This window comes from Macrotis lagotis, chromosome 1, assembly GCF_037893015.1.
Source record: "Macrotis lagotis isolate mMagLag1 chromosome 1, bilby.v1.9.chrom.fasta, whole genome shotgun sequence".
Lineage (NCBI taxonomy): Eukaryota > Metazoa > Chordata > Mammalia > Peramelemorphia > Peramelidae > Macrotis > Macrotis lagotis.
The window spans coordinates 692247991-692320079 of NC_133658.1; the positions used below are offsets into that span (position 1 = coordinate 692247991).

The 72089-nt window shown below is 37.1% G+C and overlaps 1 protein-coding gene across 1 annotated transcript; it reads right to left on the reverse strand.

The window, feature by feature from the left end:
* Positions 1–2910: 2910 nt before the first annotated feature.
* On the reverse strand, positions 2911–47720 carry GORASP2 (golgi reassembly stacking protein 2). The gene is made up of 10 exons (XM_074215732.1): positions 47520–47720; positions 18300–18380; positions 17537–17740; positions 17175–17261; positions 16203–16333; positions 14123–14258; positions 11614–11737; positions 7838–7924; positions 6430–6540; positions 2911–3959 (listed from the first exon to the last, which is right to left on the reverse strand). Exons 1-10 carry the CDS (start codon positions 47580–47582, stop codon positions 3637–3639), a joined length of 1347 nt encoding a protein of 448 aa, XP_074071833.1. The 5' UTR covers positions 47583–47720; the 3' UTR covers positions 2911–3636.
* Positions 47721–72089: the final 24369 nt, after the last annotated feature.

Consider the following 72089-nt stretch of genomic DNA (forward strand, 5'->3'; position numbering starts at 1 on the left):
TTTGAATAGATACTTCTGTTCTAATAATTATTAAAATAACAGAACCCTTGATTTTGGGTCAGAAAACTTTGGTTCAAATCTGCTCCATGGGTCATTACTAGATGACCTTGGACTGGTAACATCACTGCCCTGGGCCTCTGTTATCATTTAAAAAATGAGAGTTGTTCTCGATCACTTCTGAGGGTCCTTCATGCTCTAAGCCCATGATTTCCTAAAGAGCTGTCCTAGAACTGAACTTAAAGCTTGCTCTAATTTTCAAATTGGTCCTTGGCAGTCCCTGATTTAAAACGCCTCCTAAAGTAGCTTAATCAATGTGAGCAGTGTCTGGCCAAACACTTGGGAAATGAAGTCTTCAACTCATGAAGCCCTTCTTTATTCTGCCCAGGACGGGCGCTTTCCCAAGTGGCATGCCAGCTGTGAAAAGCTGAATAATGGGGCATCTGTGGTATGGGGACAATGTCGGAGCAGAGGCAGTTGCCTATGAAGAAAACGACAGGTTGTACAGAATTCTAATTTACATTTTTACTTACCTGTTGTTCGCAGTGTGCACAATTGACTATAAAAGGAGGAATTGAAACTGTTAAATCGAACATGCTAACTATGAGAAATAAAGCAGAGGGGATGAGGTATACTGTTTAATCCTAGGTTAAAGGCAAAATAAGGGGACTACCCTATGCACTTTATATAATCTCACACCATTATTTCTGTGACACTTTGACAAGATAGTTTCTAGAGTCCAGAACCTGGGACAATCTTAATGACTCCAAAGAAGCATGATAGTCCCATTAATTGATACTCTCAGTTAGAATCTACAACTTCTGGGTCTTTTGCTGAGGTCTAACTCTGGGCTATTGAAGTTGAAAAAGTAAATATACATATGTTCACCAAGATCATTAGCTATTAAATACCAAGTTGATAATCAGGGTAATTCACTTACCCCTTTAGTAGAAAGGTAGATTTAATCAGAAGGCAAGTTAAGTATTTGGTCAAATAAGAAAGCTAGGGCATGGAGAACTTCCCCTTTTGGTGAAGATAACTTGTAGCTTGTGCTAAGGAAGCCAGATATACAAGCCAACACAGGACTTTTAAGAAAGTTTCTTTCCCAAAGACACTGACTAGCAGAGGAATAAAGTAAATGCCTGTTTTCCATTATTTCTCTCATCTGTCCACTCTGCAGACTTAGGCAATGAAAGTTTCATGAAGGACTTGAGCCAATTTAGGTACAACGAATCTAGGACTTAACGTCTGTATTGTTTATTTGAACTTGGTACATATTGCTTTTCTGGGGCAGATGTGTAACAGTAGAGAACCAGGACTAGAGACAGGTCATTTTCTTGAATTTAAATCCAGTCTCAGACACTTCTTAGCTGTGTGACCATGGACAAATCATTTAACTTTGCTTGCCTCAGTTTCCTCATTTGTGAAATGAACTGGACAAATAAATGGCAAACCATATTTCAGTATCTTTACCAAGAAAATCTCAAATGGAATCTCAAAGAAGTCAGACACAACTGAAATCAATTGAACATATTGCCTTGTATTGGTAATGTTTCAGAGTAGAAAGCATGGGAGTTGGCCTGTATTTGAGTCCTGTCTGTTGATGCTGGGCTAATCACTTTACCTTTTCTAGGTTTTTTTTTTTGCAAGGCAATGGGGTTAAGTGGCTTGCCCAAGGCTACACAGCTATGTGATTATTAAGTGTATGAGGCCAGATTTGAACTCCACTGAGCCACCTAGCTGACCCTCACTTTACCTTTTTAACCATAGTTTTCTCACCTGAGAGTTGGACAAGAATATCTTAAAGCTCCTTCTATTTCTAAATTCTGTAAACTTCTCTTCAACTGAACTGTGAGCTCTCTGAGGGCAGGAATCTTCCCACCCTGGGATATGATCTTATCCATAGTGGACACTTAAATATCTATTGCTTCCTTTGTACCACACTGATGAATCTGTGAGAGGAAGGGCTATTTCTGAATTCTGATAGTGTGTCACATGCAGAAGATGGCTCCTATGACAATTTGACTTCTTGGTCTTCAGAGATCTGGAAGGATACACTGGCAACGTTGCTAAGTAGAATTTAAACTTCTTGAGGTCATGTTGATTAATAACCATTTGTTGAGTTAGTAAGGGATGAATGTATGGTTAAAGGCTAAATATACATTATGAAAAAAATTCAAAGAAAATGAGGATTCTTGTAACAAGATCAAGGTCCCAGTGAACTTCTTCCTTTCCATGGAGGACTATTCAAAGGAATTCTTTCACATGGAATCACAGATACTTAGTGATGGGAAGGTCTGCCATATTATCCAGTTAATGGCCTTTACACGAAGACCTGAAGGAGAGAAGCCCACCCTCCCCCGTTTTGATGGACTAGTAAAAAAAAAGTATAAGTTCCAAATGTACAGGAGAATCTTACTTCCTCTTATGCCTTCTGTTAATGTATCATTCAAATCAGACCTCCTGGTCCGAAGGAAATAATTTTACATGAAAGTGGAAGAAACTACTGTATTTCAAAGTTGAAGTCTTATATAAACCCAATGCCAGAAACTTTAATGTCCCAACAGGTTACAAATGCTAGAAGTATCCCTCAATCCTATAAACTGCCATGAGTAGAAGATATAATTCTTCTAAGCTTTTTGGCTGAAAAGGCCCTGTTTTGAGATATATCTAAGTAACTAAGCATACCAGGAAGCAAGAGAGAGATGGGGATTTATTTGCTTCTTCAGCACATTACCAGGGCAACCATCACATGCCTTGTGTTTTCAACAACTCAAACCTTAGCTACTCACCATCCTAATAACTCCAAAGTCTAGGCAAAAATCTTAATGTGAGACCTTTTAGCTTGACACAGAACCACCTCAAAGGCACATATAGTAATCAATGACTAGTTGGAATGTAACACACAGGAAGAAAAGTAAAATTACGTAATTTATTGCTGCTGTATCTATGTTTTCCCAGTATAGTTATTATTTTACAAGTAGCCACAAAGTGCCACCTTCTGGTTTAAAACTATGCAACATTTCCTTTCAAATGCCATTTTACAGTGAACTCATCAAGCAACACAGCTGCAGTTACAAAATATGGAGTAATTTTACGAGCTCAAAACAAAGATCTGTGTATAGGTTGAATAAAAATATGCTCAACTAACAGTGCACATTCTGTAACTTTTAACAAACATCTTTAGTTGGAAGATCTTTTTCAAATGTAAAATATATGTGACTCACAAAGATCAAAAGTAGAACTCTTTTTTTCCCCCCATGTGTGAGATGGTTTGCATTCCTGCAAACTGTTTACAAAGTACAAGAAACATTGCAGGTAAAGGTTATGCATAAAAGATTCCATATTCTTACAGAAGGACTGACAGAAGGCCCAGCAGGCTACAGGCCTCTCCAAGGATGGCAGTGGGAGCCTGTGTTACCCATAAAATACAAGCACTTTCTGATGTCCCTTGCCCCTCAACCCCAACTTTGCAGTATAGAAAAGCCTCTATCTTCTTATTTTTACCCTTAGAATTATTTACAGGAGTCCTACAGATACAGTACAAACTAGTATGAAATTAATGATAATTTGCATCTCCAAACATGTTCTTGTGGCTAAATAAATTATACCAAGCCAATCCCAAGGAATGGTTTCAAGTTAAGGTGACTCTGAAGCACTTGTATCTGTTACAGTGGAAACTGGTTTTTCATTGGTTGTGATGGATTCATTTGCTGTGACTTCAACAGTAGTTGTAGCCTTTGAAGTGGGGGGAGGAGCATCTGAGGGAAGTGAAGAGGTCTGTTCTGTTCTTGAAGTAGAAGCTGGATCAGAAGGTAAGCTCCCTACTGGGGGAAGGGAGGACAGTAGCTCAGAAGAAACCTCAGGAACCAAAGGGAATGATGGGAGAAATTCTGATGGCATGGATAACGGTGTTATTCCAGACAGGTTTAAGGGAGGCAAGGAAGGAAGAGGTGGCAGACCTGTAATGAAAAAAACAAAACCAAATCCACAGCTTATGGGTAAAATCTCAAATTTAACAAAGATAGACTGAAGTACAAGGCTCCAAGCAAGATCAGTTTATTTAACCATGACATGCTTAACTGTTAACAGAGGAGGTCAGACTGACAACCTCAATTTGACCTCAATGAAAAGGAGATACTCTTTATTGACACATAATAAGGAAGGGATAGGTTGCAGGATCATTAATGTTGGCTTATACTAAGAAAGGTGGTCAGGCATTCACATGTAGCTAATCACCACCCCAATATGATTATTCAAGATTATTAATTGTTTTATGAGACTCATCTGTATCTTACAATCTTTGCTAGGGAATCAAAACTACCAGACTTGTTGTCTCCTTGACAGAGCTAGGATCTTCTTAGGGGTGGTACCAAATAAATTTAAAGTTAACACACAAATGTCCTGGAAGTATATACTAAGAGCTAATGGTAGGAGAGATAACAACTTTGCTTTAAGTTATAACTTTAAACTAAGAGGGAAAGCTAAATTCCTGAGCATAATTCAAGGACACAGAATGGGGATTTAAATAGATGTAGAATAAATTCCAAAGTAAAATTATTTTTGATTTCTTGACATCACAAAATAAGCAGAATTTTAAAATTTACACGCCATTCAGGAAACAGGGAGCCAACACAAACCACAGCCCCTGTTGTCAGGTAAACACTATGGATGATGATGCTAGTGTGGAAGAAGGAAATAAAAAAACCTCAAACTTAAGTAATCAAACAAAGGTAATTAAGTTGACATCCAATTGTGTTTGAGAGATAGGTTTGTTCACTTAAGGGAGAGGTCATCCTGGAGCCCTGAGACTACAGAGGCTGCCAGCATTATGCCTCAGAATTAAAAGACATATGTCAACATTTCAAAGACTCAGGACATCATGGTACATGAGTCCTGCTTTCATCAACAAAGATATAAACCTTCTAGACCTTGGCAGATGGTCTTTGTGAGTTGCTGTGGCCAAAAAAACAACCACCCCTGCTAAGTATGTAGCTGGTCTTGGACTGGATGGTCTTTCCTACCTGATGCTCAGAAAAGTCCTTAGGCTGCTTTTAAACCTCAGTAACTTCAGTGGAAGATCTAAGAGGCAGAGTCTGTCTTTTTATCATCCTGGCAATGAAAAGCTCCATTTTCTCTTGTAGCTGGAATTTCAGTTCTCTCAAGTCAAGAATTTACCTCCCAGTTCTGTGGTATCATTTTCCATTTGTCAGGGGGATTTTGTGGAGAATACTACCTGGCACTGATAAGTTATGTAACAACACTATTTAGAATATAGCTAAAAATTCAAAATGTCAGAAATACATTTAAGCAACATAATTAGATTTTAAAGTGTCATTACAATTAAAGTACAAAAATAGTACAGTCATAATTTTTAAAGTTTTAGCAACATATAGTCAAAATTACAGTTTGTAACTCGGGTAATGTGGTTACTCCCTGAGATAGACTTTAAGTAGAATGAAGATATAAGATATACAGAAATGTCTGAATGTGTTATATAGTAATTCATAGTTCTCAAAGATGCAATAATGCTGCTGCTGCTGCTGTTTACATCCATAACTGAAGTACTGTAATTCTACCAGAATTTTCATCCAAATAAACACAACCATCATTGAAGCATTGGTTTTTTTTACCTTAATTGATTTACTTTTTTCTCCATTTTAAAGATAAAATAAACTGAGACTCAGATCAGTAACTAAATTCTTGCAAACTTCTAAATTATAACAGCTTAGACTGTAGGTAATAATAGAAGTAAATTTATGATAAGAAATCATTTGATTACACACAACAGTTTCTTTTTACTTCAGAATCCCTGACAAATGAAAAGTATTTTTCACCCAGAGATAAACTATTGGCTAATAGGACTGAAATTCATACCAAGACATATTCTCAAATCTACCATTTAAGTTATTGACCTTTTCAAAAGCACAAAAGGACATTACTTAATAACATGTAAATTCTCCTGAATCATCCTATAAGCAGCAAGTAAAATTTAAGGATATTTACATTAAATTAAAAGTTTTAAAGGTATATTTTGTGATTAAAAAGCACAAGAAAGTAGCTCATACCCTCTTGATTATCCACATCTGAAGTAAGTTTAAATGCTAGAATCTAGACTACACTTTAAAAACAAACCATTATTCATTTCCCAGCAGAAAGAGTTCCTATAGGTGGTTAATTAACCTCCACTAGGCTAGCCAGGAGGCTCTTATTGTGGAAGGTATTTTGCCTTTGCTCGCTTCATTCTCTTCTGTTTGGGTGGGGAAGGAAGAAAGCACTGATGTCAGAGGAAAGAGGCTCAATAGTTAAATTTGAGAGCCAGTTCTAACACAGCTGAAATAGGTTGAAATGATTTGCTTGGATGGAGGAGCTAGACTCTTTCTCAGCTCAACAGATTGGGGCTGGGGGGGCGGGCACAGATTCAGTACATACCAGGGTGCATAACTTCTGGTAATCCAGCTCCTGGAATTAACTGTGGTGCAGGTAGGTTGAGATTGGAGAGATTTCTTAGGTTGGGCAATCCTGCTGGCAAAGGCACCAGACCTAAAGGAAGAAGCCCCGCCCCACCAACAAATAAGGAAGTCATTTTACCAGAAACAAGCTACAAATCATAAAACATATCAGAAATTTATTTCTGCAAGTACTCCACAGAACTACATAAAAGTGATGCCCCACTGTGGTATGGGTGACTCTAGTTTTTAAAGTTTTATGGATGCCTTTAAAAAAACATCATTGCCAATTCTCAATGATTCTGTCCCCGCCCCCCCAAAATAAGAACTCTCCTTTGTAATTAAACATTAAAGTTAAGGGGAAAAAATCAACAAAAATGTCACAAATAAAATCTAACCCACACTGGCCATGTTTGACCATGTAAGACTCCCCTCATTTATATTCATCTAACTATCTGACTAGAAGGGGGAAAGCATCATTTCCCTGTCAGTCCTCTGAAGTCACAGTTAGTGACATTGAGTTCTTGAAAGTTGCTGTTAGAACAATGTAAAAAGCTCTGATAGAATCTACTACAATGGACACTAAGTAAGATCCTCCTGATAGCTATTTCTCTTTCCCTAGGCTAACTAGCCTGCTATATACAGAGGCTCCCCACCAGTAGAGCATGAGACTGGGCTCTGTAATAATGAGAAATTTGGAAGAACTCAAAGTCCAACAATAGGAGTGGGAAAGAGCTTAATTATAGCAGATTAGCATGTTAAAAATAGCAAGAATATGGACCCCTTGGTAGGTAGTGACATTATATGACATTTTAAAGGATCAGAACACTGAGAACTGAAGTCTGTAACAAGAATTACCATGAATCTGTAATAGAACTAATCTGTGTACATGGATTACTACTATGTGAAAAATTGTAAATGCACAATGATTTTGGAGTGGATATCCACTCCAAAGTATCCAAATTAACAGATAATTTGGAGTGCCATAATTAAGTCTGATGCTCATTAGGGTTTTGCTTTTTATTTTGCTTTTTTGGTAAAAATGTGCTTAAATTCATAAAAAAAAGAAAAAATTGCTATTCTTATTGTAGCAAATATTCTTTATCTCTTTTTATTGGCTCACATTGAGAGATTTAATGGAAAACCATGAGGTTAGTGGTCAACTGATCTAGATTCCAATCCTTAATTTGCTAACTAGTCATGTGCTCTAGCCTTTTTGCACCTATAACTTCAAATAAAATAACTATTCTTTTCCTACCCTAAGACTTGAGGGTGAAGTCAGATTCAAATACATGAAAAGAAAAAATATTCTGCATTGTTTTAAAAATTAGTTACTATTATTCTGTATTAAAAATGCTGCTACCCAAAGTATACTGTGCTTTTAAAATTACCTGGTAATGTAGCTGCTGGATTAACTGGTGGCACTGAACTGATGGACTGATTAACTTTTGGTGGTAATAATGGTACTGTTGGTACACCTAAAACATAACAAGGGCACATTTTTTATTTCAAATAAATTTATTTAATTAATAAAATCAATATGCTAAGATACTATGTGTCTCCCAGGCTCTTTCAAGATACTGTTTTGTGAATAAAAATCTGTCTCAAAAACAAGCAGGCAATTGATAATAGATTATGTATCTATACATATTTAGGAATGAGATAAAGTAAACAAATGTACTGACCTGCAACTTTTTTAAAAAAACTGTCTCAATGTTTATCAAAAAAGCAAAATTTGTTGCCCTAGTATTAAAGATTTGCAGAGTCCTTTATATAACATCATCTAATTTGATCCTAAAAAGGCAGTCAGCTGGAGCAATAATATATATAGAAATCAGGAAGACTAATTTTCCTAAGTTTAAAATCTGTCCTCAGATAACAATTAGCTGTGTGATCCTGGCCAGGTCACTTACTCTTATTTGCCTCAGTTTCCTCATTTTCAAATGAGCCAGAGAAGGAATTGGGAAACCACTTCAGTATCTTTGCCATGAAAACCCCAAATGGAATCACAAAGAGTTGGATACAACTAAAAAATGACTCAACAATAACTATTTGATCCTAACAGCTACTCTTTGATATAAATACTCAAGATATTACCCCCATTTTATAGATGAAAGAAACTGAAGTTCAGAGAGGTTAGATGCATCAGGTCTTCTTCCTGCCACTCTTTTCACTATACCATGATGCCTTCATGCCAAAGTACCTTAGAAGCCTCAAAAAAGAATCAGCAGAAGATACTGCCATAAACATGTAGGGGAGATTCTTGAAAAACAAAATACAATCTTTTTTTTTTTTTTAAGGTTTTTGCAAGGCGAATGGGGTTAAGTGGCTTGCCCAAGGCCACACAGCTAGGTAATTATTAAGTGTCTGAGACCGGATTTGAACCCAGGTACTCCTGACTCCAGGGCTGGTGCTTTATCCACTGTGCCACCTAGCTGCCCCACAAAATACAATCTTTATGGAATTACTAAATTAAATAACATTATGTAGGTGGCAAAGAGATGAGAGCTGGTCATTTGTTTGATTTCTCAATGACAAATGTTAGTTCATATACATGTATTGAGATGAAATGAAATACAGTTAGCAAGATGAGTTATGGATAAAAGCTAATGTTTAACTGAGTTTTGATCAAGGAATGACTCAGAAAGAGGCTAAATGCTGAAATTTTTGAGTTTCAGCATACCTTTATATTCTTAAAAATTGTTGACTCCAAAGAACTTTTGTTTATATGTGCTTCATTTATTTTGTCAGCATATCAGAAATTAAAATAGATCATTTTGATTAATTTGTTTGAAAACCCAATACATGTCAACCTAAACAGCAGGGCTTTATGAAAAGAAACTATTTTCTATAACAAAAAAATTACATTTATTTAAGCAAATATCTTTAATGTCAGGCTTGATAGAAGATAGTTATATTCTTATATTTGCTTCTGTGTTCATTGCTGTTTTGATTGAAACAACCAGACTCACATAGATTGCAGTAGGAAATGGGAACAGTATTTTAATAGACAAATAACATCTTAGTATTATTATAAACATGGTTTTAAACTCCTGAAAAGGTTTCTGGAGAATCCCCAAAGGCCTGTAAGACCACACTTCAGGAAGGACTGTCTTATTAAAACATGGTTTGATGGGACTGTATTTGTTCAATTCATTCATGCATATATTCCTGTACAAAAAAAAGTCCCATAAATGAATTTGTTTTAAAGAATGACAAAAATATAAGACAACAAGATTTCTATGTTTCTTGATGAGGAAAAAAAAAATTTGATTCAACAGAATAAAATCATAATTTAACAGATTTTCTTCTCATGTCTGTATTTTTTATTTCAGAGATGCCTTTCTTAAGAAATGCTTCACTTTTGAAAAAATTGGTGATTAGGTTAAGATCTGAAGAGTGTGTCATTTTAGGATGCAGATGGGAGGTCCTTGGGCTTTTCAGGAATATACCATTACCTTCCTTTCAGCAAAATGCCAGAGCTAAAGAACAATTCTGTATTATCTTAATTTCCTATACTTTTGTGTCTGAAAGTCTTTCTACTGGCCTCCTGCAAAATTTGTTGTATGCAATAGAAATTATTCAATTTAACCACACTATAACTTGGAGTTTGAAGTATGAATTTGGGTGTTTTCTTTTTTGGAGGCAATCTTGAGATTCTCCCAAATGATGCTTTGTTGTCTGTATTCTATATTTAGACATTCTAGCAGTTTCCATGTCATTTTTTGCACTATGGTATTTTGGTTTTCCTGGCAGATCTGTTTTTTAAGTTGTTTCTGCCCATCTTGTCTTTAAGATCAATCATTATGGTTTACATAGAACATATTTGATTCTTTTAACATTGCTGCATCAATTTTTTTCAAATGCATTATAAACTGAGTTTTTAAATTCTGTATTGAGAACTTTAAGTTCTGACCTATATTCATTCCCAATTTCTTCTTTTCCTTATTTTATTTCTATTTTTTAACTATGCTGGAATTTCTTGCATTTGTTAGGAGGATTTGGCATTCTCTTCTGGTTTTATTATGATCTTTTTAACACTTTTATATGAAGCCTTGGCTTTTACTGAAGGTTTTCCCTTGAAAGCTCTGGTGCCTTTGCCTTCTTTCCTGATGAAACATGCCAATGCATCTATAACCCCCTAACAGGCTGCAAGAATGTCTTGGCCTGCTCTTGTGAAATATGGGAAAATAGGGTTCATAGTCTGGGTCCCTAACCTGTTTAACCTCCAGGGGAGGATGGCCCTAGTTGGGTTTCAATCTCCTTTACTTTAGACCTGAAGCAGATGCTCACATTGGTATTTCACTCCATTTCCTCCCTTGGCTCTTCTTTTTCATGGCTGAGATAAATCACTATCTTTGACTTTTTTTTACTTAGGAGTGAGAATATTCTAACCAGTGGCTCCAGCTTTTGGAGGCTGAAATCAAAACAAAGTACCTTTCAGCTCCACTCTACTTCAGCTACAAATATCTTGGCAGAGTCAGTGTTTATGCTGCCTGAGGGATAGGTTTCTTGTAGTCTCTGTAGCATGGGGGAATCCCAAGATGAATCCCTGCACAAACTTGTGAGTTAGCTTGGGCTCATGCTAAGGAGTCTGAAAGGACTGAAGGGGGAGAAATGCTCTAAATATCAGATTTCTGATAACTAATTTATAGCAATTTTACCTTATCATAGTTCTGTCTTCTTGCACTGGTGTATTAATCTATGATCATGATACATCTGGTATATAATTCTTTTTTTGTTTTTTGGGGTGGAGAGTGAAAGTGACTGATGTGCCATTGTGCTGGTCATGCAATCCACAACTCTAGGCTTTCTTTTAACAAGGTATCTAAGCTGAAGTATATGTTAGGATAGTGAAAGATTCCTTGGATAATATAACTACAAGATTAGTGGTCCAAAATCAAGGAAGGTTATTATTATAAAGAAAGAATATTCTATAAATGATCAGGGCCTCCTGATATTCCTATTTGTGTTTAGCAGAGTGTTGATTCTTTACTTAACAGAGTATATAGTCTCAGACCCAAAGACTAGTATATGACACTTATTGAATGAAGGAGTATAAACAGAGTCAGATATTTGTCTTGTTGATGGAAGGGAAGTAGGGGAACAAGTTACACTTGGAAACTGGCCAGGAGAAAATTGTAAAGAACAAAAATTTTTTGTTTACCTGTACTGAGAACATTGCTGACAGTTGAAGGGGTTGAACTAATAGAAAGTCCTGACAGACCCTGTTCAATGCCTGTAGTTCCAGGTGGTGACAAAGGTGAAGGGTTCACTGATGACAACTGGACCTTACCAAAAACCAAGATAAAAATTACTCAGGAATATTTCAAAGAAAACATTTGGAACACATAATAAACAGTGAACAAAAATTTTAACTAGCATATGCTCTGGCCCCAATAATTGCCATTTGGATCCACATCAGAGGCAGTGGTCCTGATTACCATTCCTAGGTATCAGCAGAGGTCAACTACCTTTGGCATCCCTTTTGTAGCAGTTAAGACCCCCTCATTCCAAAGTGTCATATCTGCTCTTCCTTACACACACACACACACACACACACACACACACACACACACACACACATGTATACCTCTTTCAACTCTAAATTGTCTTTTAAATAACCTTGCTCAGTCACTCTAAACATTCCATTTTAGTCAACTACAACACTAGAACCCCAGCTCATTACAATTTTCCTTCCTCCCATTCAACTCTTGTCTTTAATTTTGGCGTTCCTTGTTTATTTTCTACCTCCTGAGTCCCAGTCATCCAGCTTTTCTTTAAACAACCTATCTTGTCATAAATCCATCACTCTGGTTGGTAATCAAGAGCCAGCATTATAGAACCAGAGATGAAAGAAGCCTGAGAGATCAGCTACCTCAATCCCCTCAATCCAATCAGCAATCCCTTTTACACCATCCATGACTAGCCTCAGTTTGAACAGTTCTAGTGATGAGACGCTATTCAATGATGGATAGCACATGAAGCACTTCATTTCATTTTTTTTAAACCTTGACGCATTTCATTTGGACAGATACAGCAAACAACCAAACTTCTTTAAGTAACAAGTTTCTCTAAACTAATTAAACAAAAACTGCCAACTAGAGTGATTGCAACTGATAGCATGATATTTACACTTGTTTGTGTTTACCAGTTTTTAACAAAGAAGGATATATGCAAGGAACAGTCAGATATATTTAGCCCAAATCTTGTTGCCTCTCATTGCTCAGTTCATTTAATTTCTACACAATTCAGTTAGAAAGTTCTTTTGCATATAAGCTGAAATCTACTCCTCTTGTGACTTCTCCCTAGAGGTCTTAGTTCTGCCTGTTAGCTGATCACAGAAAGTCAATTTTAGTACCTTTTGAAATGCAAATATTAAAGGAATCTATCATGATGCCACAACTCTCCTCCTGCCCTCACCCAGGATCCAAACAGCCATTTTTCTCAAGACCTGTTTTGTTCTAAAGTTTTACTTCTATTGATGAAACCTAACTTCGCATGATTTGGGAGGGAGGAAGAGAGTGAGGCAATTTCGCATCATACTGTTCACTCATATTGAATTTGCAGTCAAAAAAAGACACTTTTTGTAATACCGAATTGTTCTTATTGGTATTTCTTTACCATCATGCAAATATAGAGCTAATTTATATAAGACTTTTAGATTTATCCCTACTAAAATCATGTTGCATTCTGACATCATAGAATGCTTATTAGGCATTTTTTTCCAGGTTGCTGTCACCCTCAGGCTTGATAAATAGACCATTTTTATCTTCATCCAACAGACAAAAATGTCAAAGAAGATTTGGGACAATCTTTGGCAAACCATTGAAGCTATCCCTACAAGAACATAATGATTTCCTAACCAATAAACACTCATTGGGTATCGTTGATCAACCAACTAATAATCAACCTAATTATAACATCATATTAAGCCCAAAGTTCCCCATCTCCTCTTCAAAAATATCATGAAATACTGTCAAATGTGTTGCTGAGATCCAGATATACTATGTTTATAATACTTTCCCTGATTCTTTTTCATTATTAGTTTTTTAATCCTTTTTTAAAAATGAAGTTAGTTTAACACATAAGACAAAACAGAAAAGGCCCTGACCATGACTATGTGTTACAAGAGAAGCCTCAAAGACAGAAGCCTACAGGGGATAAGATTTTCAAAAAATGATAGGAGAGACAAGAAGTGGCACAACTCTTCCTGTTTTTGGCTTAAAGCTGGGTTATTTATTTAATTTACAGGTTCATTTCTAGAAACCTTTTATTCCAGGTAAGAATTGGGGGGGAAACAATACTAAACTGCTTGAGCCTTTTGATCTAGCAATCCCATGACTGAATACAGATCAAAGGAGGTCAAAAATAAAATATTTGCATCAATTGTTTCCAAGAAAAGCAATTAAAAAAGATATAGAATATACATAATGATTAAAAGAATATTTTAAAAAACACCACTAAAAGCAAGATAAATTATACAAAGAAATGATTAACAAAAAGACAGGGCTTAAGATAATTTATATTCTTCCTCTTGATAGAGAAATGGATCATTACAAAGATGGAGAAAGGAGGTGGGGAGAGACCAGGAGGATTATATATCAGAATGATGGCTATGGAAATGCATCAAAAATTTTTTTTTCAAAGAAAAAATTGTCAGTGAAGTATCTTACCTCTGTAAAACCATCTTTGAGGGGAGTAACAGGGGTACTAGCAGTCATCTGTCCAGGAAGATTAATTTTCTTTCCTTCTTCAAATGGTCGTGTAGGTATTCGATGCAAATAGCCATATCCAATGCCACATCCTAGGCTTTAGAAACATGACATTTTTTTTTAAAGGTTTTTTTGCAAGGCAAATGGGGTTAAGTAGCTTGCCCAAGGCCACACAGCTAGGTAATTATTAAGTGTCTGAGGTTGGATTTGAACCCAGGTACTTCTGACTCCAAGGCCAGTGCCAAAGGTACTGTTGACAATAAGTAACAATTGGCTTTAACTGTGCTTGCTATCTGGTGATTGTATCATTTTAAAAATTAAAGAAATGGGAGTGTGGCACCTATAAAACATTACTCATAAGTACTTTCTGCAAACACATGGTTATCATGAGGCAATGCTATTAGGTCACGTGAAATTTAACTCTAGGTATGGACAGTCTTAGGAGGAACATGGGATAGTGGAAATATCCCTGGAGTTGAATTCAGAGGGATCCACAAGCCCAGCCCTGCTATTTAGAACTGCTGGACCTGGGAGAGAAAAAACCCTTAACCTTTCTGAGTTTCGGGATAAGCATCTGTTAAAACACAGGGGTTATCCTCAATCCTATGAGTCTATTTCAGTCAAAAAGTACTCATGTCTATGAGCCATTTCATGTGGAAGAAAAAATTGAAGAAGGAAAGGATCTTATCTTATAAACTAGTTCCTTAATAAGTATTATGTTCATTTCAAACCTTTATATTTAATTCTCCTTTATAAAAATCTCAAAGGGGTGCAGGGGCTAGAGTGCTGGTCCTAGAGTCAAGAAGATCTGAATTTAAATCCAGTCTCAGATACTCAGTGACTGTGTGATCCTGGATAGGTCACTTAACTCCTGGGCGCCTCAGTTTCCTGAGTGAAGAAATGATAATTAACAGCATCTACTGTACAGGATTATTATGAAAATCAAATGATATCACATTTGTAAAGCACTTAGTATGGGGCCTGGCACATATATTACACCATTCACTAGTCTACAACTCCCAATGAAGTAGAATAGTTGCTGCCACAACTCCCCTTCCTGTTGGCATTCTGAGTGGTATTACACTTTGAGTCTCTTCTCACTGAGGCCCAAATTTCCTAGAAAGAGTCAAAGATAAAGTCTCACAGCATGTCTATATTCAGGACCTTCCAATAATCCTTCTGAATTGGACCTATTTCTGCAAAGTTTCCCCAAGATCTTGTCTATTTGATAACTTATCATCTCAGCAACAGGACTGGAGAAGGTGGGGGGTGGTGTAACAAGAAGTGTTCTTCACTCCACAGGCTCTGTTACAAATCCTAGATGGCCCCAGGAAGTGGAGCAAACCCGAGATACTTAAGTCCAACTCAGCCCTATTTTCCATTTGGCCCCCTCAAATCTCCTCTGAAGGATAAGAAAAGGTGGGACCTCAAGGTTACTACTTCCTGAGCTACCACTCTTCAAAGAGAAGCACCAATGCCCAATAGTTTTATAGAGGAAACACCGATATTTAATATAAATTGTTAAAGCTTTGTTAATTAAAAGGAACTTACCTGAAACTCTAATTAGTTAATTTTAGGAAGTATGAAAAAAACACCCTTGTTGGGATGAAGGGGTGGAGAAGGGATGGGAAAGAGTTCTGACTCTCTAGGCAATATGGCTAGTTCTGGCTTCTGCCACTGCCTAAGCACATCAGGATACTGTGTGCCCACTCCTTACCATTTCTTCCCAGGTTTGTCTGACCAAGGTAAGTATCTTGCCGCTGAAATGCTGCCAACAATTCACTAAACTATAATCATAGTCTGTTACCCAGTGGTTTGGAATGAAAAGAAAGGCTTAAATTCACTGGATATTCTTTCATAATTAAAATAGCTAGGTTCCTAAAAATAATAAACAAATATCATTTTTTAAACAGATTCCTAATTTGGACAAAACTATGTATGCTACTTCTTCCTTTCCATCTTTCACTCAAGAAATGGAAGGGTCCCTTCATAAACAAGTCATTTGTTATTTACCATAATTTTTGCTGCCAATTGATCTTACCTGCCTTCTCCACCCCATGCAGAATTTGGTGTAATAATCACTTCTCGACAATTATCAGTATCTGTGTTGTATACATAAAGTTTTAATGGTTTTGCTTCATGGGTTTCGATAAGGCTGAACAGGTCTTCAGACTGAAAAAAAAAATAAAGGCAATATCTATCTTTATATCACTATAGTATAACAAAGACATCAAATATTTCCAATTTGTCAGTGATTTCTTAGGAAAAAAGGTAGATATATTGTGATGTGCAGTGTGGTGTTCCCTTGAATAATGTTACATACAAATACAGTAATTTATTAAATGGTACCTCTGCAGCTTAGAAAGTTTACCTCTGAAATTTGAAGATGTTGGGTTTTAAAACGTATTTAGGCATGCTTTTGGAGAGGGGATAATTGTAAATTTGGAAAAGTTTGAAGGGAAGTGGTTTGTGGAAGGTATCTTTGTAGTCATACAAGAGCATTTGGAAAGTATTACATGCATACTTTCACTCCCTCCCCCTCCCTTCCCTTGTATTATAGATTATACAATTCTTTTTCTTTTTAAAGTTCTATACCTATAATATCCCCTTATTTATCATATGCTGCCACTCTAATTCCAAATTCTAACTTAAACTTCTTCATATCCTTTTCCTAGATTTGGTAAAAAAAGGATTGTTCTCTTCAGTCCTTGTTCATAGTACAGAAATATCACTCTAAGCAAAAGCCCCAGAGTCAGTATCCTTAGTGGTACTCTGCTTCCACTGCCAAATTTCACAACAATCCTGCTTTATTCTTACTTAATAAAAGAATTCTCTACCAAATTACACTCTAATGATTTCTGTGGCATGGGGATGGCCCTGGCCTCTTGAGGGGTGTTCCAAAATTTAGTTTCTGGATGCCAAGGAGGTAATACTGTAATTCTGAAGTTAATTGTTGGCAGGAAAATATGACTTTCACTGTTAGTAACAAAAGTCAAGTGACACATTACATTACCTCATTCATAACAGTATCAGCTCCAATGATATAATCACTATAAGGTCTAAGACCTGCCAATGCTGCAGGAGAATTTGGCTCCACTTCCTAGAATGAACAAAATAAAACAACAAAAATGATTTTTAAATTTCATAATTCCCCATACCCTTTTTACAATTCATAAGTCTTCTTACCAAATAAAAAACAAACATTTTGAATAAAACAGTTTTTATCAGAGAATTATATAAACATTTCAAAATTTCCATAATTTTTAGTAAATATAGTGCATATTTCTATAGAAGCTTTATTTTATTTTTCTCTAAATCTCTAAATCATATGTATAAACTATAGTTCAGTTGAATCAGTTCACAAACAATACCTACCAATACATGCCAGACATTTTCATTGGCCCCATCAAAACTGCAGAAACGAATGCTCACTCCAAGCAAACCCTGACCACCCCACATGTTACTGGGTGTGACTGATGTTTCTCTTAGCTCCAGTGTTTTGCTACTGTAGACAAGCATTTTTACAGGCTTTTCAACATTGGCTTTTAACAGATCTTTCAGAGTATCATTGTCTTTATTCTGTGAATAAAAAGAAATATTTTTCTTTGTAAAATTCAAATTGTTGACCAATTTCCCTAGATTATTTACCATCTAGCACTTCAAAAAAACTACAAAAAACATTTCAAGAATGGAATAAAAGGAAAATATTTATATTTTCAGTTTATATAAAGCAGGAAAGCAAAGAAAACCCATAACAAGGTCTTAATATTTCACTCTCTCTTCCCCCATTATTAGGTAGCAAAATGTTAAAAACCCCCCCCCAACAAAACACCAAATAAGGATTCATCCCAAAATGGACATTTTAGTGATAAAATTACGAGAAGTGTCAATCGATAATGTAATTTGGAGGTTAGCTTGGTGGGGGATGGGGAGAGAGAAGACTTTAGAGATAAAAGCAAAAAGGAATCTAGAAAGTCAATAATCATTCAGTTACTATTTAAACTAGAAAATATCTTTTAAGATAATGAATTTTTTATAGAAATTTATTTTAAAAATCATTCAAATACAAATACCAAAAGAGCCTTAACACTCTCACTTTCAAAAGACTACAAAATGTAATTAGAAAAATAGAACTTACTAATCTTGAACCATTGATAGAAACAATAAAATCAAAGAAGGGCTCCAGTCCAGCTCTATGCCCTGGTGAATTTTCTTGTACCTATAAAGATAAAATATTGAAAGAAAAATTTAAATGAATATAAATAAGATTAGTAATTGAATAGACCAATTTTCATTTAATTGTGGTCAATTTTTAATTAGTTTAGGATAATTTTATTTGCTAATGAAAACCAGATAACTATAACCTTTCCTAGGAGTTCTTTCTCTCCTGCTTCCCCACCCACACTGTCTCTCCATGGAGTCAGGTCCTATCTTCTTTTATGAAATATTCAACTATAGCTACACATACCTTCTCTGCATTTATTGTCTGTAAAACTCAGTTTCTGCACATCATTTATTGTCTTGCAATCCTAAATCTATGACCTTGTGATAAGATTCATACAAAAACTAATCCTTCCATCTAGGTAGGAACCTTATTTTTTGATCTTCTGTGGCTTCTTCAGCACCAATTTTTTTTAAGGTTTTTGCAAGGCAAATGGGGTTAAGTGGCTTGCCCAAGGCCACACAGCTAGGTAATTATCAAGTGTCTGAGACTGGATTTGAACCCAGGTACACCTGACTCTAGGGCCACTGTGTCACCTAGCCGCCCCCCTTCAGCACCAAACTTGTGGTAAATTCTACTTGATTCAATGAAATGATGTTCATTAAATGCCTAGTGTAAAAAGTACACACACTAAGTAATCACAGCATAAAAAACTGTCTCATTACTTCTATGAAGTACATGAAGGCTTACAAAATCCTTACCTCCTAACTATTCTTGAAATTAGTCAAGAAATAATTATTCTCACCATTTTATGGATGAAGAAATAAGAGAACCAGAGAGATAAAGAGAATTATGTCCATGGTCATTTAGCTAACAAGGAGGCTGGATTTGAATATTTTCCTGACCACAAGTTGAGAGCTTTTTCTACTATACTGAGGCTCAATAAATGACATCAAGGAAGGTTGAGATCAGGATGTAAATCAGTTTCCAGACTCTACATTCTTGTCACTTTTGAAGCCTCCTCATGATAAGTGCATAAGAAGGGCAAACAAGGGGCATAAGATCCAAATGCTTAAAGTATCAGCAAAAGATTTCTGAGGAAGGACGAGTAAGAATTAAATGTGTGTGTGTCTGTGTCTGTGTGTCAGTTTCATAAAAAAATGTGTGCAAACAGAGAAATGGGCATGTGGTCTAGTAATAACTGACTTTGCCTCAGACATCTTTTTCTGATAATAAGAGCTGAGACCTTTTCCCTGATTCAAGTCTCAGTTCTCAAATAACCTCAAAAGTCACTGCTTCTGAATAGATCTTCTCTGTGAAAACCTACTCTAATTCAGCTGCAGACATAACTTATTAAAAAACTGAATTGTGTGAAATGTGAATAGACAAATAATTTAAAGATTGAGAAGAAGATGACACATCATGGGGGGAAAAGGACCCAACTTAATAAAAAAAAAGAACCTGATGCCTAGTTATTAAAATGGGAATAATGCTTATACAAAGTAACTGATGGGTGTGCTGATCTCCAAAGAGTAGATCAACCAAATAGAGTGAGATGGGTAGCTTCCTAGTTTATAAGAAAAGCCAATCCTGAGATTTTTTTTTTAGTTTTTTCCCCCCCAAGGCAATGGGGTTAAGTGGCTTGCCCAAGTCCATACAGCTAGGTAATTATTAAGTGTCTGAGGTCAAATTTGAACTCAGGTACTCCTGACTCCAGGGCCAGTGCTCTATCCACTGCGTCACCTAGCTGAGATTTTTTTCTACAACAGAACCAACAACACTTGTCCCTCACTCATTACTCCCTTTTATTCTTCTACTCTACCTCCCTCCCATAACAAATAGCTCTGGATCTCTTTCCTTCTGTACCATAGCAGCAGCAAAGCAGATGTCACCAGGAAATTCCATTCCTTTCATTCTTCCTGCTCCTGCATCCCTACCCTTGCTTTCCCCAAATCACCTAGTGATTACAATAGACATTATTCAGAAATCTGGCTCTGCACAGAGTATTTACAGGTAAACAGAAATCACACCTTTCTCTCCTTTTCATTTTAGGTGTAACTTAGGCTCATATGATGAGAAGGCATAGATGGACTGCCTTTACATTATCTTTTCCTACAAACTGCTTCCTCCCCACTTCTAAATTTCCCTTATTTCTGCTCAAGATACAATCATCCTTCTTAATCAGTCAAGTTTTTGTCCCCAATTCCTCACTTCCAATCCATTCATATATAGTCATGCAATTACCAAAATTGTGCCTAATCTCCCATCCTTTGCCTTCTTTCCACTCACACAACTACAACATTGGTCCACTTTTTGTGGGGCTATTGACAGTGGCCTCCTGACTGATTTCTCAGCTTCAGGTTCACCCTTCTCCAATTCCTCTTCCATATAGCTACTGAAATGATATAACTGAATTATGGATCTAAACATGTTATCCATTTACTCAATAATCTTCAGTGCTCTAGGATCAAATACAAAACTTCTCTGAAATTTAAAGTGCTTTACAACTTGTTCCTCAACCAGTGTTACAGGGTTATTATAATTATTTCTCTTCTTTAACTCAACAGTACAGCCAAACTAGGTTTACTAATATTCCTCTATCCAAATATGACTAAGAGGGGGCAGCTAGGTAATGCAGTGGATAGAGTACTGGCCCTGGAGTCAGGAGGACCTGAGTTCAAATCTGGCCTTAGACAATAATTACCTACCTAGCTGTGTGACCTTGGGCAAGTCACTTAACCCTATTGCCTTGCAAAAAACAAAATGCTACCCAAATATGACTAAGAAATTAATATTTAATATCAATTTTTAAAACAGGCCAATAAAGGTATATAGATTTATACTGAAAATTTTCTGATAAGCTGGAATCAGGTACAATTGTTTTTTGTATTATATTTGGAGAAAAATGACTCCAAAAAAAGTTTTGAACTACATATTTCAAAATGTACACAACATGTTTGAGTCTAATTGTAGCCATCTTTAGGGTAGGGAGAGGGGAAGAATAAAAAGAAAAAAAAAGAAATTTATATAATAACTTTATAATATATTTAAAAGGAATAGCAAGTTGTATATAATTGATTTGCAATTTCCTGTTTAATCATTTTATTTTTATTCTATGTCATGGATGCTTATTTTATTTCATTAATCAAAAATTAAATTAAATCAAAAACAAAATAAATATTAGTACAATAGTATATGTATAGGCTATATGGCATGTGTATGTGTGTGTGTGTGTGTGTGTGTATTGTACACTGTTGTGTGCTTGCTTAAATATTGTACTGATATGGAATCAAAGAATTTAGTGATTGTTTCCAGAGAATACAACTGCTTCCACACAGCTACTCTAGAAAAATCTAGAATCTGAACCAAATCAAATCATGATCAAGAAATCTAATTGGGGGGGGCAAGATGGCAGCATGAAGGCAAGAATTCCTGTAAACTAGTTCCCTGAAAAACTCCAAAAGCTGTCAAATTATGACTCTAGTCAAAATTTAGAGGGGCAGAACCCACAGAAAGATTGAGTGATACAATTTCCCAGTCCAACACAACTTAGAAGTTCTGCGGGAAAGGTTTGTTTCACTGGGACCAGGGGTTGGAAAAAAGCCGCAGCTGCAGGCACAGCACAGCGCAGCCCAGAGATCACCAGCAACAGCTTGAATGGATGGTGAGAGAACTCTGCTGCACCAGGGTGAGTGCGGAGCGAGCACTGGCCTCACAGCAGCCCTGTGGTGAGAACCTGCAGCAGGAATCGGGGAAGCAAGACTGTGCATCCCAACAGATAAGGGGGTTGGGGGAGACTGCAGGAATCTCTCTGCTCTCTCTGGTGTTTGCCCACACTCAAATCCAGTTGCAGTTTGGGCTCCCATACCACCATAGCCAAGCAGGGACTTTCCTCACAGCTCCAGGGCAGAGGGGAGGGCCTGTGGCCATCCACATACCAGAGTACAGGCAGGGAGCAGTCAGACCCTCTCATAAGACCTTGGAGGAATTAAGAACCCAGTGGGGTGTCCCCCAACCACCCCAAAGCTTTGTAAGTGTGATAAATCAGTCATAGGCTGCGGAAATGAGCAAACAAAAGAAAAAGAAGAATTTGACCATAGAAAATTACTTTGGTCCCATGGAAGATTCAGAAGATGACAAACTCAAAGCTTATGTATCCAAAACCTCCAAGAGAAATAGAAACTGGGTTCAGGCTATAGATGGGCTCCAAAAAAGACTTTGAAAAGCAATTAAGGGAGGTAGAGGAAAAATTGGGAGGAGAAATGAGTGATGCATATAAATCATGATAACTAAATCAGCAGCTTGGTGAAAGAAATACAAAAAAAAATACTTAAGAAAATAATATGTTAATGAGTTTAGGCCAAATAGAAAAAAAGCAACACAAAAGGCAAATGAGAAGAATACCTTAAAAAGCAGATTTGGCTAGCTGGAAAAGGAGATTAAAAAAAAAAGCTCTCTGAAGAAAAGAGCTCCTTCAAAAGGAAGCTGATGACTTTATGAGAAATCAGGAAGAAATAAACTATTCCAAAAAAGCCAAAAAATAGAAGAAAATGTGAAATATCTAATTGGAAAAACAACTGACCTTGAAAACAGATCAAGAAGAGATAATTAAAAATTATTGGGCTACCTGAAAGTCACAACCAGGAGCCTAGACTTCATTTTTCAAGAAATAATACAGGAAAAACTACCCTGAGATCCTAGAAGGAGAGGGTAAAATAGAAAATGAGAGAATTCACCATTTACCTCCTGAAAGAGATCCCAAAAGAAAAACTATCAGGCATATTATAGCCAAATTCCAAAACTCCCAAGTCAAAGAGAAAAAATTATTAAAAGCTGCCAGAAACGAACAATTCAACTACTCTATGGTCAAGATTACACAGGATCTGGCAGTATCTATATTAAGGGCTCATAAGGCTTGGAATATGATATTCTGGAAGGCAAAAGATCTTGGTTTACAACTGAGAATCAACTACCCAGCAAAACTGAACAATCCTCTTTCAGGGGAAAAAGATAGATTTTTTTTTTTTTAAGATTTTGCAAGGCAATAGGGTTAAGTGGCTTGCCCAAGGCCACATGGCTAGATGGATTTGAACTCAGGTACTCCTGACTCCAAGGCCAGTGCTCTATCCACTGCGCCACCTAGCCACCCCAAAAGATGGATTTTCAAGGAAATAGAGGACTTTCAAACTTTCTCACTGAAACAACTAGAGCTGAACAGAAAGTCTGATCTTCAAGTACAGGACTCAGGTGAACCATAAGGGGGGTGCATGAGGACTAACTATGAGGAACTTAATGATATTGAACTGTTTGTATTCCTGCATGGGAAGAAGATATTGATAACTCATGAACTTTTTCATGTATAGGAGCTGTTAGAAAGAGCATATATAGACAGGGCACAGGAAGGAACTGAATATGATGGTATAATATAGTAAAAAGATGGAGTCAATGGGTGGTGAAGGAAAGTGCTGGGAGGAAGAGAAAGGAGAGGAAGAAGGGGCTAAGAAATTTCATGTAAGAGTCAAGAAAAAGCTTTTTCAATGGAGTGGAAGACGGGAAGGCGAGGGGGAATGAGTGATCCTTCATTCTTATCAGAAATAGCTCTGAGAGGAAATAACATACACACTTATTAAGTAGGGTATAGGGTAGAGAAATCTATCTTATCCTAGAGAAAAATGAGAAGGGATGGGATAAGGGGGAATGGTGGGGAGGGAAGGAAAGGGGGGGAGGAAATAGGTGATAGAACAGAGGGAAGATTATGGGAGAGGATATTCAGATACAACACAACACTTTTGAACAGGGACAGGGTGAAAGGAGATAGAGAATAGAATGAGAGTGGGAAGGAATAGAGTGGAGGGAAATACAGCTAGTTAATAATAACTACGGTGGGAAAAATAATGAAGCAACTTCTGTGATAAACTTATGATAAAGAAGGCAACTCATGCCAGAGATGGAGCCTTTGGAATCTGAATACAGACTGAAGTATATTTTTTCTCTCTATTATTGAGGTTTCTCATCTTCTTGGGGGGGTGGTTATACTTACTCTCATAACAAGATTACTGTAGTAATATAAAATAAATAAACCAAAAAAAAAATCTAATGAGAAGTTTCTTTTTCCTTAGAACTACATACAAAAATCAGGCAAAAGCCCAAGGATAAGAGGAAAGGGAGCTACCAGTAGATTTTTAGATGTAAAAGAAAAGGACAAAAGATCAGGAAGACATCAACAATAGGGTCATCCACAAAAGCATTAAGGAGGTTTGAAAGTCCCTGACATTTTCAGAAAACTTCAAGGTGCGAACCTTCAAAACCCAAGGGCTCTGATGTCCCTGAGACACCAAAACAGCACTGCACCTCAATAGTCCAGGGAGCAGCCAGACTGGCTCTGTTCTGAGAATTTGAAGAGAAGGGAGAGCAATAAGAATAATGTAAGGAGTTAAAAGGAGATAGAACTTGCTACTTTTAATACCTGGGGTACATGAAAAGAAAAGAATGCAAACAAGAAAGAGTTGAAAAGCAAGCATCTTCAGATAAACTTTACTTTTATCTGAAAAGGACAAAGGATCAAATCCACAATTTAGTGTAGAAATGTAGGGTGATGGGAAGGGAATGTAGTCTGGTCATTTCAATCATGCCTGACTCTTCACCACTCAATTTGTGACTTTGGCAAAGATAACTAGAGTGGTCTGCAGTTTCCTTCTCTGCTGGGAAGCGTTGTGTATGGGTGCATTGTGAATTATCTTCACCTGGCATCCTTGAACACCAGTGTTTTATCTTACTAAGTGCCATGGGAAGGGAGTGGATTAGAGACTGGAAAGGTATTCAGGCAATGGTGTTTTGGTGAATAAATGGAGCATTTGAAGATCTTGATGGAGTACTTGTCTCCCTTGTCTTCCATCCCTCCAGTGCTGGCCTGGGGAAGACTGAAGGAGTCCAGAAGTGGGACTCAACCTAAGAGTCCAGGAAAAGGAACACTCTCTCTCTCTCTCTCTCTCTCTCTCTCTCTCTCTCTCTATATATATATATATATATATCCCCTTGTTTCTGAAACAAAATTATTACATAATGAATGCCACATAAGCTGTAAACAAAAGTTTAAAAATAGTATAAAAAAGTCAATTAAACAATAGTAAAAACCAATATTCCCAAATGCCTTGAAATACCCTTTATCCCCAACTTACAAAGATTACAAAGTTTTTCTTTTGCCAACAAAAACCTTTCAAAGCAATCACATTCAAAATTCAAACTAAAAGGAGTAACATTTAACTTTACCTATTTCAGAGTTTAGACACTAACAAAAGAATTGTTTTCTGTGTTTGTGTATTTCAAATTTATCAAAGGGAGATTGTTGGATACCCTGGCTGGCACCAAAATCTCAAAATACAGAAACATTTTCCTACCTCTCCAGGACAGTGGAGATGTAAAAATGTCCTGTTGATGATTAAAGACACATATACACACATAACCAATTATGACCGTCAACAGAAATATGTCATAGACACAGGCTTCAAAATCTAAATTTCCCAATTCCAGGAAAAAAGTCTTCTTGCCCTTTTCTCTTAACTAATTGAACCACGAAGCTTCCCAATGAATAACCTATTGAAAAATTTAGTCATTGCCCAACCCCCCCTCTCCTCCCCAAACCAGGAAGAAGGCATGGGGGTCCCTTGATTTCTAAAATAATTTTGAGATATGGATTTGAGTTTCAAAGTTCCAAAAAGGAAGATTTCCCTTCTCCCTCCCCTCTCCCTCTGCAGAGGGTAGGAAAGGCAGAGAATGAGAGAAAGCATTTGAAATCACCTAAGTGGTTAACACCAGTACAACCTGGAGTTGGCACTTTGTGAATAGTAGCCATCACCAATGGCATGTGACACTCTCAACACAGAAAGCACAGCTAGTGTTCAATTTATAGCCCTCTGCTGCGGGAGCAATGGCCCAGGTGTAGCTGGCTGTAGACTGACAAGTGAAACTTGTGACTTCAATGTTTGCGTCAAGGTCTATGACAACAATGAGATGTCTCTGAAGATGACTGTAGATTTAGGTGTTTGGATCCCACTTAACAAGCATAGTCCAATCAGGCCGGCAGTCCTGGCCAAATCCCATTCATAGATCATAGCTGCTGAGCAAGAAGCTTCATCCCCTGGGGCACTGCCTCAGGGACTCTACTTCCTGCTGACTCCTTAGTGTTAAATATTTAATTGTTTTCTCACTTTTGCTGGTTCCTCTTTGCTTAAAATCCACCCCCCTAAGTAACAAATCAACCTGTTACTTTCTCCAGAGTCCTCCACTCTGGGATGTTGCCTGGTTCTCTTGCTTGTATCTGCTATGTACTTCTTCCCAATCTTACTCAGATGACAACGCCTTTATTGTCCCAGTTCAGATGTCAATATGTTGAGTTCCTTTTCCTGGACTCTTAGGTTGAGTCCCCACTTCTGGACTCCTTCAATCTTCCTCAGGACAGCATTGGAGGGATGGGAGACAAGGGAGACAAGTATTCCATCAAGATCTCCAAATGCTCCATTTATTCGCCAAAACACCAGTACCTAAATACCTTTTTGGTCTCTAATCCACTCCCATTCCCATGGCACTTAGTAAGATAAAACTCTGGTGTTCAAGGACACCAGGTGAAGATAATTCACAATGCTCCCATACAAAACAGTTCCCAACACTTCTCCAGTTCATTTTATAGATGAATAAACTGAAGCAAACAGGATTAAGAGCCTTGTCCAGGGTCACAGAGGTAGTAAAAAGTCTGAGGCCAGGTTTGAACTCATGAAGATGAGCTTTTCTGACTCCAGGTCCAGCACCCTATCTACTGTGTCACCAAACTACTCCTTGGAGAATGCCAATTGGTAAATGGCTAAAAATAGTGTGATATATATATATATATATATATATATATATATATGTATATGAGAGAAAATTATTTCACAATAAAAATCATGATACAGATTCAAATCCTAGGTATTAAGAACTGATGTGGAGTGAAAAGAACATAACCAAAAGAGCAACTTAACATGGACAGTAAATCTGAAAGACTTAAGGATTGAGCAGTAAAATGATGAAAGTTTCCAAAGAATATACAATAAAGCACATTACTCCATTTTGACAGAGAAATAATGCACTTAAGGTGAAGAAATAAACAATATTCTTGGATATGATCAACATATAGATTTTGTTTGACTATATTCATCTGTGATAAGGGTTTCTTTTATCTATCTATCTATTCATTCATTCATTCATTCATTTTAGGTTTTTGCAAGGCAGTGGGGTTTTGCAAGGCCACACAGATAGCTAATTATTAAGTGTCTGACGTCGCATTTGAACTCAGGTACTCCTGACTCCAGGGCTGGTGCTCTATCCACTGTGCCACCTAGCTGCCCCATTATAAGGGTCCCCCCCTAGTGTTTTAATGGGTGGTCAGCAACAGTAATGCTCTCTCAAAAAAAGAGCACTGAAATAGTCTTGAAAATGGAGACACCCCCTCCTAAAAACCCCCCAAACCAAGAGGAAGTACAGTCAAACAAGTGCTACAATATGGAGAGTCACGGTTTAATTTCGTTGGGTTCTGCTGTGTATATGGAATTTTTTTTTACTGATGCTTATGTCTATTACTGTTATAAAGAATAGCTGTGAACTATAAAGCACTAATATAATGTTAATGAAAAATTAAAAATAGATGAAAAATCAGTGTATTCATACTTCATTTAAAAGCAAAACTTTTTTTTTCAAAAATAGCAATTTACAGTATTTCAAAATATCACACTTTCAAAAGAGAAGCTTTAAGTATGTAACAAGTTTAGATCTATGCTTTAGGAAAATAACCTTGGCAACTGAATGGAAGATGAACTGGAGTGGGGAGACTTGAAGCAGGAAGATCAATTATAAAGCTACTGCAATACTGTAAGGAAGGGGAGAAGAGCTTGTTCTAGAATAGAGACTGAACAGAGAGAAAGGAACCTATAGAAGATAATTGTGAAGGCAGAAGGAATAAGACTTGATAAGAGGCAGGATGTCTGAAATGAGTAAGAGCAAGGAATCAAGATTTCGAACCTAAGTAACTGTGAACTTGTTAGTATCCATAACAGTAAAGGAAAGCTAGGAAGAGAAGAGAGTTTGGAGGAAGGGGAGAAATAATGTATTCTATTTTGGACATGTTGAGTTCTAGATGCTTAGAGAAAATTCAATTTGAAATGTTCAAAAAATAGTTGATAACATGGGACTAGAGTTCAGAAGAGACTAGGCCTGTATATATAAACCTCGGAATCATCATCTATATTGGTAATACAGAGGTCGGAGATAGGAGAAGAACCAAGTGAAAGCAATGTCACAAGAACCTAAAAGGTAGATGTAGGAGGACAGGGTGATAGTATTAAAGGCTGTAAAGAGATCAAGAAGGATGAAGACTGAGAAAAGGTCATTAGATTTGGAAATTTAGAGATCACTAGTTTAAGTTCAAAATTTTTTAAAAAGAGAGAAAGCTTATCAGTAATCTTGGAGGCAACCTTTTCAGTTGAATGATAAAACCTGAAGTCAAGACTGCAGAGTGCTAAGAGAAGAAATCTTTTTTTTATTTTCATTTTTATTTTTTAAGTGGATAAATTTAATACAAATGGTTTGTTTCTTTTTCTTCAAGGACTTTAAATGAGAAGAGAAAGAGAGATCCAGAAAGGGATATCAACAAGTGACACTCCTACAATCCCCATTCATTGTTCCCATGGAATTCACCTTTTCCTGGCCACTTGCCTTGTCTCCTTTCTTAAATGCCATCTCTAATTTTGGAAGTTGAAGCCACATCTTGCCACAAGCCTAATTTAAAAACTTATCAGCTCTCACCTAGAATACTACAAGTCTTCTGTTTGATCTCCCTAGCTCTATTTTAATTTTCATTCATTATCAAAGTGATTTTTCTAATGTGCAAGATTGACCATTTCACCTTCCTTGATTTAGTTCCATATTCCATAAACTCCTGTTGGACATCTAAAGTTGTCTACAAGTTAGCCCCTCCTGACACTTTTAATCTTTTTTACAAATTATTCCTCTTGATTCTGTATAAAACATTCTATTTCTTATCCTTATAATATTGTATAGGCTGTCCTCCTATTACACTGAATATACTTCCTTAAAATCTTTAGTTTCTTTCAGACTCAGTTTAAATACATTTTACCTAAACTTCTTTCCCCACCAAAATAACTTGTATTTACTTGGCCTATATTTTGTATTTACTTATATATGTATGTGTGTGTGACATGTTACTGCCAGAAAGTGAGTTCCTTTATAATAAGAACTGTTGTGTTTTTGCCTTTGCACTCCCAGAGGCTAGTATTGGGTCTAGTACAGGACAGGTGCTTATTTACTGACTTAAAAGTCTTCCAATTCTATTATAAGCATCCTCTTCACAAGTTAAAAAGGTCAAACAGCTAGTTTTAAGTTTTAAACAGCAACTTAAATAAAATGTTTTGCTAATTATTTTTTCCATTTTCATTTACTTCAAACATCAATTTTCTTCTGTTCTAATGGGCCTTGAAATTAATTTCTCTCCCAATTTTATATACATCATTAGAATTAACAATCAAGAATCAGGACTTGTTTGTTACTATTATATCACCAGCAGTGGGTGCAATAGTTTTCTGCTTTAAACCAAATGATATAAAGGAAAATTCCGATTTTCCTTTCTTTTCTTTTACAAGGCAATGGGGTTAAGTGACTTGCCCAAGGTCACACAGCTAGGCAATAAATGCCTGAGGCTGGATTTGAACTCAGGTCCTCCTGACTCCAGGGCCAGTGTTCTATTCACTGCACCACTTAGCTGCCTCCTTATTTTCTTTTTTTTTTCTCCTTGATTATTTATTTTGAATTTTACAATTTTCCCCCAATCTCGATTCCCTCCCTCCAGCCCCCAAAAGAAGGCAGTCTGTTTGTCTTTACATTGTTTCCATGGTATACATCGATCTAAGCTGAATGTGATGAGAGAGAAATCATATCCTCATGGAAAAAAAATAAAGCATAAGAGATAGCAAAACTACATAATAAGATTATGGTATTTTTTTAAAATTAAAGGTTAAAAGTCTTTGGTCTTTGTTCATACTCCACAATTCTTTCTCTGGATACAGATGGTATTCTCCATTGCAGATACCCCCAAATTATGCCTGATTGTTTCACTGATGGAACAAACAAGTCCATGTTGCTGTTTGGGTGTACAATGTTCTTCTGGTTCTGCTCATCTCACTCAGCATCAGTTCATGCAAATCCTTCCAGGCTTCCCTGAATTCTCAACCATCCTGGTTTCTAATGTGTTTCATCACATACATATACCACAATTTGTCCAGCCATTCCCCAATGGGAACATTGACCCAATTTCCAATTCTTTGCCACCACAAACAAGGCTGCTATGAATATTTTTGTACAAGTTATGTTTTTATTCTTTTTCATGATCTCTTCCCCCCTATTTTATTTTCAAATAGAAGGAATTAAAATCTAGAAAAGTACACAGTAAATTTCCTACATAATAAAGCTTCTCTTACAATACTAGTGATTGATAAAAATATTTTAGGCACCAATCTCTCTTAAAGCAATTCTCTCAATTCTTGACACCCCAAATCTTCCCTCAATTGCCCTCAGACCCCTTTAAATCTGACTAATTTTTCTTTTAATATGCTTCACAACAGGCAAAAAGCTATTTTAACTCCCATTGTTGAGTGATTTAATAAACCATTAACAATTCCTCATTGGTAAAATTACATTTAAGAGTTATAATGCTCTATTTCATTTTAGGGAAAGTAATAGTGGGTTAAGAGATGCAAATGCTACTTTTGGCTTTATTGTTACACAGGTAAGTCACCTAAAGGATATTTATGATATAACATCTCTGGGTTTATACTAGATACTCCAAAGTTCTAGCTCAAGTGAAAAAAATTCTGTGATTAATGTTCAATATAATTTTAACATTTTCTATAAGTCACTTTGGTTTATTAAATTTTATTTGTAATTTTAATTATAATATTCTACTGTTTTCCTTTACTTAAAACCTAATGTATGGAGGGGGAGGAAAAGAAAAGCACTGTAACAGATGTAGAAATTTCAAGCAGGAAAATCACCTATTAGCAATGAAGCTTCATGAAGCTCCACCAACTAAATATTATTTTATATGTGTGAAACCTTGAAAGTACAAGCAGAAAACTTCTACTGTGGTTTTAAAAGTCATGGCAAACTTAAATCAGGGCTTTTTAACCATTTTTTTAAATGTCATGGAATTCAGTGGAAATCTAGTGAAGCTTCTCAGAATAATATTTTTAAATTCATAAAAACACATAATTTAGGATTACAAAGGAAGCCAATTACATTGAAACATGATTACCAAAAATTCTGAAAATTATAGATTCTCTCTAAGACAATAAATTCTTTTTTTTTTTTTATGGTCCTTGACTACTTCAAGGATGGTGAAGTGGCAAAGCTAAAAATTATGCAGTTTTTAAATTTTCTATAAATATTAACTGTAGTCTAATGTGAGATCTTTAATGATCACGGGTGGACATGACACTTAGAGGAATGCTTTCAACTGTGATATTTTTGTTATAAATGAAACCAGATTTTTAAATTGGTGCATTGGAAGGATGGCTGAAACATTCTCTTTGGAGTGGCAAGTTGGTTAGTTGGTTGTTGTCCTTCATTCTCAAAGGACCAAAATAACATCACTATGTCTGAGTCAAATTATATTGTCTAACTGTGGCTGACCAAGCTCAGAATGTTCTACCACAGGTGAGGCACACATAAGCCTAATTCTTTAAACTTGCTCATCTTGGGTTTCTTCTGAGCTGCTACAATTCTGCTTTGCTCATAGACCATAGCACCTAATGAGGTCACACAGTGTGGGGGTGAGATCCTGTGCCAGTGTCTCTCATGTTGTGTAATCAATTCCAAAGTTCTTAAGAGAGACCTTTAGAGTGTCCTTGTATCACTTTTTCTGATCACCATGTGACTTTTGGTAAGCATACATTTGGCACTCGAATTATGTGGCCAGTCCATCAAAGTGCTCTCTGAAGCAGAGTTTGAATATCTGACATTTTAGTTTGAGAAAGGACCTTAGTATCTGGCATTCCATCCCACCAGGTGATCTTCAGACAATTTAATTGGAAATGATTCATTTTCCTCGCATGCAGCTGGTAGACTTTCAGCTTGGCAGTCAGTCTAATATCTCCTCTCCCACAACTTCCTTCAGAACTTCCCAAACAATGAGTTAGTTTTGGAAATGCATGTGTCAACCTTATCAACATGTAAAATGGTATGGGTGATGTTCTGTGATTTGTGTATACATTGGATTTAAGTGAGGGAGGGTTGCATGAAATTGTTGGTCTTAACTCTCTCTTCCAAAGTCATCATAGTCCAATGACAAGACAGAGTCAAGACAACTGGTGATGACTTAAGACTTAAGTGGAAGACCTTGGCATCTTAGATATCTAACCAAGCTCTAAGTGCTCCTTGAAGTCTACTTCAGCTGGAACAAATTGTTTTCACCTGCCCATTCTACCAAGGTAGACACCATTCCAACTCATCAAAAGGTTTGAGACACCCTCGGTTACTCTTAACCTGATCTAGCCTGTTTGCTAAAATGGTTTACTAGGGTATGGTCGCTGTGAATGCTACTAAAAGTGGAAAGAAGCCCTGAAAAAGGCTTGGTAGTCCTCCCTAAATACACCCAATAAATAAAGCATTTATTTTACCAATCCTTAAAGTCCTGTGACTTTTTAAGGATCTCACTGCTCATCTCCCTGAGGTGAGGATGGAGCTAGAAAAGGTGCCCTAAAAATTGTCTGCTTACCTAACCTGGCTGATTACCTCAGCAGGCAAGGATCCCACCCTGCAATCAAGACCAAAAAATGTACAAAAATTTCTTCAAAGAAGATTCCACTCACCACTGGTGCATGGAACATGTGCATTATCAGACGACACAGTATCTAATAGAGCTGAAAGACAAACAGCTCTTGTTGCAAGAGAACTTGCAGGTATCATATCCAAAAGGCTGACCTGAGTGGTGAAAAGGCTGGCAAATGAAGACCAGCTTACTGAAGTTGGAGTTGGATACATTTTTCTGGAGTGGCCACAGTGAATGGGAGCACCATGAAGCTGGGGTAAGTTTTGCAATCAAAACTAATCTAGTCACAAATTTGACTGCCTCCCAAAAGGAGTGAACAACAGGCTCATGACAATGACATTACCACTTCCAGGAAAATGCAATGCTACTATCATCTGTGTCTATGCTCCCACCATGCCTAACCCAGATGAAATCAAAAGAAAAATTTTATGAAGACCTGGAGACCCTTTACATCATTATACCAAAAGAGGATAAGCTTATAATTCCGGGTGACTTTAATCCCTTTACTAGATATAGAGTCCTTGAGACAAATGGAGTTGGAAAGAGCAACAGCAACGGTCACTTTCTACTGAAGACTTGAGCATCTCATGACCTCATCACAAACACTGTTTTCTGTTTACCTAAATGCAATAAAACTTCCTGGATGCACACTTCTAGCAAACATTGGCATCTAAAGAGGCAGACAGGATGTGAGAGTGACAAAAGCAAGATGTGGTGCAGAGTGTTGGACTAATTACAGACATCCTCTCCAAGCTAAACATTCACACAAAGTGGTAATCCTAAGGCAAAATGAATAATAGAAGAATTAACGTCAAGAGATTAGAGTGAGCCTAAGCAGGAGCAGTATAATGCTAACTTGGAGGGAAAACTGAGCCAAAACACAGAGGGCAACAGTGGAGCAGAAAAGGCACAGGCAGCTTTCAGAGCTCTGTCACTGCATCTGCTCATCTGGGCCAAAACACTTACAAACATCAGCACTGGTTTGATAAAAATGATGGGGAAATAAAGAAGTTGCTAAATGAAAAATGAGAACTCCATAGGGTTTATCAGCAGGAAGTGCACCCATTTCTAAGAAGAAAGCATTTAATTTCATCAAAAGCAAAGTACAAGTGAAGCTTAGAGAGATGCAGGACTCTTGGCTCAGTAACAAGTACATGAAATTCAGTTTTATGCAGAACAATAATAAACCAAAATACTTTTATGAAGGCTATTTATGGGTCAAAGACCTATGGTACATCTCAACTGCTTAGTGCTGATGGATCCACATTGATTAATGATAGGGCCATGATCCTAGAGAGGCTGAACACTTCCACAGTGTTCTTAACAAACCATCATCAATCAATGCAGAAGCCACTGACTATCTCAATTTGAAGTCAATCAGTTCTTAGCTGAATCTCTAAGAGAAGAAGAGGGTTTTGAATACCATTAGTTTTCTTTCAAAAGGCAAAGTACCTGGTACTAATTCTATTCCAGCTGAGATCTACAAAGTGGAGGGTGCCATTGCTCGTCTAAAAGCTGACTGAAAATTTCCAGATTACATGGCATGAAGAGAATTCAAGGATGCCTCCATCATCTATCTCTATAAAGGTAAAGGGAATAGACTGTCCTGTGACAATCACAGGGGCGTTTCTCTTTTAGTCATTGCTGGTAGGATTTTTGCCAGAATCCTTCTCAATAGGATGATCCTTCACCTGGAAGATGGTCACCTCCCTGAGAGTCAGTGTGGCTTCAGAAAGGGTGGAGGAACAGTCGGGTGTTTGCTGCCTGACAACTCCAGGAAAAAGGCCAGGAACAGAACAGGGGTCTGTATATATACAACACTTGTAGATCTGACCAAGGCTTTTGATATCATCAGTTGGGATTAAGGAAGATTATGTCAAAATTTGGTTGTTCAGAGAGATTTATCAGTATTGCAATGTCAATTTCATGACATCATGCCAGCCTGGATTCGGGATAGTGGACAATGCCTTCAAGATTTCCTGATCACCAATGGAGTGAAACACATGTCTTTGCTCCCATGCTAATTTAGCATGATGTTTTCATCCGTGTTATCAAATGTCCTCACTGAGGATGAACATGGCCTCAAGGTCAATTACTGCACTGATGGCAAATTTTTCAACTTGAAAAGGCTACAACCAAGACCACAGTGGAGGGAATGTTGGTGCATGTTCTTCTGTTTGTAGATCACTGTGTATTCAATGCAGCCTCTGCAGCTGAAGTGCAACAAAGTATGGTTCAATTCTCTGCTGCATGTGCTAATTTTAGTCTAACAATTAGCACCAAGAACACACAGGTGCTCTATCAGCCAGTACCACACCATCCCTATGTGAAACCATTGATTACAGCAAATGGAGAAGTTTTGAGTACTGTGGACAAATTCACTTACCTTGAAATTGTCCTTTCCAGGGAGGTACACAGTGACAATGAGGCTGACATACGCATTGTCAGAGCTAGCTCGGTATTTGTGATGCTCCGAAAGAAAGTATGTGAGAGAGAAGAGACTCACTACCAGACTGAAGGTCTACAAAGCTGTTGTGCTGACCTCATTGCTATATGCTTGTGAAACCTGGACAGTCTACCAGTGTCATGTCAGGAAACTGAATTGCTTCCATTTAAATTGTCTTAGGAAGATTCAGAAGATCACCTGGCAGGAGAAGGTACCAGACACTGAGGTCCTTTCTGGAGCTAAACTGCTTAGCATTCTAACATTACTATAGAGTGGCAACTAGGATGGGCCTGGACACGTTGTTAGACATTTGCTTGCCAAAAAAACTATTTTATAGAGAACTCACACAGGGCAAGTGCTCACAATGGGGTCAGAAGAAGTGATACTGGGACACCCTGAAGGTCTCTCTTAAGAACTTCAGATTTGATTGTACAGCTTGGGAGACACTGGCACAGACTGCCCAGCATGGTGTGCCCTTATCAGTAAGGGTGCTGCATTTTATGAGGAAGGTAGAATTGAAGCAGCTCAAAGGAAACATGATATAGGTTAAGTTTAGTCTTCTTGACTCTTGCTATATCTTAATGCAGATGATGATCAAATTTCTATCTCTAGTTTTGATGTCTCTCTGTTGTAGACCTACTAGACACCTACAAATGAATGTTTAGCTGGCAACTCAAACTCAATATATTGCCTAAAAGTAAACTTATCTCTCTCCCTCTAAACTTGCTTCTCTTGCAGTCTTTTTCTAGGAGCAAATTTAGTATTACCTTAGATTCTACCTTCTATTTCACCTCTCACAGTCAATAAGTTGATTTTCTTTAAAGTCTGTCCTCTCCTTTCTATGGCTAAGCTCTCTGTACTATCTACTACCATTCTTTCCTCCTCCCAATGCTACTCTTTATATTACTATCAGATTAATAAAAGGATAGGCAAATAGGGGAGAAGGGAAATGTCTCAACCACTCTCTCAGCTTCACTTATTACTTATAGGAAAGTCTCCCAAATCCATATATATATGTGTACTGCATATATATGCAGACTAATCTATCCTCCAAGTTCCAGTCCTGCATTACCAGTTTATTGATAGCACGACTTGAATGTCCTTTGTGCACTCAAACTCAGTATGTCCAAAATGGAATTCATTTTTTCTTTCTCTTTTGCCCCTTTGATCTTTCTCCTAACTTTCCTACTTCTATAAATAAAATCATCATTCTGTCATTCACATGGGTTTGACCACTTCAGAGTCATCTTTCATTTTTAATTAAGTCCCTCAGTCAATTAGTTACTTCATCCTTGAGAGGGCTATTGTTTTATCTTTCTAGCATTAGAGTTTAACACACATCAAATACTGAATTTCTTATGCACAGATTGGATTCTATCTCCATTCTGTCAAAACACTCCAATTTTTTCCCTACTGTCTACCAATTAATGCACTGCACTGAAAAACCAAAACATTGTCCCTTCCTGTCTTTGTAGCCATATCTCACAACACTTCCCTCCATGTCTTCTTCACTCCAAAGAAGCAGGTCTATTCACTACCTCCTATGAACATTTTGTACTTTCTCACCTTTGTTTATACTGTTCTCTATGTTCTCCCCTCCCACTCTGACTATATGAATTTCTCATCCTATAAGTTTCAAGTCAAATATTATATTATCCGGAAGTTTTCTTGATTCCTCCAATTATTAATGATCTTTCTCTCTCTCAACTTCACCCAGAACTTTTGTGTGCCACTGGTAGTCTTATGTCATAGGTATTATCCATCAATTACATTGTAGTTACAGTATGATGAAGAGGATAGCATTTTATCTACTTACTTGGACAGTACCTAGCAAAATGCTTTGCAAATAGAATATGAATAAAAAATGTTTACACATTAATAAAATATGCCAGAATTTCTAATTTTTATTTCCTCCCTTATATAGTATACATCCATCCTTCCTGAAATAATATTGTTCAGATTTCTTCTCTACAACTTCAATAAATTCCTCAATCTATTCACACTATGTTCACACTATCAATTCAGGATTTTGTGATGTTAACACTTTCATTCTTAATAACACTGTCAAGTACTATTTTTCTAAACTTGATAAAAAGAGTAGAACTATACTAAAAATGAATCCAAATAGCACCTCAAACAACTCAGTTCAACTCAATAATTATATTGCCATTAGCTACCCCATGTCATATACCCTATCTGTTTCTAATATATTATGGTATCTCAGTGATAGAAAAGACTGCAGAGACCACCTAATACAAAAACAGGTTATTTCTTACCCTAGTCTCATGCTTCTGAAGAAAGGTTAAATTAGAGGCCTCAATGTAGCAATCAATAGAATGTTGAAAAGATCTGAGTTTACCCCCATACCCCCAAGATACTGGATTGAAGGACAAGATGGAATTGATGATAAAAAGCGTCTCCCAAACTATCAAGTGTATAGTGCCAGACATACTAATTTAAAGCACAGTCAGAAATTCTGGCATATCACCTTGATATCCTGAGTTAAAAACAATTTTTGTAGCCCTTTAAATGGCCTATAAAAATCTTTGGTTTCATACATTAAATTTGTCTATACATTAAATTTTCAAAGGCTTTTACCCAACATCTGTACTTCTCCCTTTTATTCTATATATGATCAACCTGAGAACATTCTATTTGTAATGAATATGCAATCTTCCCCCCCCCCCCCGCCCCGCATTCTTCTACCTTCAAATGTTATGAACAAAGCCTACAAATTTCCATGAAAAACCTAAGAAACTAAAGCTAAGTTTCATCCATTCAGGAGCTCTGAATGGTTTCTATTAGGTTCTGTCAATTTTTTAATTTATTTTCAGTGATCAAGGTGAACTACTGAGATCTTAGGACACAGAGTACTATAAACGAATTTCCAACCATTAAAATAATTTTTTAACTTATGCATGAGAAATAAATCAAAATGCAAATTCTAAGTCAATTATATCATTCACATGTGAGCAGTATATATATATATATATAATTTCAAAGTAGTAGCTACAAACACTTATATGATGGCACTTGAAAATAACAATAATTATTAAAAAGACATGAAATTGGCCAAATGAATGGTGTCAGATGAATGACCATACTATTTTGCAGATGTCTAACCATAGACTTGACTTTAAATACCAATGTAAAAGAATAATGTTCACACAGTTTAATAAGGTCAGAAAATTTATTTTTGTTATGTATAAATGTCACAAGAAATAAACTATAAGCAACCTTTAAAATTATAATATGGGGGTGGCTAGGTGGCACAGTGGACAAAGCACGGGCCCTGGAGGCAGGAGTACCTGGTTTCAAATCCCAATAATTACCTAGTTGTGTGGCCTTAGGCAAGCCACTTAACCCCATTTTGCCTTGCAGAAAACCTAAAAAACAAATAAATAAATTATAATATGAAGCCTAATAGTCATCTCATACATGTTCAGAGGCAATACAGAAAAGCAACCAAAGGTAAAATAAATTTATTGCTACATACTGGAAAATATACTTTAGATTTTAATTTTTAAAATGTATACATTTTAACAAAAATTAGAGAATGCTACCCATTGAAACAAATGAGTTCATCCTTTAAATAGTACTATTTAATAATAGAACACAGGTGTAGCTACTCTGTAAATATGTCTGATCATATTTTAAATTTAAAAAAATTCACGTATTAGAAATCTAACACTATAATTAAAGTAGAAGTTCTTAAAGAGTGTTCTGGAGACTACTGATGCCTATGAGGGATCTTTTCAATGCACAGATTGTTTTTTTAATTAAAGCGTGATTATTTATAAAATAGCTCTACTTTATTTCTGGCAGGGATGAGTAATTTACTTGCATTCTCTCTCATTGCTGTCTCAACAAAAGAATGACCATTCTCATAAATTTCTGTGAGAATTTTCCCCCTTGCCTCACTATCTTTTAGAGAATAAACATTATTGCTTTTTATAAAATTTCATACAAATCACTGATAAAAATTTTGAAAAGAACAGGGAAACGGTAGTATGCCATTAACAATCTCCTTTCAAGTCTCTACCACATTAACAAACTCTGTCAAATGCATATCTAAAAGTCATATGAACCTATAATATTTCCCTAATTTAGTAACTGTCCAACTTTTAAAAAAAATGTAATAAGCTTAACACAGCTTGTCCTTAATGACACATGCTGACTCCTAGTAATTGCTGATTATATTTCTATTTGCTCAAGAGTCATACTTTTAATGATCTATACTGGTATTTTGCTGGGATGGAAGTCAAAATCATCTTATTTATAATTTGTCACAGTCCTCTTTTCCTCTTAGAAAAATTTCTATCTTTCAACTGTACAAATAAGATATCCTGGAAGACCTAGGATTGAATTCCCAGCTTTGTCAATTACTAGATGTATGACCTAGATGTTACCCAGATAACTAGCTGATACTTAAGTTTTCACTTCTACAAAAAAAGGAATAATAACAGTCGTACTACCAACCAGAGCTGTTCCAAGAATGAAATGACATTTGTTGCAAGAACTTTCTAAGTCAGGACTGTCCAACTTTACTTTTTTGGCAAGGCAATGGGGTTAAGTGGCTTGACCAAAGGCCACACAGCTAGGTAATTATTAAGTGTCTGAGGCCAGATTTGAACTCAGGTACTCCTGACTCCAAGGCTAGTGCTCTATCCACTGCGCCACCTAGCTGCCCCCCAACTTTACTTTTAAAAATTTTTATTGAAACAATAGACAATATATATTTTGATTTGCCATTTTGAGTGCGAGTTCTGCAGTAGTTCAATTTTGTTTAGGTAAGCGTTTAGTAAACCCAAAGGGGGTCACATAAAATCACACTGCAGGCCGCATTTTGGACAGCCCTATTCTAAGCTATGAATGTAAGCTATGATTATCTAGGGTCAACAGTCTTCTGTTGCTTAATGTCGGATGAGTTCTTCAAAGATCACTCACAGCAGTTCAGACTTCAACCGCCAGATCTTTCAGGATTTGATATATTTGAAATATGACCTCATTTAGATCTTCAAACTCAGGATTTGATATATTCTTATTCATTATTGTTCTACCATTCCTAGACTGAAGAATATTCCCTTGGATACACAATACAGATGCAAAACTGCAGTTGTGTTGTCCTGCTTTCTATAACATCTTCCCCAAAGGGGGGGGGGGGCATCACCTTCTCTGGTCCTCTTGCCCTCCTCCTTCTGCTCACTTCATTTTGTATCAGTACATGTAAGTCTTTTCAGGGTTTTTTGAAGTTGGTCTGCTCATCATTTCTTATAGCACAGCACTATTCCTTTACAATCAAATACCACAACTTATTCAGCTATTCATATGTGTGTGTGTTTGTATATGTGTTTTTGATATTTTCTTCCCAAAACTGCCTGTACATATCTTTTGATCATTTATCAATTGAGAAATAGCTCCTATTATACATTTGACAAAGATATATATATATATTTATATATTTGAGATGTGAAGTCTTTATTCAAGAAACTATAATATTTCCCCTAACTTTATACTTTCCTTTTAATCTTGGTTCACTGATTTTATTTATACAAAACCTTTAACTTAATGTAATCAAAAACTATACATTTTATATCTCTCACAGTACTCTCAATCTCTTGATTATTCATAAATTCCTCTCCTATCCAGAAATCTGAAAGGCAATATGTTCCATGTTCTTCTAATTTGCTTATGTCTCCTGTTATAGATAGGTCATGTATCCATTTTATCTATATATGCATATATATGTTATATGGTTTCTGCCAGACTGTTTTCCCAACAATATTTTTTTAATTTAATTTAATCTAAAGTATTTTAACCAAGTACTAAATTCTTATCCTCAAAGCTTAAATCTTTACATTTATCAACATGAGGTTACTATAATCATTTGCTGTTGTGATCTACTCCATTGATCACTGATTCTATTTGTTATCCAGGACCAGATAGTTTAGATAATTATTGCTTTATAATATACTTTAAAAATCTAGTACAGCTTAGTTCTTCCTTAAATTTTTTATATTCTTGATCTTTTCTAAGTCATTTTTAACATTTAATTCCATCATCAGAATCTTCCCAAATTGGTTTGTTTAGAGGAATAGTCTTGAGAATAACAATATCAAACACCTTTAAATAAAATAAGTGTAAATAAACAATATCACATAGTGTCAGTTGAATCATCATTCCTCAGGTCCCATGAGCTATTTTTCCTAATTACATAACAGTATTTGTCCAACAGGTCAGAGAAAGTAGGAATGATATTAGCTATTTTCCAATAATTTAATTTGGTTCTCTAAAGAGGAATAAAGGAGTACCACCTTTACCAGATCTACATTTTTTTAATTTAACAATTTCAAGCAGTATAACAAAATGAGAATCTCAACTATCAGCTTACTGTAGAAATCATACACTTCTTATGGAACTTGAGCAACATAAATATATAATTCAAAGACTCAATCATTTCAAATTTTCAGAAACTATTTAAATTTTGAGAAGGTCCTCAAATGATTGGTTGATTAAGGTTTATACTGACTGATTTTTGACTTAATATGCATAAAATTCTCTTAAGTGGCTTAAGGTTGTAAAACATAAGATTTCAAACTTTCAACAATCTGAAATATACTGATTTCTGTCTTTGAAAGCTTATTCAAAACCTGAATATTTACTAAATGAGGAAGAAAATGTTTACCTACCTCCCTGATGTTAGACTGCATTGTAGTCAGACTTCATGGCTTTGGTTCTAATTTTCTTCAATTAATGAGCAACAAAAGTACCTGACTAATCTGCCATTTGCACCAAAACCACAAAGTAGTTGACCTAGTTTTAACTAATACCATTCACGTCAAGAACCTACCTCCTCAAAACACTTCAATCTCTACAAATCCACCCAAGTCTTTAAATCACTCAGAAAAGGGATGACATCCATGTTGCCTCCCATTTTTCTGCATCATTTATGATCTCACCTATGCCAAATCCGACCATTTTCTATTTTCACAACATCTTTCAAGTTCAGCCTCTTCTCTTCTCAGGTGCTATCATCTCTTACCTGCATGCAACAGATTCTTAATCTCGCCACCTCAAAGATTTCTGTACTACAGTCCAACCAACAAATGGTTGCTAAAGTGATTTTTCTAAAGACCCAGTCTGACCAGCTTATTCACCTCCTCAATAAACTTCATTGGTTCCCCATTGCCTCTAGAATCATATATAAAATCCTGTTTCGTTATATATTACTCTGCTTTGCATACTACTATGATCTGACTTCTTAAAACATCTCTCACACAAAGCACTGTCTCCCATCTTGATGCTTCAGCAAATATTCACCTCAGCTGGAATGTACTCCTTCTTGCCCTCCCAAATTACCTAGGGCTTATTTAGCTTATATGCTGTATATACTCGTACATTTTGTCTCTCTTGATAGAACTAAACTCCTTGACAGCAGAGAGTAGGCAATCTTAATGCTGCATACAACAGGTGACTGTTAAGATTGCCAAGTTTGATTTTGGAATACCTAAAAGTATCCTCAGGCTCAAATGGCAGTCTGAAATTCTGGAAACAAAATTTAACTTTAATTTGCTTTATTTAAAAAGGTTTGGTTGTCCATGTGTTTGGGAGTCAGGGACAAGCAGTAGAGGAGGCAGAGCTGAGCCAGGTGTATGCCCTCAAGTCTTCACAATCAGAAATAAGGCACAGGTGAGGCGTATCTCGGGAGGCAGTAGAAGCAAGAGTAAAATTAGTATGAAATCAAACCAATAATAATAGGGTTTTTGGTAACTACAAAATAATACTAATTACTGCTCACTGAGTTCAAAATATTTCCTTTCACTTGCAAATCTTATGAAGAATTTGATATACAAGCATTATATGATATCCAACTACTGTTGTTTAGGAAAGTAAATTCTAGCAACTCCCTCATTTTAACATATTGTCCCATATAGTTCAGTCAAAAAGGGTCTTTTAACCCATAATAGGTTAATGCCAAGGAACACAAATATGTAGATAAGTATGTAGATAAGGCCTATGAGACTGTATTACAGAATCTGAACCATATAGTGAGAAAGAAAGATAATTCTACATAGAAAGGATCCTTTATACAATTAAAAAAACCAAAGATTTAAAATTCTACTAAATCTGACTTATAATATTGTATTGAATCATAGTTGAAAGGCATATTTCATATAAATAAAGACATTCTAAAGGGATGCTCTAAAAAGTATTACTCTAAGAGTTAACTTCTGGTGGTGAATTTTGGTAGGTTGTAAGACAGTAAGATAGAACATAGAAAGTCTCTGAATTTAAAGAGTAAAGTACCTATAAATACATAAGTATATTGTACTCTGGGACTAGGAGGATGCTAAAATGAAAAAAGATGCCATGTTTGAGTTTTACCATAAAATCAGTATGTTCCCTATTGAATTTTTAAAACAACTTTAACAATGCAGAGGGAACAACAATGAAAAAAAGGGGAAATTCAGGATATGATTACAGAGATTATAAAATAACTAATAAAAAATAGTAATGGAAGAGTCACTATAATTAATGTCAGAACCCATTCATTTTCATTACTAATCAAGATGAGACCAAAATTGCAATTATTAAAGAAATGTGCCATTATAATTAGGTCATCCTAGAAAAAAAGGGGAGTGAACATCCTAATTCTGTCTCTTCTGATTTACATGCTAAATAGAATTGGATACTATTATATAGTTGACAACTGTTAGTAGACATTTCTATACATTATTTTACAGTCATTAGTTTCCAGTTCTTTAGAGGATAAAACAATAAAGGAGAGCACAAAAAAAGACCTGAATTTGATTCCTACCTGAACAATTGACTAAGAAAAATTAGTCAGCTTCATGCTATATCTCAGAATGTAGAGATAACTATGGCTGCCTTCTAACTTCTATCCTGAGGTGTTTAGTGAGCATGCAAGATAAAGTATGTTAGAGAACTTGAATCTATAAGAAGAAAGAAATTCAGGGCAATTAGCACTCATATCAGTTTAGTTTGTGACTTTACAGATGGGAAAAGCAAGGAATTGAGAATTAGGAAACTTTCCAAGTCAGTAGAGGGCTAGACATTTTAATTATAACATTCTCTGTAACCATCTACTACATAAATCATACTGCATTACCTTCTGTAATGATTATACCTTATGATTAAAAATAAGCATTTTAATAAAGTATTTGTTTCTTTTCTTGGGTAGGAAAAGTTTTGCAAACAGCATCTATCTCAAGAGTTGTTTAAGTTGATTCAGAAGATAACTTGGGGTAGCTAGGTGCCCTGGAATCAGGAAGATCTGAGTTCAGCCGCAGACCCTTACCAGCTATGTGACCCTGGGCAAATCACTTAACCTGGATTGCCTCCAAAAAAAGTCAATCAACTTGCCCATGTTCACTTGAATGTATCTATTAAAGCACCCTGCCTCTAATAGAAAACAAAACAGTCTCATTCACTCTTTATCCTCATCCATAAAACTGATGTTGTTAAGTAGTACTATCAGAAAAAGTTAAACTGAATTTACATTAAGACATCCTTCAACATATTATTTCCAAATAGTGTTCTCTTCTTTCTACACTCTCAGAATGCTTACTCAGAATTAACTTGTCTGAGCACCCCAGGGTCTATGGCATTTATTCTTTCTTTCTTTTTTTTAGATTTTGCAAGGCAATGGGGTTAAGTGGCTTTCCCAAGGCCATATGACTAGGTAATTATTACGTGTCTGAGGCCGGATTGTGGCATTTATTCTTTAACATTTACTAAGTGACTATGGCTTGGGCAGCTGGGTGGTGCAGTGGATAGAGCTCCAGTCCTGGGATCAACTAGCGGACCTGAGTTCAACTAGCTCTGTGACCTTGAGCAAGTCACTTAATTCTGACTGCTTTGCATCCAGGGTCATATATTCTGATCCATATCTGGGCACTGGACCCAGATGACTCTGGAGGAAAATGTGAGGTTGGTGACTTAGCATAGCACCCTCCTCACTCAACTCCAATTTATGTAGACGTCATGGCATCATTTCCCTGATGTCATGGTCTTTCTTCAAGAATGAAGGACGAGGGGTGGCTAGGTGGCACAGTGGATAGCGCACTGGCCTTGGAGTCAGGAGTACCTGAGTTCAAAGGCAGACTCAGACACAATAATTACCTATCTGTGTGGCCTTGGGCAAGCCACTTATATCCCCATTGCCTTGCATTAAAAAAAAAAAACAAAAAAGAATGAAGAATGAGCATTGTTAAATACCTATTCTGTCCCAGGCACCAAAGCTAGTAGCTGAGGATTCAAAGACTTTAAAAAGGAAATCCTTGTCCTCAAGAACTCCCACACTAATGATGGGACAGAAGATGAACACAAAGATAAGTAAATACAAAGTAAATAAATGAATCCACCAGAATTAATGAGTCTAAGACACAGTTTTAATCATGTGGTCCTTGCAGATAATTATAAGGCAGATTCTTTAACAAGGAGTTATAAGCTAGGCAGATCAGTGGCTGGAGTGCTAGGTTTGGAGTCAGAAAGATCTAAATTCAAATTCAGACACTTATTAGTGAAACCCTGGTCAAGTCACTTAACCTCTGCTTCAGTTTACCCATTTGTAGAATGGGGATAACAATAGCATCTACTTCCCAGGAACCTCATGAAGATGAAATGAGATTATAGTAATAAAAAAGTATCTAACACATAATAGGCACTACAGAAATGATAGTGATTATTATTAATTCTGCGACTTCTAATCACATATCCTAGAGCAAACTACTTAACCTCTTTGGGTTTGGGTCTTCTCATCTTTACTATTAGAGGGCTGAACTTTATGACAAGAGGAAGAAATGGTTGTGCCTTTTTTCTTTTTTTTGGTGGTGGTGGGTCTCCCCAGCACTTAGCACAATGCCTGGAATGTGCTTAATAAATGCTTATGGACTTTTAGGTTTTAGCTCTAAATCTTTGACCTTAGGTGCTAACCATTCATTTTCCTTTCCCTACAGCTTCACCTCAAGGAAAGTGAAGAGCTAAACGAGGGCTAACCTGTATAAGCGCAGTAAAAGAACTGGGGCGCTCCAGGGAGGGGATGAGGCCGAGGAGGAGAAGAGAGGGGGGCACTGACTATCAACCGCGTCCTGTCGCTTCTGTGGCTGAAAATACTGTGACCTAATAGGTCTCATCTTTCAAATCTTAGCCTCAAGTCATACATGAGGCTTTGTCATCTTCCACCGCTGAAGCCCCTCAAACGATCCCTGACACTCCAGTCGGTCCAAGCGGTTTTATGGTGCTAAGGACTGCCAAAAGTGGTCTTAAAGATAAAAGGGCAGTCTCAAAAGTCTTAAAAAGCAGCATTTTATGTTTTTGGCATTTCTTCCTGGGTAATGAATACTTTCTAGTGCCCTTTTTCTTAGCCAGGCCATTTTTTCCCTCGACGTAAGGGGCTCGGAAGCTTAGATCCTTGGATCACGGAGCTCACCGAGGCTACCCAGAACCTGCACCGCGTTCCGCCGGGCCCACGGCTAGCCGGCCAGCCGGTCAGCCTGCCGCCGCTGCCGCCGCTGCCGCCCCTGCCGCCCCTGCCTCTTCCCAGAACGCCAACACCGGGCCGCAGCTGCAGTTTCTTTAACAGAAGGTCCACGGAACCACTACCCACGGGCGGGGACCCCGGGTCCAGCCGGTCGGCCGGCATCTGCCCAGCTGCGGCCGGGGGCACGACCAGCGGCGTGCAGACACGCGGGGGCGCGGGAAAGGCCCGGGGCCGCCCGCGAGCCCAGGCCCTCCCGGCTGGCGCAGGTGGAGCGGGCTCCGCGGCCTCCTGTGCCCGGCTGCCCCCTCCCCTCCCGGGCCGCGGGCCCGGGGGGTGTGTCCGCGCCTCGGCCCCGCGCCGGGCCGCGGCCTTCCTTACCCGCAGGACGTGGTAGCCCTCGGTGCCTCCGCCGGGGATCTCGACGCTCTGCGAGGAGCCCATGGCGGCGGCAGGCCCAGGCCCGGGGTCGCCGGCGCCTCCTCCGCCGACTGCCCGCCCGCCCCGCGCAAGGCCCGGGCCTCACTTAGGACGTGGCACTCGCAGGCTCCGCAGGCCGGCGGCGCAGTGCCCGACGGGAAATCACTGCGAGCGCCCCCTCCCGGGCGCCGGAGGGGAGGCGGAAGAGGCGTGGACTCGAGGAAGCCAGGAAAGCTCAGCGGCGCTGACGTGGAAGGGGGCGGCCCGAACGCTCCGCCCTCCTCGCGAGACCTCGGAACTACCGTTCACGCCCTAAGGGGCCCTACGGAAGCCGCACTAGGGCAAGATTGACAAGGGGCGTTCTCGCTTCCGCTAGAGTTTTTTTTCCTTTGCACCGCAGCACCCCCTAGTGGTTTAAGTCACAGAAAAAAGATTCCCCTTTCTTCTTCATCTCTTGATCTCTTGGCTTTAAAGCTTTGCCTTGGATTTAATGACTTAGTGGACCCACTGCCTCTGCACGGCTCTGACATTAAGAGTTTGCCCCTTTGTTGAAGGCTTTGGGAAGTAGCAAATTATTCTCCCCTCTTGATTTGAGGTGGGGTAGGAGTGGGGAGGTGGGGCCAGCAAGGACTCCTCCCCTTCTCTGGGATTGGTCAGAATTGGTCAAAAAGTCTTCCTTGTCCATTGGCTCTCCCAGCTGTCAAGGAAGGATTCCTGGTCTGGCTTGGTGATTCTCGCATCCTAGAAGCCAATAGTATAATCGGGAAGGCACCTTTTTGATGTTTTCCTGTCCCTTATTGGGTCCTCCTTCTTCAAGCTCCGCCCCTTCCCCAAGCCCCGCCTCTTCCTCCCAGACTCTTGAAGTGGGAAATTGTCAAACCGGAAATGATGATGACAGTTGCCTCCCTCTACACCTTGACGCCCCGCCCACTTGGTGGATTTCTCTAGTTCAGGAGTTCTGAGCTCATCGAAATCTAGTGGAACCCAACTATTTCTTCCCAAAATGTTTTTTCCTTTTTTTCTTTAAAGAAAAATCTATTTACTTTTGACATCTAAAAAAATCGAGTTCCAAATTCTCTCCCTTCTTTTGGTCTTTTCCTCGTTCTTTGAGAAAGCTAGGAATTTAGCAATTTTTACATGTGAAATCATGCAGAATACATGTACCCATATTAGCCAGGTCACAGAAGGCAAGGAATATAAAATAAATAATTTAGAATTATATTTTTAATTGCATAAAGTACATAGGATTGCAGGGAAATTATGTGGAAATGCAATCAAAATTGGATACTGGTGCAGTGGATAGAGCACTGGTCCTAGAGTCAGGAGTACCTGACTTCAAATTCATCTTCTGACCTTTAATTACCTGGCTGTGTGATCTTGGGCAAGTCACTCAACCCCATTGCCTTGCAAAGAAATAGTTTATGGATCTCTGGTTATGAGCCTTTTTTCAACCTGTTACTAGATTATCAAAACAAGATTCTATTTGGCAAGTTACTTCAAAACTTGTGATCTAAGATATCTATGACTGCTCCAGGTGGCCTATGGGCAGTCTTCTTTTAGTACATTTTTAATACAATTTGATATTATACATTTTTGATGTACAATATTATACATTCTCTCATTAAAAACAACTTTTGTTATTATTTTTTTTTAGGTTTTTTTTTGCGAGGGGAATGGGGTTAAGCAGCTTGCCCAAGGCCATACAGCTAGGTAATTATTATTTTTTTTAGTGTGTTTTTTTTTTTTAGCAAGGCAAATGGGGTTAAGCAGCTTGCCCAAGGCCACACAACTAGATAATTATTAAGTGTCTGAGGCCGGTTTTAAACTCAGGGACTCCTGACTCCAGGGCCAGTGCTCTATCCACTGCACCACCTAGCCACCCAACTTTTGCTATTATTTTATAAGCAGGTGAGATAATTGGCAGATATGTCAGGTTTCTATTTGTTTGTTTTCTTTTATTTTTCTCTCAGCCTTTTCCAGGTCAAAAAAAAAAGATATTGCAGGAATTACTGCTTTAAACTGTGGGAACCAGTTCAAGTTTCCTAACTTATTTAGGGAGGAGGCTAAAAGGAAGAAGAGAGAGAACATTTCAAGGATATTCAAAAGTCATTGCAAAGGAATGCAATATCATGAAATTCAATAAATTACAACTTGGTACAGTGGAAAAAGCAATGACTGGAATTGGAGATCTTAGAGTCAAATACTTTTTTTGACAATGCCTATGTGACCTTGGGTAAATCACTTAAAAATCCCTAGACTTGTTTCCTCTTCTGTAAAAATGAACCAATGGGTCCAGCTGCAATCCTAAATTGATGGATGTTTGCTGCTAGATCAATATATGGGGGGGTTATTGCCAAGAAAAGATGCAATTGAGGAAGGAATCTGCAGTAGGGAATTAAATACTTTGCAACAATACAAAAGTAGGCTTACTAGGATATTTTAATAGATTGAAAAATCAAACTAGCATCTGAAATGGGAAATATGCATGTTGTTCCTAATTTTGACTTTCTGGAAATGCAAAATTAGGCTAATCTTTCTTAGCCTGACAGTTCTTGAAAGACTTGAAATTAATTCAACATGCATTTACTGAGTGCCTACCCAGTGTTGGGCACAATTCTAAAGGAAGTCAATCAATGAAAATAATCAGAAGATTATTTTCATTTGGGAAGGATAGCAAGGTCAGTCACTGGATCCAAGAATAAGAAAACTGGAGTTGAAATTGAAGACAAATATCACACCCCTACTAAATCCTCTTTTTGAAAATAAACATCCTAATTATTTTTAATCAACTCTTATATTGTATGATCTTGAAGACTTTTACTATGCTGATTGCCCTTCTTCAGAATTCTCCAGTTTTTAAGCATTCACTCTAGAATATGATCCCCAGAACTCAAGACAGTGCTCTGGATTTAGTGTGACCACAACATAGCTGTTATCTACCTTGCTTTATGAAGACTTAGATGTTGTTTTTTTTGGCTGCCATATCATGTTGCTGACCCAGTTGTTGATTTTGTTGTCATGGAATCACAGAATTTTGGAGCTAAAAGGGACCTCAAAGACCATCTCATCAGCCTATTCTTTTTTTTTGGCAAGGCAATGAGATTAAGTGGCTTGTTTAAGGTCACAGCTAGGCAATTATGAAGTGTCTGAGGTCAAACCTGAACTCAGGTTCTCCTGACTCCAGTGCTCTATCTACTGTGCCACTTAGCTCCCCTTCATCAATCTATTCTTGGGTAAGACTTTCCTCTAACTTTTCCTCTGACAGGTAGACATCTAGCGATTTCTTGAAGAGCTCCAGTGAGTAGAAATCAACTGTCTCCTTTGCAAGTTCACTCTACTGTGGGGTAATTCTAATTGCTAGGAAATTCTTCCTCACACCAGGTCCAAACTTGTCTCATTGCAATTTCTATCCATTGCTCAAAGCTCTTGTTCTTTGGGGCCACCCTGAATGAATCTAAATTCCTCTTCCACATTACAGCCTTTCAAATTATTGAACAAAGCTATCATGTTTCCCATAAATTTCATCTTCCACAGGCTAAACACCTCAATGTGCTTAAATTGTTCTTCACACAGAATGACCTCAAGGCTCTTGACCATCTTGGTCAACCTCTTTTGAAAGTTCTTCAGCTTTTCAATGTCCTTCCTAAATGTTCTTTTATTATTCTAAATTAAATATAATTTTTTGTATACATAGCCTTCTTTTTACTAAACTGTAAACTTCCTTAAGGGCAAGGAATTATACTCAGCACCCAGTGTGGTACCAAGTATATAGAGTATGAGTTTTACATGGTTGTTTACTTAGTTACATTATCTGTTGATTAAATTAGTTAACATATAATACTCTTTCCTATTAGTTAGCAATATTTTTTCATTATCAAGAGGGCCTCTTTGCTAAGATTTTCCTTTTGCCTGGTCCTGCAAGAGGCTTTTCCTAATTCCCTAGCTTCTAGTGTTCCCCAATCCCATGAATTTATTTTTTTGGTAAATGTTTATTTTGTATCTTCTTATATGTGTACATGTTGTCTTCCCCAACAGAATGTATGTTTTTTGAGAGCAGGGATTGCTTCATTTTTGTTTTTGTATCTTCAGTACAAAATGTAGTGCTGGAACATAGTTAATAATTAAACATTTTTTAAATTTCTTGATTAATATATATTACTCCTCCCCTATTAGTCATACTATTTTTTCATATCAAGGGCATGCCTTCTTACCTTCTACCAACATACCTTCTGTATTTTGACTTCAGATGATTTCACATCACTGTGTTGGAAGTTATTGCTTGCTACACACTTAGCCAGAACCCAATCTGTGAAGTTACTGAAGTTGACTTCTAAGTTGACAATTTGTCCCATAGCATAAAGTAGTTGGGGAGCTCAAGCTCCAGGATTATGCCAGTGAGGAAACAGTAGAGCCTGAGGACCAAGGGAAGGTGAAATTCCATCAGAGGCTTCTCTCTGTCTCTCTCTCTCTGTCTCTCTCTGTCTCTCTCTCTCTCTTTCCCCCCTTATTTGGTATAGGGTGTGAGATGTGTACATATGACTAGTTTTTGCCATACTATTTTCCAGTTTTCCCAACAATTCTTATCAATAGTGAGTTCTTATCCCAGAGGTTGATAGGTAGGCAGCTAGGTGGTAGAGTGGATAGAGCACCAGCCCTGGAGTCATGAGAACCTGAGTTCAAATCTGTCCTCAGGCACTTAATAATTACCTGGCTGTTTGACCTTGGGCAAGTCACTTAACCCTATTGCCTTGCAAAAACCTAAAAAATAAAAACAACAACCCCTCCCCATGTAAATGTGGGTTTGTCAAATAATAGATTGCTGTAGTCATTTATTGCAGTTTCTTTTGAACCTATCCTAATCCACTGATCCAATACTCTGTTTTTTACCAGGCAGTTTTGATGACTGCTGTTTTATAGTATAGTTTTAGATCTGATAGAGCTAGGCCACCTTCCTTTATATTTTTTTCATCAGTTCCCTTGCTTTTCTTGCCCTTTTGTTCTCCAAATGAATTTTGTTACTATTTTTTCTAGCTTGGTAAAGTGATTATTTGGTAGTTTGATTGATATGGCACTTAATAAGTAATTTAATTTGGGTAAAATTGTCATTTTTATTATATTAGCTCAATCTAACCATGAGTATTTGACATTTTTCCAATTATTTAGATCTGATTTTATTTGGGTGAGGAGTGCTTTATAATTGTGTTCATACAATTTCTGGGTTTGTCTTAGGAGGTAGATTCGCAGGTATTTAATATTGTCTATAGTTATTTTAAATGGAATTTCTCTTTCTATTCCTTGCTCTTGGGCTTTGTTGTTCCTATAATGAAATGATGATTATTCATGTGGGCTTATTTTATATCCTGCTACTTTGCTGAATTTATTAATTGTTTCAAGGAGTTTTTGTTTTGTTTTGTTTTTTAGGTTTTTTGCAAGGCAAATGGGGTTAAGTGGCTTGCCCAAGGCCACACAGCTAGATAATTATTAAGTAAGTGTCTGAGACTGGATTTGAACCCAGGTACTCCTGACTCCAAGGCTGTTGCTTTATCCACTACGACACCTAGACGCCCCTCAAGGATTTTTTTAGATGATTTTCTCTGGTTCTCTAGGTATACGATCATATCATCTGCAAAAAGTGAAAGTTTGCTTCCTCATTGCTAATTCTGATCTTTTCAATTTCTTTTTCTTCTCCTTTTTGCTACTGCTAGCATTTCTAATACTATATTGAATAGTAATGGTGATAATGAGCATCCTTGTTTACCCCTGAATTTATTGGAAATGCTCTGTTTATTTCCATTAAAAATATTATTTGTTCATGGTTTTAGATAGATACTATTTATTATTTTAGGGAAAACTCATTCATTCCTAAACTTTCTAAAATTCTAACACCCCTAAAATCTTTCTTTTTTTTTTTAAAAAAGGAATGGATGTAGTATTTTATCAAAGGCTTTTTTTCAGCATCCATTGAGATAATCATATGATTTCTGTTGGTTTTGTTATTGATATATTTAATTATGTTGAGTGTTTTCCTAATGTTGAACCATCACTGCCTGCCTGGTATAACTTCAGCCTCATCATGGTGTATTATCTTGGTAGTAACTTGTTATAGTCTCAATACTAAAATTTTATTTAAGATTTTTGCATCAATATTCATTAGGGAGATTGGTCTATAAATTTCTTTATCTGTTTTGGTTCTTCCTGGTTTGGGTATCAGCACTATGTTGGTCTCATAAAAATAGTTTGCCAGAACTCCTTCCTCTCCTATTTTTAAAAATAGTTTATGTAGAATAGGAATTATTTCTTCCTTAAATGTTTGGTAGCATTCATTTGTAAATCCATCTGGACCTGGAAACTTTTTCTTAGGAAGTTTATTGATGGTTTCTTCAAGTTCTTTTTCTAAAATGGGGTTAAGTAATTTATTTCCTCTTCTATTAATTTGGGCAGTTTTTATTTTTGTAAATATTCATCCATTTCACTCAAGTTATCCAATTTATTGGCATACAGTTTGGCAAAGTAGCTCTGAATTATCTCTTTAATTTCCTCCTCATTGGTGGTTAGTTCACCCTTTTCATTTTTGTGATACTGGTAATTTGGTCACTTTTTTTCCTTTCTTTTTTAATCAGATTGACCAAAGGTTTGTCTATTTTATTGACTTTTTCATAAAACCAACTCTTAGTTTTATTTATGAGATCAATTATTTTCTTGCTTTCAATTTTATTGATCTCTCCCTCGATTTTCAGAATTTCTAATTTGGTATTTAATTGGGCATGTTTAATTTATTCATTTTTCCAGCTTTTTTAGTTGCAGTTTAGTTGCAATTCATTGATCTCCTCTTTATCTATTTTATTCATATAGGCATTTAGAGATATAAAGTTTCCCCTCAAAACTGCCTTGGCTGCATCCCATAAATTTTGGTATTATGTCTCATTATCATTTTCTCGGACATAATTATTAATTATTTCTATTATTTGCTGTTTGATCCATCCATTATTTAAACTAAAGTTATTTAATTTCCAATTAGTTCTTGGTTTATCTTTCCTTGACTCGTTATTACATAATTTTTATTGCATCATGGTCTGAGAAGTGTGAATTTATTATTTTTGCCTTTCTGCACTTAATTATAAAGTTGTTGTGTCCCAGTACTTGGTCAGTTTTGGTGAAGGTGTCATGTACTGCTGAGAAAAAGGTATATTCTTTTCTATCCCCATTAAGTTTACTCCAGAGGTCTATCATATCTAAGTTTTCTAAGATTTCATTCACCATCTTAACTTCCTTCTTGTTGTTAGAGTTATCTAGTTCTGAGAGGAAAGGGAGGTCTCCCATTACCAAAGTTATGCTGTCTATAACTCCTTGTAATTCACTCAGTTTTTCTTCTAGAAATCTAGATGTTGTTCCACTAGGTGCATACATGTTTAGTAATAATATAGCTTCATTACCAATGGTACCTTTTTTTTGTTTGTTTAGGTTTTTTCGAGGGAAATGGGGTTAAGTGGCTTGCCCAAGGCCACACAGCTAGGTAATTATTAAGTGTCTGAGACCAGATTTGAACCCAGGTACTCCTGACTCCAGGGCCGTTGCTTTATCCACCCAATTGTACCTTTTAAGAAGATATAGTTTCCTTCCTTATTCCTTTTAATGAGATTGGATTTTGCTTTTACTTTGGCTGAGATTAGGATCGCCACCCCAAATTTTTTTTACTTCAGCTGAGGCATAATATATTTTGCTTCAACCTTTTACCTTTACCCTGTATGTATCTCAAATGTGTTTCTTGTAAGCAACATATTATTGTAGGAATCTGGTTTTTAATCCATTCTGTTATCTGCTTCCATTTTATGGGAGATTTTAGTCCATTCACATTTACAGTTAAGATTACTAATTCTGTAATTCCTTTCATGTTATCTTTCTCCATTTATATTTATCTCTTTCCTTTTCTCTTATTACTCCTCTGCAAAATTGTACTACTTTTCTCCTTTGCACCTTTCCATTGCACATCTTATAAACTCCCAAGGGACTAGCATTCTCAACTGTTGAGTATGAACTCAATATTGCCTTGGTACAACCAGTGAATCCTCTAAACTTCTCCATGTCTATGGGAGATGAAACCATCCTTCTAGTTCAAAGGTTTACAGCCTTGAAGTTAGTCATCTAACTTTTTCTAATCATGTTATATCTTCCTTCTCAATAACCCTCAGTGATCTATTAATTAAATATTAATCCCCCCTCTTTAGCATTTACTTCTCTTTCACAACTCAACAACTTGCTACTTTTTTGATTTTCTTAAACATGATTGTACCAACTTTTGTTCTATTTGGCATATGTCCTGTTCAGTTACCTCCCATCTCTGTATCTTTGCACTGGAATGCCTTTCCTTCTTATTAAAACTTAACTCGATGAATACCTTCATCATGAAGCTTCTCCCCCCCCCCCCAAATGCTATAGTACATTCATTTCCCAAACTCTCTTATGTTTTTCATATTTAATATATATGTATCATACATGTGCCTGTGTATGTACAAGAACATGTATATGTATATGGATCTAAACACACACACACATCTGTATATAGCCAAGAAAACCCAATATGGTTGTCATGAGGAGTTGGATATGACTAAAACAACTAACAACAACAAGCAGCAGGTAGAAGTGGTCTAGCTTCACAGATGCACAGAGCTAGATAGAAAGTAAACTCAGCTAGCTCCAGAATTGATGCATAAGATAGAGTCAGTGTGGTTCACTCTGTTTCCACAGTTTCCTCAGGCGAACCTTTCTTCTTTGTCAGGGAGAATCTAACACCCCCTCAGAGGGGAGCAACTATGATCTAAAATGAGTTGGAACATGGAGTGGTTACAAAAGGTTCTTATCTTCCTAAGACATATTTTCTTACATCTCTTTTTCCATATTCCTATAAAAGAGAACTTCAAGTTCTTTAAACAGAGAAATTATTATGGAATGGTTTAAAAGTTACAGGCCCTTTCTATTCAATTTTGGATCTAGTCCAATTTCTGTCTTATGAGAAAAAATTATTTAATTATGGGAACTGTGAGAAAAGTTTATTGTATTGTTTGAATCTAACTCTGTGCGTCTGTGAAGCTAGACCACTTCTACCTGCTACTTCTTGTTCAGATTTTTTGGGTCATGTTCAACTCCTCATGGCCCCATTTGGGGTTTTCTTGGCAGAGATCCTAGAGTGGTTTGCCATGTCCTTCTCCAGCTCATTTTAGAGATGAGACAAACAAGGTCACACAACTTATAAGTATCTGAGGCTGGATATGGACTCATGTCTTCCTGACTCCAGGCCCAGCACTCTATCCATTGTGCCACTTACCTGCTCCATTTGCTCTTTAGAGACCCTTAACTAAGGGCTTAGATGCTGACTAGAAACCCAGTCAGATTCAAAGATTGATGAAAAAGAGTTTTGCCTTATTTTGTAATAATTATACATCTATTTTAAAGATTTTATTTATTTTGAGTTTTACAATTTTTCCCCTAATCTTATTTCCCTCCCCCCAACCCCCACAGAAGGCAATTTGCCGGTCTTTACATTGTTTCCATGATATACATTGATCCAAATTGAATGTGATGAGAGAGAAATCATATCCTTAAGGAAGAAACATAAAGTATAAGAGATAGCAAGATCAGACAATAAGATATCAGAATAATTATACATCTCAAGCAATACATGTATGTTTTCTGAAAACTGGCTCCACATTAGTCAATCAGTTACTATTACCTTCTTTTTCTAATAGCATGTTTCCTCTCCTCTCTCTGCCCAATTCCAAAAACCCTGAAACTTTCCTCCAATTCGAAATCAGATTATCTAATCTTGTATCCTGGTTTATATCCTGTTAATTGTTTTCTTTAATGCATAAAAACAAGGTGGTACATGTGAATAGGGTGTTAGGCTCCAAGTCAGGAAAACTCTTCTAGAGTTCAAATTTGCATTAAGACATTTAGTAACTATGTGACTTTGGGCAAATTTCTAATTGGTAAAATAATCTGGAGAAGAAAACAGCAAACTACTCCAGTTTCCTTGTCAAGAAAACCTAAATGGAGTCACAAAGAATTGGACATGACTAAAACAACTTAGCAATAACAGCACTGCATAAAAATTTGTCTTCCCCCTGGTATTCATGGTCCAGTGGCAAGCTGGGGAGGCCAAGTCCTGATTTGTTATTCAGTTGGCAGATATTGCTTATTAAATTCCTATGCTTGGAAACTCAAACCTTTGTTTGCTCATTTATTTCAGATTTCACCTGTCTAACACAAACATAGTGATTACATTTATCTGCATTTCAATGTGTCAACCTCAAGTGTTAAGTTCCCAGAACTATTAGATTTGAATGGTGCCTTGTTTGGATGAGGACTTTCTACAGAGGGAGTCCTGTTCCAGGGGTACAAAGCTCAAAATGAGCCTTAATAGTAGAAATTCCCCATTTATGTCCCAGGATAAAAGTCTCTAAGATCACAAACTTTATGGGACTGTATTTCACAGACCCTCAGATGGCAGACATTTGACCAGTCATTCCAAAATAGGTAAGGCTTTGTGATTTTAAAGATAGATGGCTTGCCTGGACCATCCTTTGGTACCATACTTTTCTATTCTTTCTATCATGTTCTTTGATATTCTTCCATGTTTTTGAGCATTGGAAGAGCCTAAGTCAATATCTGCTTTTCTTTTATTGGGGGGGGGGGAGGTTCATGAACCAGCTACCATCTGCTTAAAACTTGTAAGAGAATCATTGGTTTTCAAAATGTGGCACATGGTTGGAATTTCTACTGTGCAGCCTTTGGGAACTTTTCATTTTACTAAATTCTAGAATTAGAAAATTAGATAAGCCCCATTTTAGGGGCTTTAATAGATGGTGCTGTCACTTGTTGGGACAAGTGAGAGACTATTTTTTTTTTTAGTTTTTTTTTTTTTTTGGCAAGGCAAATGGGGTTAAGTGGCTTGCCCAAGGCTACACAGCTAGGTAATTATAAAGTGCCTGAGACTGGATTTGAACTCAGGTACTTCTGACTCCAGGGCTAGTGCTCTATCCACTGCACCACCTAGCCGCCCCGGAGACTATTGTTTTTGAGGGAATAAGTAAAGAGGGAAACCAAAACCTTTCACATGCAACAAATAGTAATATTCTATGGGGGAAGGCTGTTTTTAAAGGAGAAGCAACTCAATAAATTTTGGGGTTGAGATCCAAACAACTGTCTTTTAAGTTTTCCCAAGGTAAGTTTTCTGATGTTCATTCAGCTGCAATAATAATATCTACCATTTATATAATACTTTAAAATTTACAGATACTATACATATATTATCTTGTTTGATCTAGACAGCCCTAAAAGGGAGATGATATTATTATTCTGTTATAGATGAGGAAACTGAGGCTGAGAGAGACTAAGTGACTTACCAAAGCAGTATGTATGTATGAATATACATATATATGTATATACACATATACATATATATTAAAACATGCTATCTTCCTGTCTATATAACATATGCAAATAAATTATTCCAATATTTTTGATATATAAGATATATTTATTATAAAAATATGATAAATTGTATATTGTATTGCTAGTCAGTTGTTTTAGTTGTGCCTAACTCTTCATGACCCCATTTGAAATTGTTTGGCATTTCCTTCTCCAGCTCATTTTTCAGATGAAGAAACCTAGGCAAACAGATTACCCAAAGTTATAGCCTAGTTGTGTATTTTTAATTGATCAGTCTTATTTGATTAATTGTTTTTATTGTATAAAAATCTGTCTCCCCCATATTCATGGCTAAATTGAGATCTGGTCCTAGATTTTTTTTTTGCCAATTTCCATGCATTGTTTAATAAACTGATATGTTTAGAAGGATGAACCTTGTCTCCTCAATCATTTTATCTTTCACTGACCACAAAACCATTCTGTTATCTTGGCCAAGAAAGCTCCAAATAGGATCACAAAGTCATTGAACATAGCTAAAACTAAGTGAACAGCAATAGCAGTAAACAGGAAAAGGGTAAGCAGGTCTTTAAAGTCTTATCTTAATGTAAAAATTAGGATGAGCTAAATAAACTCATTCTAGAAATCACTGCTAAACACAACTCTAAGAAGTCAAAAACAATAAGGTGCTACATATATGCCTCTTTCTCCAGCATCCTCAGTATACAAAGCAGAAAGAGACATATCTCAGACCTAATATTCTATGTCTTTGATTAATCACATCAGCTCATCAGTATCATAAATACAAATAACTCACATTTATATAGGACTTTAAGGTTTGAAAAATGCTTTCATCACAATAGCCAATGGGGTAGACACTGCACCTATTATTATCTCCGTTTTATGGAAAAGGAAATTGAGGCTTTAAAACTCTGATTTATCCAAGGCCTTAGGATTAGTAAGTGCTAGCTGTAGGATTTGAACACAGGGTTCCTGATTTTAATTCCAACTGTTTGATAACAAATCAACAAGCATTTACAAAATACTGTGTTGTCTTTATTGTCCTTATTTCACCTTGGAGGCTAAGTGTTGGAACTGATATTCAAACCCACACATGTGACTCCAAATTCAAAGTTTTTTTTCAATAGATGATGGCATCAACCTCATCATATTTCATTATTCTAATCACATTTCCCAAGAAAGCTAAGTAGAAGATGAGGTCTTTACTTGCCTGAAGGACTTTTCAGGGAAAAAATTGTCTCTTGTAATTATCTAAATGTTGTCCTGGTACCTTTCCTTTTAAGATGCCTCTGTTCGGTGAATTTGACTAGCAGCTATGGAGGTAGAGGCATGTAACACCTGGGAGTTAAATGCTTATGGGACTAATTATCACCTATGAAGCATCATGAAGATGAAAGCTCCTGGATGGAATAGGGTCAGTAATTACTGAAGCTGTAACAGTTTGAGGCTCTTTTATTTACAGGCTATTTTCTGTGTTTGATACAACAAAGAGAGATAGTTGCTTAAGAGTGCCATCAGAGGGGCATGGATTTTTTGTTGAGTTTTGATATCTTTCTGACAAATGGAGAGAAATTTGCACCACTCCTTTTTCTCTTTTCCTCCCTTTCTCATAAATGGTTCGTTTCTGACCATTATAAATTAGATGGTCAAGAAAAAGTTTAGAGATGTGATTTTTGTCCATTGCTAGTGATCTCTTGGGAAAGAAAACCCTAGATGTAATGAGTTTGGGAGGTTTTCATAATGTTTACTGACACAGAAGCTAGAGGAAATTTAAAATTTTGGAGTTAGAAGGTACATTAGAGACAATGTACTTCAGGAAGCTGAAATCCAGAGAAACCCAGTAAAATGTGACCTCTTGAAAGCAAAGGACAGTTTTGTTTTTGTCTTTGTACCTACAGTGTCTAGCATAAGTTAATAAATGTTTTTTGATTGATAATACAAAATTACACAGAGCAGTACTTGAATGCAGGTTTTCTCCAAATCCGGTGTTCACTTCACACTTTCATTCAGTTGCCTCAAGGTTTTCTTCCTACTGTTGTTCTGAAGCTTACTTTTATGTGTGTGTGTGTGTGTGTGTGTGTGTGTGTGTGTGTGTGTATTTATAGAGATTTACAAATTACAAAGGAATCAAAGTTTCCCTCCCAAAAAGATTGTAGTGTTGAAAGTTATGTTGATTCAGTTACCCATTGTTCCAGCAGTGCTTATCAACCACTGTTAGGGGAGGTTCTGGTGGGGAAAGAGACACTAAATCTGCAACTTTCTGTGATATCAGTTCTTTGTCATGAACCCCTCCCTGAAAATCATCACATTCTTGCTACCCTGGAGAGGAACTGAAATGCAAGGGCCCAATATCTTCTGCTAAGATGGACCTATATTAATTGTCTTCAAGTTACCTATAAAAGTTGTCTCCACTTTGAAGCAAACTATCCATTGCTAACTATAGAGATATTTATTCATGCCTCCCTGTGAGCCCCATCTAGATAAATTCATGTTAACACATAACATAAATGGCCAACACACATACTAACTCTTTATATAACATAAACAATAAGCTTAATTTATTCATTTTTGTTTTGACATGACTGATACTTCCCTACAAACATCCAACAAACTCCCTAAAAATAATTCAACAAACTGCCCAATACCATGCTTGTGATTGATGGTAAATATTTTATCTCTTGGCCTTTCATGGGATGATCCCATGCCTAGAATGGTTTCTCTTCTTTACAAGTGCCTTTCTCTCTTTAAAGTTTAATTCAAGTGCTGCCTCATATAAAGTCTGTCTTAATTTCCCCAGTTGTTAGTGTTCCTCCCTCCTCCTTAACTTTGTTCATATTTTTAAATTACATTTTCCCCAAAGAACAAAAATCAATTTTTCTCTCCTCACCCCCACTGCTGGACAAAAACAACAACTTTTATCACATAAGAATAGTCATGCAAAACAAATCCTATATTGACTATATCCAAAAGAATATGTCTTATTCTACATCATGAGTCTTATTTCTCTATTGCGAGGTGTTACCTACTTCATCATCAGTCTTTTAGAATTATTATGATTGTTCACTGCAGTGATCAGATTTAAAAGTCTTTAAAATTGTTTGATTTTACAGTGTTATGTATAAATTGTTCTCCTAGTTTTGTTTACTAAACGCTGGGAAGACATACACATTTCCCAGTTTTTGCTGCTTTTCTTCATTTCATATTTACTTATTGGTTATTTTTCCTCACTAGTTCCTGGGCAGGCACTGCTTCTATCTTACATATGTATCTTCAATAACTAGAGCAGTGCTTAGCATCTAATAGGGTTTAGTAATAATTACATTAAATGGAATGCCCCTTTCCCTTTTTTATTTTATTGTTAATAGAAAAGAGAGATTTGTGTTTTATCTTTGGTACTAATAATACTAATTATACTTTTTGTAATTAGTACTTATGATAATAATGCTGTCTACTGTAGTCTACTCCAGTTGTATTAGTTATCTTAATTTGTATTATAATAGTCATTCTTTTGGTTGCTTTCTTGGCTTTGTGTGGCTTGATGCATGTCTTCCCATGTTTCTTTGAATCTGTTACATTCGTCTTTCCTTATACAGAAATATTACATTAGATTCACAAATTATGGTACATTTTCTGTTCAACTTTTTGTTACCACAAACAATCTTGCCCTTAATATTTTTGTAGATATCATCTCAAACCACATTCAAGTCTGAATTCATCATCTATTTAAAAACCATAGCTCATGTGCCTCCATTTTCTGTCTCAGATAAAGGGGATGCTAGCTCAAACAGAAAATACTCTTACCACCTATTTCCTAAACAAGTTCTCTAATTCTTCCTGTTCAGTGAGAGTATGTGTCCGTATGACCTTCAACTCCCCAGGCTGGCTTATCAGCATCACAGGTAGGGGTTTAAAGCAATGTCCAATGGAGCAGCTTTGAATGGAATTTCTTGGTACAGAAATCAGATGAAGATAAAAACCCAGATTTACTCTCATTACCAGTGAGGTCTCAATGGAATCCCAAAAAATCCTCACATGGAATCTGGAGAGAGAGATACTTCTCAGCAACTAAGGGCTTTGGATGATCTTTCTGCTGCTACTTAAATTTTTTTACATTTCTTTCCTAAAAAGTCACTCACTAGGTGCATGACAAATACTTCTATATAACTAATTAATGTTTGGACAGCATCATTATCTACCATGTTTCACAATCAATCAAGCATTAAGTATTTATTATATTCTAGGTATCATCTTGTTTTTTTTAGGATAAAAAATTTTATTTGAGTAGAATTATAATAACTCCTTGAAATTATTTGTATTTAAAGCATATTTACAGATAGGAAAAATAAAATATTGTCAAATTCATTTCCATATAATCACTTACTAAGGAATCATATTTTGAATACTTTTTTGTAGATCATTTACTTTGAACCAGATTTTGGTTTTTGTTTTTGGTGAGGTATTTTTCTTTTGGGGTTTGTTTGTTTTGGCAAATGAAGCATTTGTCTGTTCTTGTTCTGGAACTTTTTTGTGTCACATTTTGTAGTTTTGGTAGTGTAAGACCCTACAGCAACCATTGTTGCTATAACTTCTGATTTGCAGGGAAACCCTGGAATTTCTTTTCTATCCTGCGTTGTTGTCTGTGCTTAGCCTTCAGTCTCTGAGCTTGTGTCACATATTCCTACTCAGACTCCATATGTAGTGTCTGCAGATGTTTCTGTATATATCTCTCAAGCCATCTTGGCCTGGAAAAATGACTCCCTATGCCTTTATCTTGTTTTTTTGGTCAGCATTCAGAAAAGTGCTTTTTTTAGCTATAGGGTGTGATACTTTTTCTTAGTCTTCAGTCTTACCTCCATTCTCTCAACAAGTTGTCGCAAGTTCTTCATTAGAATGTAATTTGCACAGCTAGTTTTTGAACTACAGATTTTGATGAGAGCCACATCTAGAACATTGAAGAAAATGTACCTAGACCATTTTGTACTTGTTGCTTTCACTGAAGAACACCTTTGCCATTTATTTAAGGACATCTACTCCTTTCTTCTTGTCGTAAGAGATGTACTATCTTACTATTGCTTTGGATTGTTCTCTGTAGGTATGAACATCTGAGGAAGGGTACTTAAAAATAAGATCTCTTAGGCTGGCATGAAGTCATTTCAAAACCAGAGTTTCAGGCAGTGGCCTGTTTATTTTTTGTTTTTGGAGGGAAAGGATTCCACAATGAAGATACTAGGCAAAATTTGTCTTGAGATGGATTTTGCTTCCCTTCAGTTTTTGGGTCATTATTAGGAATTGATTAGTTAGTGTAGTTAGTGTAGCTTTATTGATCAAAGGACACCTCTAAGAGTTGGTTCACATACATTTTTACAGGTTGGTTTCTTTCACTGACAGAATAAAAATAAGACCATTGAACTTGTCTTATTTCTGAAATGTCACAGATTAGTTAACATTGCCCGTTATTTGTTGATCTTCAACGTCTGTACATTTCTGAATGTTTCTAAGCATTGATTTACTACTAAATAAAATTTGAAAGGAGGAAATGGGACCTTACATTATGATGGGTAGTTGAATATAAAGTAGGATCAAATCAATGTATAATATTTAGCTGTTGCAAGTATCTACATATAATTTGAGAAGCAATAGCTCATTGCCAAAAAGAACCATTTTTATCTCTCAGCCATTGTGGCCCTTCAACTCTTTTGTCATGAACTTGGGTTTACATTGCTTTTTAGGATTTATGTTATCAGTTGTTGAAGAAACTTTATTGATGGGGTAATCATTGCTAGAATCAAATGAATTCTCTTTCTTTGCCTTAAAAATTTTAATTGTATCATTTATGTCATTGAATTTACTATGTGGAAACTTGTCATTGGATGAGTCTAAAGGGATTTTTTTTTTTAGGTTTTTGCAAGGCAGATGGGGTTAAAGTGGCTTGCCCAAGGCCACACAGCTAGATAATTAAGTGTCTGAGGCTGGATTCGAACTCAGGTACTCCTGACTCCAGGGCTGGTGCTCTATCCATTGTGCCACCTAGCCACCCCAATAGTTCTTTTTTTAATTATTTTTAATTTTTTTAAATTTATTTTTTATTCTCATTTTGTACAAATGTTTTTTACATTAATAAAATATTCTTGTTTACAAGTAAACAAAATACCCCTCCCCCCCTGAATATAGATAGACTTGCTTGGGCGAAAAAAGTAAAGGGGAGAAAAAAAATTAAAATTAAAAAAAATAATAGTAATAATTGTAGGTATGGCCAGGTGGCGCAATGGACGAAGCACCAGCCCTGGAGCCACGAGCACCCGAGCCCATATCCAGCCTCGTAAACCCAACAATCACCCAGCCATGTGACATGCAAGCCACCTGATCCCCACTGCCCTGCAAAAACCAAAAAGAAGAAAAAAAAGACCCAAAATAAAATAAAATAGTAATAATAGTAGGGGTGGCTGGGTGGCAGACAGAGCATTGGCCCTTGAGCCAGGAGCACCTGGGTCCAAATCTGGCCCCAGACTCCCAAAGATCACCCTGCTATGTGGCCCCAGGCAGCCCATCCAGCCCCACTTGCCCTGCACCCTCCCCCAAATAATAATAACAAAAAATATGCTTCAGTCTTTGTTCCAACACCAACAACTCTGTCATGGGTGGATCTCATTCTTTATGATAAGTCCATCACAAAAGTTACTTCCATATTTTTCCAATGTTGCCATTGCTGATCGCAACTCCCTCCTTTCTTATTTCTCTACTACCATGTACTATATTTTCTCTCTCCTTTCACTCTGACTTTGCTGTAGGGTCGCTGAGTGGCGCAGCAGACAGATCCCTGGTCCTGGGACCAAGAAGCCCTGAGCCCCCCTACCACCCCTTAGGCCCAGCATCCACCTGGCCCCATGGTCCTGGGCAGGCCTTCCAATCCCAGCCCCTTGCAAGAAGTAAAAAAAGAAAATGTATTATATCTGACCACTCTCTCCCCCCCATGGTCCATCCTCTCCTCCTTTATTCACATCCCCACCCCTTCCCCCTGCTCCCCGCTCCTTCTTACTCCAGATGCCTATACCCCATTGAGTATATATGCTTTTTCCTCTCCTAGCCATCTCTGATGAGAGCAAAGGTTCCCTCATTCCCCCTTGCCTCCCTCCTTCCATATCATTGCAATAGCTCATTGTAATAAAAAAAAAACTTATTATGTGAAATATCTTGGACTATTCGCCCTCTCCTTTTTCTTTCTCCCATTCCATTTCCCTTTTTTTCTATTGACTCCATTATTTATCTTTGAATTCAGCTTTCTCCTGTGCTTCAACTATAAAAGCTCCCTCTACCTGCTCTATTAACTGAGAAGGTTCATATGAGTATTATCAGTGTCATTTTTCTATGCAGGAATGCATGCAGTTCATCCTCATTAAGTCCCTCATATTTCCCCCCTCTCCTCCAATCTCCATGCTTCACCCGAGTCCTGTATCTGAAGATCAAACCTTCTATTCAGCTCTGCCATTCCAAAAGGAACATTTGAAATTACCCTGGTTCATTGAAAGTCCATCTTTTTCCCTGGAAGAGGACATTCAGCCTTGCTGGGTAGTTCATTCTTGGCTGCATTCTAAGCTCTTTTGCCTTCTGGTATATTGTATTCCATGCCTTAGGAGCTTCCAATGTAATTGCTGCTAAGTCCTGTGTGATCCTGACTGTGGTTCCACGATATTTGAACTGTGTCCTTCTGGCTGCTTGTAATATTTTCTCTTTGACTTGGAAGTTCTGGAACTTGGTTATAATATTCCTAGGGGTTGGTTTTTTGGGATCTCTTTCTTGGGGGGATCGGTGGATTCTCTCCATTTCTATTTTGCCCTCTGCTTCTAGAATATCAGGGCAATTTTCCTGTAGTAATTCTTTGAAAATGATGTCAAGGCTCTTTTCCTGATCATGACTTTCAGGTATTCCAATAATTTTTAAATTATCTTTCCTAAGTCTGTTTTCCATATCAGTTGTTTTTTTCAATGAGATATTTCATATTTTCTTCTAATTTTTCATTTTTTTGGTTTTGAAGTATTGATTCCTGATTTCTGGTAAATTCATCAATCTCCCTGAATTCTATTCTTTGTCTGAAGGATTTGTTCTCCTCAGAGAGTTTTCTTATCTCTTTTTTCCATCTGGCCAATTTTGCTTTTTAAAGCACTCTTCTCCTCAATAACTTTTTGAACTGTTTTATCCATTTGACCTAAGCTGGCTTTTAGCATGCTATTTTCTCCAGCATTTTTTTGGATTTCCTTGACTGAGCTGCTGACTTCATTTTCATGTTTTTCCTGCATCTCTCTCCTTTCTTTTCCCAGTTTTTCTTCCAACTCCCTCATTTGATTTTCAAAATCTTTTTTGAGCTCTGTCATAGCCTGAGCCCAATTTCTGTTTTTCTTGGAGTCTTTAGATGCAGGAGCTTGTGCTTCCTCATCTTCAGACTGAGTATATTGATCCTTCTTGGGCTCATTTGCAAAATATTTTTCAATAGTCTTCCTCTTATTTCTATGCTTGCTCATTTTCCCAGCCTTAGCCTGGTTTTGGGGTGCTTCCTGAGTTTTTGGGACACTCCCACAAGGGTCTCACTGTGTGAGGCTATGTCCTCCCTCCTGGTCTGTGAATGACCATAAGTGTCCCCCTTTGCCATGGGGCTGAGGTGGGGGGGCCCCCCGCTCTTCTATTGGGGGGGCCTAGACTGTGATCAGGATCTGAATGTGGTCAGAGCCCCAAAGTTCTGTTCCAGGGGCAGAGGACAGAGCTCTGCAGTCTCTCTTCACTCCCCTCCCTCAGCTCAATGGGCTCATGCCCTGGGGGCTCCTGCTTACTGGCTCCACCTGCTTCTGTTTAGTATCTGGGCTGTAGAAAGACCATGCTGCTTGCTGTGTGCCCTGAGGGCTGGGCTCCATGTGCTCGCTCTGGCAGAGGTCCCCTGCTGTTCCCCCACTTTGTGCCGGTGCTCCCTGGGGTGCAGCTCAGGAGACTCCCTTGCTGCTGTGAGCTAAGACCCCCAGCGCCCTGGGGCTGCCTCGGGGAGGCTGAAGTTCTTTGGCTCTGGCAGGCCGCCCCTCCAACCCCGGGGAGCAGAGCCTTTCTGCTCTTTTCCAGGTTACCTTGAGTAGGAGAACTGACTCACTGGGTCCCTTTGTGGGTTCTGTCTCTGGAAAGTTTAGTTAGAGTCCTTAGCTTATCAGTTTTATCAGAGAGTGCCTAAGACTGGATCCCTTCTTGTCCCCATCTTGGCTCCGCCCCCCCCTCTAGGTATCATGTTAAGTGTTGGGGATAGAAAGAAAGGCAAAAACAATTCTTGCCTTAGGAGCTCACATTCTAATAAAGGATACAACATGTAAATAGATACATACAAGGTATAAGATTTATGTTGTCGTTAATACTCCTGTGCCAATCTTTTGTCATCATCCTAGTTTATCTTCTTTCCATTTATTTTTCACATAGATTTTTCAAGTCTCAACTAATCAATGAGCCCCCTATGCATCCACATTCTTGAGACAGCTAGCTAACTCTTTTAATCCCCATTACAGTCATTTGTGTTTAGTCAGAATTTCATTTTTCTTAGATGTTAGAAACAAAAACTGTGCTACACTGATATCTTAGAATAATTTTAGTAGCTATCCTAAAGAATCCTTTGTATTTATCTTTAATAGGATAGAATAATTTTTGAATAAGCAGATGCTGTACTTCAATTATATTTAAGAAATTCATAAAGGGGGAAGCTAGGTGGTGCAGTGGATAGAGCACCAGCCCTGGAGTCAGGAGTACCTGAGTTCAAATCTGACCTCAGACATTTAATAATTACCTAGCTGTGTGGCCTTGGGCAAGCCACTTAACCCCATTGCCTAGCAAAAACTAAAAAAAAAATTCATAAAGGCTCATTGCCCAAAAAGAGTTAAATAAAAAGGTAATTGAGATGAAAAGAAAGTTCCTGGATTGATCTAAAATATGAAACAGAAAGGACAGAAGCAACTTGTCATCTAAAGAGTTTTTCCTCATTTTTATACACTGCCTATCACTTTTTGGGAAGACCTAGATGTGGATTTTTTTTCTTTCTGAATTAACAAGAATGTTAGTTATTCAAGCTCCTTGAGTTATAGTCATAATAGTAGGATTTTTGAGTCAAAAGTTTAAAAAGAAATTAGCTCTTTTTGCATAATTCCAGTTTCCTAGAATGATTGAATCAATTCATAGTGATATCAGCATTGAATTAGTGAGCTTCCTTCCCCAAAGTCCATCGTCCCATTTTTGAGCTATCTGCATGCCAGATCCCCTTCTTTCTTGCTCCTACCTGTCTTCAGAAGAAAAAGTTATACTCCTGTGACCTTGGGCTCTTATTGATGAGAGTTTCACCTCATCTCATCCAGTCCCAGGTCTATCATGCTCATTCCCAGTAATCTGGTTCTGTGCACAGTAATCAAATCAAAACTACTCTTCCTGACAAGGTCATCTCATTCAATTACTCTGTTACTCTAATTTCAATTCTCTCTGACTTCTCTGTCCAAAGCACTCCTCTCTGACCATGACTCCTTTATATAAGTTGTCTTTTCTTATTAGAATGTAAACTTCTTGAGATCCAGGATTGCCTTGCTTATTTCTTGTATCCACCATACTTAGCACAGTCAAATATTTTTATTCATTCATCCCTTAATTCAAAGCCCAGAGAATGATGAGTTTTTAAAAATTATTTTACTAATTTGATGGGTGTGAGGTGATTGCTTCAAATTGTTTCAATTTGCATTTCTCTGATTATTAAGGATTTTGAACTTTTTTGAAATGGTTTTTGATATTTTATATTTCTGATTTTGAACATTTTTTACACACATTTTTCTTTCTCACTAATCTGACCCTGTGGTTGAGTAAAGTTGGTCTGAAAACAGGGTAAGGCACCTGGAAGTGGAGCTGGAATTTGGTTGGTTGGCAACTTGCAAGTGTCCTTTCCTCTACTGTTCTTCTAAGCTTGAGGAAAGAGAATCCAGTCCAAGTCCATTAGAGACAGTATCAAAGGTATATTTTACCCAGTGATTACAGTCTTATTTCAGGCAGGACTGGGAGGTTACAAGCCTTAGGCTATGTGAGGGCAGGATGAATGCCAAGCTGTTGGTTTTGTTTGACTTCTGCAGAGCTGGCAACAGAAACTGTCTTCTAAAAGAGGTGCCAGGCACTTAAAAATACATTTTGGGAATGTTCAATGAACATATTTGGTGTTAAAGATATGTTAAAGCTTATTATATTTTTAATTTTTTCTATATCATGAGTTTCAGATTAGAGATGCTTCTGTCAAAGACTAGAAGCTGCAGCAATGGAAAATATCTTTCTCTCTGCCCATCAATTCTGGGTCCAACTATGAAACATCCTTCATTCCTTTCTTCTCTGCAAAGGAAACAAGGAAAATTTCCACAGTTTGAAGCCACTAAACAGAATCTACCAGACAGCTGTGCAGATTTTTCCCCCCTTAACTGTAAAAAAAAATCAGTGTATGCCAACAGGTCATAGGAAATGTGACCAGCTGCCCTCTAGAGTAGTCCTCACCTGGTCTTCTGTGACCCCGAAATGAAGAGGAGACAAATGTGAGAAGAAAGGGCAAACTTAGAAATTCTCCTTTGTGAAAGATTTTTTTCCTTCTATTCAGAACTTATTGGAATAAGATGGAATGGTTCATTATAGTGAACCATTTCCTAAGATTGCCTTTGCATTGGCACACCAAGAACATGGTCCCTCCTTATCTCTTTTTTTGGCAATTCCTGGTTTTCTTCAAGATTAAGTAAGCTCAAGAGCCACTTTCTGTGTGAGAACTTTCCTGGTCCTGCCAGGGCAATCACTGTCCGTTCCAAGACTATCCTGTATCTGCTCTGATTGTACTACTATATAAGACTGTTGACAAATTCTCTTATTATGTACGTTCTTTGAGGGCTAGAACTTTTTTTGTTCTTTGTGGCCAACAAGAATTTAACAAATGCCTTTTATTTGATGAAGCATCTACTATGCACAAGGTGTGCTAGGCACTGGAAGCTAACAAAGAAAATAATGAAACAGTCCCTGCTGTGCTTGTTAATTGACAGATTATTTTTTACTATTTTCTCTCATAACTTAACTTCATTTAAATTATAGTTAAGGGTGAGGGAAATGGTTTTTTAAAATATATATTAAAGATTTTATTTATTTTGAGTTTTACAATTCCCCCCACCTTACTTCTCCCCCCCCACAGAAAGCAATTTGTCAGTCTTTACTTTGTTTTCATATTATACATTGATCCAAATTGAGTGCGATGAGAGAGAAGTCATATCCTTAAGGAAGAAACAAAAAGTATAAGAGATAACAAAATAAGACAATAAGATATCTGTTTTTTTCCCCCTAAATTAAAGGGAATAGTCCTTGGTCTTTGTTCAAACTACATGGCTCTTTCTTTGGATGCAGATGGTATTCTCCACTGCAGACAGCCCCAAATTGTCCCTGATTGTTGCACTGATGGAATGAGCAAGTCCATCAAGGTTGATAATCGCCCCTAAGTTGCTTTTATTGTGTACAGTGTTCTTCTGGTTCTGTTCATCTCATTCAGCATCAGTTCATGCAAATCCCTCCAGGCTTCCCTGAATTCCCATCCCTCCTGGTTTCTAATAGAACAATAGCATTCCATGACATACATATACCACAGTTTGCTAAGCCATTCCCCAATTGAAGGACATTTACTTGATTTCCAATTCTTTGCCACCACAAACAGGGCTGCTATGAATATTTTTGTACAAGTGATGTTTTTAGCCTTTTTTCATCATCTCTTCAGGGTATAGACCCAGTAGTGGCATTGCTGGATCAAAGGGTATGTGCATTTTTGTTGCCCTTTGGGTGTAGTTCCAAATTACTCTCCAGAAAGGTTGGATGAGTTCGCAGCTCCACTAACAATGTAATAGTGGCCCAGATTTCCCACAACCTTTCCAACAATGATCATTATCCTTTCTGGTCATATTGGACAGTCTGAGAGGTGTGAGGTGGTACCTCAGAGCAGCTTTAATTTGCATTTCTCTAATAATTAATGATTTAGAGCAAATTTTCATATGACTATGGATTGCTTTGATCTCATCTGTAAAT

What these genes read in the sequence shown, in the direction of transcription:
- GORASP2 (XM_074215732.1), bottom strand. Translation starts at nt 47,582, where the DNA reads ATGGGCTCCTCGCAGAGCGTCGAGATCCCCGGCGGAGGCACCGAGGGC. An exon ending in CTGATACTGTTATGAATGAG is followed by an intron (nt 16,334 to 17,174) that starts GTAATGTAATGT and finishes TTTTTTTTTCAG; the next exon opens with TCTGAAGACCTGTTCAGCCT. An exon ending in CAGCAATGTTCTCAGTACAG is followed by an intron (nt 7,925 to 11,613) that starts GTAAACAAAAAA and finishes GTTATGTTTTAG; the next exon opens with GTGTACCAACAGTACCATTA.